Consider the following 72,089-nt stretch of genomic DNA (forward strand, 5'->3'; position numbering starts at 1 on the left):
GAGTCATTGTAGATTATGCTCAGGGGCACATATGATGTTCTGAGGTGATGCTGAGAATTGAAGCTGCATCTTCAGCATGTAATACAAATATCTTACCCACCATTCTATCTGTCCAACTTCTAGCAAAAAATTTATTTGCAAAATGGAGTGCCATAAACCATTAATTCTATGTTACACAACACTCTAGAAATGTTAAGTCTTTTGTAGTTGAAACTTTGTATACTTAGTGAATAATTCCCACTTCCCTCTCCAAAAGTCCATGATTTTCTCTACCATTACTTCTATTCACTGATTATATGTATTTAATTTAAATATCTCAAGAAGTATTATCTCATGATAGGAATGTAATCTGTCCTATTGTTACTACCATACACATGATTCATCCTAAAGTTGTATATCGCAGTAGTTACATCTTTTTTTAAAGGAAGAATATTATTATTTTCTTTGTTTTCACCACAATTTACTTATACATTCATATTGGACATTTAGATTATTTCCATTTCTTTATCTTACCATAAATTAGTATAAGTTCTGCAATGAGGCATATACCATAGGTTAGGGTGTGGTCTGTGATGAATAATTATGATTATTATTATAATATATTCTGTTCTTGGACTGTTGGATACTATTTTTAATTTGTTTTTAACATCAGAAGTGGCAAATTTTTTGTTGAATTACAACTTACTTGAAATAATTTTTATATATCAATATAAAAATTAGGTGTTTACATAACATTTTGTCACCCTTTTCCATAAAAATTTTATACACCATTTCATAAAATATATCCATAAATTTGTGGTATGATAATATCATTTTAAATTCATAATATGCTTTTCATTGGGCCACAGGTTTACAAAAGCAGTTTTTTCTATTAATATGCATGAATATCAGTATTTTTCATTGAAATATTTTGATATTGATCAAATAAAATCATTCATCACTATATTTAAGTTTTGCCTGAAAACATATAAACATTCATATTTATATAGATTACCCTGATAAACTTACAAATTGAATCATAAAACATGTTTTTTATATCTGATAATCTACCGATAAGCCACCAATTATTCATTATTTCTACTCTATGTAGACATTGGTGTTTTGTTACTTTCCATTTGTACGCTATTATAAATTATATTGTTATGAACATCCTGTGAAATAACTTTAATAAATCTGTACCAAAATTTTGTAAAATATATATGAAACTGCGGTGATCTGTTAATGTTTCTTTACATTGTTTATTCATATATATATATATTACTCTTCTTGATCTTCTACTCATCTTCAGCTTCCTTATATGTAGTTAGTATTAATTGACTTTTTGAGAATTTTTCTTATTCTCTTCCATAGGGACTGAAGCAGAAGGCATTCTTATCAGCAATGAATAAAAGTTCCTATTTTTGTTCACATCGCTACCAAAACCGATTGTTTTTGTAGCTTGATATTTGCAGTTCTCACTGATATAATCTCATACTACCATTCTCACTAGTTATTCACTTATTAAAATCTTGATTTGGATTTCCCTGATAAAAGTAAGGATGAGCACTTTTTTGCATACAATTTCTGTCTTCTTGAGAGAATTGTCCTCATTCTATTTTCTTGTTTTTAAATGGACATATTGCATATATAGTTGTTTCTCTATGTAATTGCTTTATGCATCTTGTATTTAATCACTTATAAACACATTGTGTCTAAATATGTTTTACTCTTTAGTAGGGCTTTTGTTAAGTTTAGTCTGAATTTCTTTTGCCATGCAGAAACATTGTATTTTGATGTAGTCTAACTTGTTTATTTTGTTGTTGTTGTTGTCCTTGCTATGTAATCGTATCATTGAAAAACCTTTGAGGTCCAAATCCCTGTGCATTATGACAATTTTACTCAATGTATTTTTTTATGGATTTGGTCTAATTTTGATGTCTTTGATCCAATTTAAATTGACATTTTTTTGTATGGTGTGAGATACAGATAGAGTTGTGTGTGTGTGTGTGTTTGTGTGTGTTTGTGTTTGACTATCCAGTTTTCCCAATACCATTCATTGAATAGTTTATCTTTACTTTATTTCATATACCATGTACCTTAGTCATAAACTATCTCTAGATCTGAGGGTTTATTATTGGGTTCTCAGATCTAAGCATTGTTCCAGCAGTCAATCCTTAGTTCAGTACCATGCAGTTTTGATTATTATCACTTTATAGTATAGTTTCAAGTCAGATTATGTAATACCATCCAATTTCTTGATTTTTGGGGTAATGACTTAGTCTATTTCGGTGTTTTATGAAAAGTCATCATTTGGTTCTCTTGCTATGCTAATTAATTATTTGCATATAGGGTTGCAATTAGGTTTCTGTGTGTTGATTTTGTAGCCTGCTTTGTTGCTGTATTGGTTCATTGTTTCTAGGAGGTTTTTAGTGAAGCCTATAACATCTTCACAGTATCATTTCATCTTCATGTCATCACAAATAGTGATAATTTGATTAAATTTTCTCCAATTTGAATCCCTTTGATTTGTGTGTGTGTGTGTTTGTGTGTGTGTGTGGTTGATTGCTATTTCTAGGACATCTAATACTTTAATGTATGAAGCTGAAGTCAGTGGAAATCTTTGCCTTGTGCCTCTAGAAGGAATGCTTTTAGTTTTTCACTGTAGCACTGTCATCCCATTGTTCATCGATTTTCTCGAGCGGGCACCAGTAATGTCTCCATTGTGAGACTTGCTATTACTGTTTATGGCATTTTGAATATGCAAAGGGTAGCTTGCCAGTTTCTGCCTTGCCGGTGGTATGCTCTCAGTAGCTTCCTGGGCTCTACGAGAGGGATGGAGGAATCCAACCCGGGTCAACCACGTGCAAGACAACAACGCCCTATTGTGCTATCGCTCTGCCCAATAATGACATATCTCTGAAAAATAAAACTTTAAATACCTAAGGAGTTGTTTGGTTTGAACAGCTTCCAATATTCTCGGATGGAGTCCAGTCCACTTGCCCCTTTCTTTCTGAGGTAGTCACCCTGCTTCAATCAACATTCCCAACTTCCCCACAGTTGCTGAAAACACCTTTTTCCCTTCGGCATCTGACTCCGGTACTGAAAACCAATCACATCCCCCTGTCCCTAGCCTCCTCCCTGGTCACAGACGCACTCTGCAGGGAGGCGAACCCACAAGTTAGATTCACGCAGTGACCAGTGACCGCAAATGCAGAAGCTAAGCCTTTCCTCGGACCACAACAGCCCCTCCTAACTCAGCGCTCTGCCACCGGTTACCAGCACTTCAGGGAGGGGAGGAAGCAAAGGCCGCATGGCTCGGGTGGTAGGGTAAGTGGGCACCCCTATGTGGGATCTTGCAACTCTCATCCTGCTCTCCCCACAAAAAAGAGAAATGAACGTACCGGGGCTGCCAGGGGCCACCGTGCTCAGAGCCCAGGCTGCAGGCCCACGTGAAAGCAATTTGTGGAGTGCAGCCACGCGGGCTCGGGCAGGCTCGCCCCAGGACAGTAGAGGTGGAAAAGGCAAGGAAACAGGATTGCACTCTGGACTGAAGCACCCGCTGCTGTTGGCTGGCGTCCTCCATGGGCCAACTCTGCGATCCTTCCGTAAGCAAGCATACATGAAGGCTCCTTCATCTCTGGGAAAGGCACTGATTTCAGCGAGCCCCCAAGTAGAGACTCATAAAATGTTAAATACGCTAAGAATATGAAGGATGAAGGACAAAATGACTCGTACCTCCAGCACATTAAAATGCATTTGCTTGCAAAGTCGCACCTGCCAGCTCCGAGACAATTTATAATTGCCACGGCAATCCCTGCACGTGAGCAAGCAGGCCAGAATCTGGGTGGACCAGGACTCCAGAAAATCTCTACCCCCTGATTCTTCCTTCTTCCCTGAAAAACCACGACCATTCCACTAATCAATCTGTACCATTCTTACATAACTGACAGCATGAGTAAAATGAATGCTATTCTTTCTTGTACAGCGATGCTGGCACTCTTAAGAGTGCGTGCAATTCGTTTTGGTAAACTGAGGCCATGGCTGCTTACTGAGTATGTCTATAGTCTGATTCTCAAGTGTATACAAATCTTTCGTAAATCATTTCTATTCTTTAAAATAGGTGTGTGCAGCCAACGATGTAGCTGAGTGGTAAAATACATACTTTGCACATTCCAAGTCCTAGGTTCAATTCCTGGCACTACAAATATATAGCCAGATAAGACAAATACATGTTTTGGCCACTGCTAAATGATCATCAGTGCCCACACACAGAAAGAAAGTCTTCAGGAAAGCTGATGACAGTGTTCTTGATTTCTTTCTCATTCACTGGGCTGAATTCTCCCTGCCAGCTTTTTCATCATTCCTAACACCAGTGGCTCTCCCAAGGGAGTAACTCTCAACTGCAGGGTCTCCTGAGCCTCAGTGACCTGGTCAGCATCTGCTCTGCTTTCAAAAGCATCTCCTTACACAATCCTGACTCGTCTAAGCTCTCAAGTGACTCTCGCACTTGCTTCTATTAATCCACTGTAGAAGCTGCCACACAGCACTGGGTCTGCATTAGGATTTTTGTGAACGGTCATTGACCAAATGGTCATTGAGACTAAGAGCTTTGCCAAACTCACCTGTTAGGATTAAGTTAACTCAGGGTACTACATTGGATTATTCATGCTGACAAGTCTCTAATTATTGTTCGTCACTATTTTTCACTATTGAGAATAATACTGACTGTGAGTTTGTTGTAGATACTTGTTATTATCTTGAGGAAGGTTTCTTCTATTCTTTTTTTATTGAGGACTTTTATCCTAAATGACTGTAAAAAGTTTTCCTTGCATCAATTGATGTAATCATGAATTTTTATTGTTTCTTTGATTTATTTTCATACTTCAATCAGTCCTCAAATATGATAAAGGAAATAAAAAAAGGATTGTGGAATATTTTACAAAAATGGTATGAATAAATTTAACTTTAATTAGAGTTCATTGGTATATCTTTATTTTTCAATAATTTATATCAAAACAAAAACTTTTGCACAGCACTTATATTTATACAAAATCGGAAATAGGATGTGATTTTTTTCTAACTATGACTTAATAGTATGCACTCTTTCATATGTAAACTTTAACAATTTTTTTATTTGCTTTTACATTGTATAGTTTCTGCTCTGGAAATGTTTTCACTTCTAAGTTTAACTCTGGCTGTATCTCTGTCAGTATTTAGAGAAATACAGTTCATTTAGCTCATTTATCTAAAACTCATGTATATAATTATTGATTCTGTGTTTTTAAGTGATAACTGGCAGTGCTTAAAAGACTCTCTGTGACCAGGGTTTCAAAACTAGCATCAGCTACATGCAAGAAGAATTCCTTATCTCCTATGTTATCTATCTGGTACCAGGTTTTTTGTTTAATGTAAAATTTTGCTGAATACAAGAAAATTTTTCAAATGATGAAAACAATCTTAGATAGGCTTGGCATCAGTGATAAGATTTTATGGACATTTTCCTCTTGTTCCCAGCATGTAATTGGACTTGAATAATGTTCTATGCAAATTTCAGAAGTTTGTGCATTGAACCAGTGAGGGAGGAGAGCCCTAGAACGTGTATATTCAGTCCGTCACTCTATTTATTCCTTTAATGTTTTTACTATCTGTTCTACCTAACAAAATGATGGGGATTTGGAACTCCTGAGTAATACTTGAGAAGAGTATCAATACCCACACATAAAATGTTAAGTTTGAACAAAATTTTAATAGAAGGATTCTCCCTCAACACATTAAAGATAACGGACAAGAAAATAGCGTATGGTTGAGGTGCTTCCCTACATGCAGCCATTCCTTGCACTTCGTATGATCCCTGGGCACTACCAGGAATGAACCCTGAGCACAAAGTCACAAGTATGCTATGAATACTGCTAAATATGGGCCAAAAAACTTAAACAAGAAAAAAATCCAATATATTAAAAACAGAATGTCACAAATGCAAAAGTAACATTGTAATTGCTGATGAAAAATAGGAAGTGAGTCCTCTAAGATTAGGTTCAAGAATATGGTGTCCACTCTAACCCCACTATTTTCCACATTCATTCCTTGATCACAGCAGTTCAACAAGAAAAAGAAGTTTAAAGAAATTAAATAAAAAGTAAAAGCAAAACTACTTTGCAGATAACATGATATTATACATAGAAAACTATAGATTCCTCCAAATTGTCTCCATAAATAATAAATTTATGAGTTGAAATGCAGTAGGTAAGGTGTTTGCCTTGCATGCAAGTCAATTCTGACTAGATAGATAGAATTCCCATCACAGTGACATCAGAGACATCTTCAATAATTTGACAATATTTGTAATGTAAAGGAAAGTTGAATAAACAGAGGATTATACCATCCTAAAATGATTTACTCTCTATGAAAGAAACAATGGTTAAATAAAAAGACACCCCACAAAATTCTGAAAATACTTTCCCCATACACATTAATATATATACATATACATTATATATATGCATATATATATAAAGTAATCTGACTATAGAACTGAGTCTGCCTAGGTCTAAGGTGGGAACACATAGACACAGTGGTTGAAGGATATTGGCATTATTGTGGTGGTGAGGTTCAGTGATATTTATTCCAAAAACATTACTATTAACTATTATAAATTGTTTTTCCTAAAATGATATAAAAGAAAACTGACCAATGTTATACTAATTAATTTTCTATCATACTGTTATAAAAAGCAATGCTGCAAACTCTAGTTCCTATTTCATACAATTATTTTGAATAATTTTCATAAAACCTTCTACAAAAGATTAATTTGCCCAGTGAAAAATGTATTGCTTACATTTACAGCTTTAATTTATGATAGTATTAAATAACTATATAATTTCTAAATATTTATTTCAGGAAAGTAGCATTTTCTGACCTTAACAGCTAGACTTGATTTAATTTTGTAAACTAGTCCATCAAATAAACTACTTGTACTCCATTTGTAGAAAGTGATATATATTTCAAGAAGTTAAAATTCATTTAAATTTAAAGTGATGTATGAGATTCAGATTTATCTTATAACAATTTCTTGCAGCATGATTTTTAAAACTTACTAGATGAAATAACAATAATTAATTTAACATTTGTGACTAAAATCATTTTAATTAAAATGTGCTTTAATTTAACTTTTAAACTTTGAAACATGCCTACAATTAAATTTATAGCAGCAGATAAAACATAAAACTCCATGCCACATGGTATTTCTAATAATTGGAACTGGCAAAGTACAAATGAAAATATCAACAAGACTTACCACCTTGATATCTTTTTCTCACTTTGTACCTTTCTGTTTTTCACAAAATATTCAAAATGTATAAAGTTTCTATTAAAGTTATTTAATATAAAAGTAAACATCTTTTAAAATTATAAGTCATCATAGAATTGAAGAAAATATGAGTAATTTTAATTACATGTGAGCTTTGTTCTTTAAGTGAGAGTTCTCATAATAAAAATATGTTATAGTTTCTTGTATTGATATCACTGATATTTTTTTCATTTTATGCACACTTGAACATGTACACTCAGCCACTCACACATATGTATCATTTTTGTTCTATTCAAGTGACTCTTTTATAATTTATAAATTAAATAAACTGCACTTATTCAATATATAAAATGCATTTTTGAGAGAATGTTAGATAAAAATTTATCATTGGCATATATGCTCTGGATATTACTTTTTGAAAAACTAATTCCCTCCTACTATTTCTTCTTTTTCTTTTTTTGCTTTTTGGGTCACACCCAGTGATGCACAGGGGTCACTCCTGGCTCTGCACTCAGGAATTACTCCTGGGGATTCTTGGGCACCATATGGATGCTGGGAATCAAACTCTGGTCGGCTGCATGCAAGGCAAATGCCCTACCCGCTGTGCTATGGCTCCAGCCCCTATTTCTTCTTTTTAAATGTTGAAATATTGTCTCATTTACAAAATCTCAAATTATTTCTTTTAGAGTTAAATTTGAAATATCTCATAGAAGTGTCTGTGTTTGCAAAGAATTCAGTCTTTATTACATATTATATATATATGTGTGTATATATTTGAATGCATATATGTATATATATGAATCGTTTAGGACTCAGTTCTTTTCCAGACTTATCATTTCTAACTATCTTTGGCAGCGCAATTCCTTCTTTATCCTAGCTGCCCTCCCCCAACCAGCACTTTGGCAAGCTTCCAACTGGGAACCATTCCTCCTGGCCCTTGTTTCCACTGTCCTTGAGTATTAGTCTCATACTATGTTTTTTTATTTTTTTTAACATCCCACAAATGAATCCAATCTTTCCATATCTGTCTCTCTGTTACTCATTTCACTCAGTATGATACTCTCCCTGTCTATCTATTTATATATAAATTTCATGACTTCATTTCTTCTGGTGGCTGCATAGTGTTAAATGGTGTAAATATGCTATAGTTTCTTTACCCAGTCATTTGTTCTTGGACACTCAGGTTTCCAGATTGTGGCTATTGTGAAAAGAGCTGCAATAAGCGTAGAAGTGAAGATGGCTTTGCTTCAGTGTGTTTTAGGCCCCTTAGTGTATATGATGAGAATTTGTATTGCTGGATCGCAATCGAGCTTAATTTGTAGCTTTTTGAGAAATGCTTATATTTTTTGCTAAAAAGGCTGGACTTGTTCACATTCCCACCAACAATGAGGAGAGTCCCTTTCTCCTTACATCCAAACTAGCACTAGTTGGTCTTATTCTTTTGGTTGTGTGTCCATCTCTGTGCTATGAGATGATATTTTATTATTGTTCTGATTTGTATCTTCCAGATGATTAGCAATATAGAACATTTTTTCATTTGTCTTTTGGCCATTTGTATTTCATCTTTGAGGAAGTTTCCGTTCATTTCTCCTACCCATTTTTTTGATGACGTTAGAATTTCTTTCTTGTAAAGTTCTACCACTGCCTTATATATCTTGAATATTAATCCTACATCAGATATATATATTATTTATTGAATAAATAATTGTTCCTATTCTATGGTCTGTCTTTGTATTTTACTTGCCATTTTTTTGAGGTACAGAAGCTTCTTAGTTTAATGTAGTCCCATATGTATATCTTTGCTTCCAGTAGCTTGCTCCATGGTCGTTTCATATAATGATACAGGTGCATAAATACTCAACAAAGCACTTTCAAATAGAATACAACAACTTAACAAAAAGATCATAATACCATGACCAAGTAGGATTCATCCCAGAGATTCAAGGATGGTTTAACATTGCAAGCCAATCAACATAATTAACCATATCAATAAAAGAAAAGATAAAAGGCAGATGATTATATCAAGATGCAGAGAAGTCTAGCACACACTCATAATAAAAACTCTCAACAAAATTGGAATTGAAGGAACTTTTCTCAATATAATCAAAGCCATCTACTACAAGCCCACAGCAAACATTATCCTCAATGATGAAAAACTACAGTTTTGCCCCCTAAGACAGGAAATAGACAAGGTTGGGTTCTCTTGCTAGTCCCATTCATATAGTACTGGAAGTGCTTGCCATAGCAGTTAGGCAAGAAAAAGATATCAAAGTCATCCAGATAGGAAAGGAAAAACTCAAGCTCTCACTATTTGTGAATGATGGTAGTATATTTAGGATATACTAAAGACTCTATCAGTGCCTAGAAATAATAGATTTGTGTAGTAAAGTGGAAGTTTACAAAATAAATACCCCAAAGTCCATGAGTTTTCAATATATAGTAATGAAAGAGAAGAAAGAGGTATTAGAAAAACAATCCTGAATAGAAGATGGGAGGCGTCACCTTTCCCAATTTCAAACTATACTACCAAGCAGCAATAATTAAAACAACATGGTATTAGAATAAAGAAAGACCCTCATATCAATGGAATAAAGTTGAATAGATATTTACCCTCAAATCTATGATAGCCTAATCTTTGATAAAGAAGCAAGGAATATGACATGGAGCAAGGAAACCTCTTCAACAGGTTGTGCTGGGAAAACAGAGCAGGTACATACAAAAAACTAAACAAACAAAAAAACGCACAAAAAAGATGCCTTTCTAATGTCAGGCACATAAGTCAAATCAAAATGTATTGAAGACCTCAATATGAGACCTGAATCCATAAGATAAAATGGAGGAAAATGTGGGCAGAAACTTCCATGAGTTTGAAGCTAAGGTATCATCAAAAAATTCTATCTTTAATGATTTAAACATTTCCAAGAGCATCAATTCTAGATGCACAATACTACGTATTTTCTGAGTACATATGGGAGAATAGAATTTTCCAAGGAAGTTTTAGAAATATATATGACCCAACATAGAGTTTGAAAGTGAGTAGATGAAAAATGACTCAATAGTCATTTTGAATAGAATAGTGTGTCACTATTCTGTGAGGTAATAAGAAATGATGGTTGAAGAAAAAAGATCATGGTGCTCGATATTCCCTTGCTTCTACCAGCTCTTTAATTTTACTTTCGCTGTAGTCATGAAATTATATTTCTTTGTCTATGTAAAGGAATTCTCTTCATTTAGTAATACTGATGCTATCATAAGACAACATTTGAAGAATTACAAATTGATATGCATATTTCAGGCATTTATTATTGCGTATTATGATCATGTAGTTTTCTTTCGGATAGTTTAAAATAATGGAAACTTTTATTTCCATGGCAAATAGTAAAATTTGAAAATAGAGTGTGATCTATAAAACAAAAATTATTTTATTTATTTTTTCATTAAAAATGCCAAATGATGTACATATATAGAGAGAGCAAGAATAAAAAAAATGTTCCTGGGGCCACATGTGTGCGGCCTCTCCACAGCTGCATCAGCATGACTCCAGAGGCCATCTAAACTACTTTTGGTATGGGCAGCTCCTTGCAAAATGTCTCCAGACTGAGAACTAAGCCGCGGCCCCATGCCTGCCCAGGAGGGGAAAGGTATTTCTCTCTCTCACCTTTTTCCTTGCCGGGGGTAAAGGGTGTCTCGAACGCCATATTATGAGGACCACAGATGAGAGTTACAAGCTTGCAATGATCTAATATCTGGAAGAAATTTCCCTGGACTTAGTTGCTTAAATACAGAAATCCAAAACCGTGTGGCCACTATTGCGGTGGCCCGACCTCATATCTCTTCACAACAGGTCTGACTCTAGTGGGGAACTCTTAACAATAATAGTGAGGTTTTTGTTGAAATATTGAATGTAACAAAGTAAAGAGAAAGTAAAGTGAAATTTACCCGTTGGGGGGGGGCGGGAAGTGGGATGGGAGGTACACTGGGTTTTTGGTGTTTAAATTTTTTTTTGGTGGTGGAATATGGGTACAGGTGAAGGGACAGTTGTTTCAGCATTGTATAACTGAGACTTAAACCTGAAAGCATTGTAATTTTCCACATGGTGATTCAATAAAATTAAAAAAATAAAAAAAGAGGATTTAAGTCTTTAAAAACTGTAGCATAAACAAAAATATATTAAATTGTTAATTGTTAAATTAATAAAGTGATTTCTTTTAAAAAGAATAAAAATGCTTAGGATAGAAAGAAAGTATATATTGAAAACATAGTTTCTAAAGGGAACCTCAAGAGATAACTTTTTAAAATATATAAACAAATTCGTACTGGAATAGGTCATATCAATTACCATCAGAAATGGTTTGAAGGTGGGTTGAATATTACCTTCTAATAAAATGTGCTTAAGTCAAAAGTTATTTTGAATTTGAATTTATTCATACAAAACTAAATAAAAGATCTAAAATGAGATCATCTGTATTTAGAGTAGTCTAATCTTAATGATAAAAGTCTTATTAGAAATGGCTGAAATAAATTCTGCACAAAGAATAGAAGACCTTTTAGAGGATAAGGCACAGGTTGAAGTATGGTGTTCAAAGTCAAAAGAATATTAAGACCCAAAGATTTAAGAGAATCTATATTCTCTCAAACATTCAAAAGGTGAACGACTTTCATAGCATCCTCATTTCAGACTTCTGCCTTCCTTCTGTGAAGTAATGCATTTGTAATTTGCTTTAAATAACTGGGTTTGTGATCATTTTTTCATCAGTCCCTGAGAAACAAAGATAGTATACTAGGTAATAGTATACATAAACAAAAAACTGAGCTAATAGTAACTTGTGTTATACAGGGTTACACTATAGTTGGATAAAAAAGATTTTGAAACTTTGGGATCAAGTGATTTTTTTAGACTTTTCATATGCTTACGTATAAATTACAATTATGATAACAAATCTATTAAGTTACCAAATGTCTTTTAAAGCAGTGTTTCTTAATCCTTTCTGAGCAATGCTATTTTACGCTTGTTTTCTTCTAGTACACCCTCTTCCCTGCCTCCCCTTCCCTCCACTTACACCTTGTTTTACTGATTGACTCCTTTATTTCATGCTTTGCCCACACTTCTCTGACAATCAGAGTGGACAACCTGGAGAGTTCACAGGTTCATACGATCTCTGGGTGATTTACATCAAAGAAAACTAAAAGAACCATCTCAAAGACAGTTCTGAACATTGAAAGTATTTAAAAAATAATAAGTAAAAAGTGAGACATCATCAAAGGTCTATTTTAGCAATGATAACATATCATATTTTTATAAAAATCAGATAATCAAGTCACAGTCATCTATTCTAATACTTTATTTCTTCATTCTCATCAACTCTCACTAAATTGCAAACAAAATTGGGAATGAAATGAAAAACAGAGTCTCCTGCTATAGTAAGGAAAAGGGTGATAAAAAATAGTAGTTCATTCATTGAGTAGGATAGGATCATCTCAACCTAAGGAACAAGAGCCATTGGGTCAGAGACATAGCACAGCAGATAGAGCATTTACATTGACATGTGTTTGATACTTAGGATTCCATATGGTCTTCTAGGTACCACTAGGAATGATCCCTGAGTGCAGTCAGTAGTAAGCCATAGTACCACTGGATGTGGCCCAGTTTTTTTTCTTAAAGAAATATCCAGATTAAATCAATGATAAATCTCTAACCATGTTGATAATTTCATAATAATGAGAAATTGATGCCATAAAAAAACCATTTTTAGTTTGTTAACATTCCCAAGATACATTTTATGTTTTGAAAATCTTTACAAATAAATGTTGAACATCAGATATTTTTAAAAGCCATTTTAATTTTGACTGCTTATTGATTTAAAAATTATGTGCAATGAAAGAGAAATTATTTAATACATCTTACATCTATCTATGCATACCTATAAAACTCACCATAAGATAGTGAACACACTTAAGTTTATCCCCAAGTTTTTTCCTGTCTCTTTGCAATATCCTACTCCTTAAATAATCATTCAATAAATTTCTGGGAAAATAAATTAATTGCACTATCAAGAGATTAATGCAACCATATCTTTTCTTTTTATTCATCATGATTGTTTCTAAATAGAATTATGTAATGCCATATAACAGGAGCTCATTTTTTTGTGACATATATATGCATTTTTTTCCAGTTTACTTATTTGGGTTGTTTGTTTTCCTGTTAATAGACTTGGCACTTCATTCTATATATATTTTTTAATGTTAAAATATTTTTTAGAGAATTACAAAGCCATTCATGATTAAATTTCAGTGATACAGATTCCAACATCCATCCTTTCTCTCTTGTACATTTCCCAGCACCAGTATCCCCAGGTCTCTCCCATAACCCCCATCCTTGTTTGCTTCTTTGGCAAGAGCTTTTCTTCTATCTCTCTTTCAATCTCTCTCTCTCTCTCTGATTTTATTGTGATTTGCAATGTTGATACTGAAAGGTTATCCACAATATCCCTTAGCTACTTTTAACTCTTGGATCTTGTCCAGTATGATCATTCCCAGCTATTATTGGCATAACGGTCTCTTCTCTATTTTACCTACACTCAGCCCCACACACATTTGTGGTTAGTTCCAACCACTGACCAGTCCTTATAACCCCTGTTTACCCTGGCCATGAACATTAATCTTCTATTGCATATATCACTGTGCCACTGTATTACTGTCATCCCGTTGTTCATCAATTTGCTCGAGCAGGTGCCAGTAATGTCTCTATTCATCCCTGTCAGATGGTAGTGTAGCCTGATGGAGTATTAATGGCTCTTTCAAGATCAGGGGAATGAGGACTGTCGTTGTTACTGTTTTTGGCATATTTAGTACTCCATGGGTAGCTTGCCAGGTTCTGCTGTGTGGGCAGGATACTCTCGGTAGCTTGTGGGGCTCTCCAAGAGGGATGGAGGCTATTGGGGAAGCCTCTAATCACCTTTACAGGTGTTCCCAGTCTACTGAATGTAAACTTTTGATCGGCTGCATGTTGTAATGACCTGCACACTCACACACACACACACACATATTATACCACAAATGAATGCATTCATTCTATATCTGCTTCTTTCCTTCTGACTCATTTCACTCAGTTTGATACTCTCCATGCCCATCCATTTATAGGAAAATATCATGATTTAATTTTTCCTGACAGTTGCATAGTCTTTTATTGTGTAGATGTGCCATATTTTCTTTATCCATTTTTCTGTTCTTGGGCACACAGGTTGTTTCCAGATTCTGTTTCTTGTGAACAGCGCTGCAATGAACATAGGGGTGCATATAGTGTTTATGCTGTGTGTTGTGGGGCCCCCAGGGTAGTTTCCAGAAGTGGTATTGCTTGGGTCAAATGGGAGCTCAATTTCTAGTTTTTTGAGAATAGTCCATATTGTTTTCCTAAAAGATTGGACCAGTCATATTCCCACCAACAGTAGAGTCACTTTGCCCTCCCCCCCAACATCCACAGCAATACCAGTTGCTTTTGTTCTTTTGGATTCATTCTATGCTTTAGATCACTGTACCACTGTCATTCCATTGTTTATCGATTTGCTCAAGAGGGCTCCAGTAATGTCTTCATTTGTCCCACTGTCGAGTGCTAGTGTAGCACAATGGCTTATGCTCTCTCCAGGAACATGAAGAGCACATTGTTGTTGCTGTTTTTGGCATATCAAATACATCACGAGTAGCTTGCCAGGCTCTGCCGTGAAGGAAAAAATAAAAAAAAAGATAAAAATAAAGAAGTTGCATGGCTGTGAATGTATCCACACGCTCCAGGAAATATTGAGTTGCTCTCTTCCGGGAGCTTTTTTTTATAGTCTCTGGCCATTGGCCATTGATGAGATTATATGGCAGGGATTAGGGGAGTGTTTGTGGGTGTGTCTGCCAAGCTATTGGAAAACTGGGGATCTGGGTGGAGGAGGCCCAGTCCCTATCAGAGCAGACTTGGAGATCTCAGCTATGGGTCCTGCATACCTCAGGTTCTCTGTCGATTCTTTATGCTTTAGATATCATTGTAAATGATTATTTGAAAGCATTTGCTACAGATCCGTGATTGGTCTTTTATTTTCATACCAATATCAGCAATAGTTTCATGATGCAAATCATTGGAACTTATAGCATTGTTATGTTATATCATGTAGCATAGAAAGCTATGACACAGGGGAAATTTATAATTGTGATAAAGTTTCACTCTTCAAATCTGTAATATTCTACATGTTATAACTTACAGTAAATTTTAATTAACAACTGATGGATTACATGTTCTCCTCTTTAAAAATGATCCATTACCTACCAACTATCTAATAAATATGGTGTATGGTATGTTGAATATTGCTTTCTAAAAAGTTCTTTATTCCATCAAATTCTTATTAAGCACACTCTTACATACTGGATTATACATATGGTGTACGAAATTATTCAAATTAAATTGAGGCAATAACCATTAAAAATCAGTGTTGGTAAAGTTCTTTAGGCTTAGGAGGAATAAAAGAAAATGGTTAAAGTGCACTTTCATCTTTAGTGCTTAAAAGAGAAAAAAATTGAAGACTTTCCTTAGTGCTTCATTATTAAACACACAAAAGAAAAATGTGTCAAAAACGAGTTAAGGTAAATGCTTACATTTTGACGTTCTGACTTGAAACTTTTTCCAGTCTCTTTTTAATGTTAATGTTAAATTACTGGAAAATCTTTTATAATAACATTTTCTTTTATAGTTTTAACTTTATTTCTAGTAATCAAATACCACTGCAAAATTTGCCCTCTAGTGAGAAGATTAAGTAAAAAGAAGCATATTTGGAATATTTATGTATTATACATTTCTTTTTTATGTGTTTTTATAGAAAGAATATTATGCTAGGATATAAAATATTTTTAAATCTTTAATTTATTTCCATCTTATAATGTCATTCACTTGAATGTTCTAATTTCTCCTTGAAAAATATATTAAACGAAAATATCCACAGAATCAATTGAAAATATTTCAGTGGGAGCTAAAATATGTTTTGTTTTTATGCTTTCACTTGCATCCCCTGCCTAAACTTTTTCATCATTTTTCTACAAAGAAATCAACATCAAATCTGAATTCCAGCATTAGTTTCATATTAAACCAATTTCAGCTGAAACTTCAGTCTGTGAAATGATAGGTGAAAACAATTTAAGAAAATGTTCTCTGACCATTTATAATATTGGGAAAATTTTGAGCTTAAATGGATGATGAAAAATATATAATTTTATCTTATTGAATAATTTTAATATTATATTGTGCGAGGATTTTTTGTTGTTTAAGTGAGTATACAGGTATGCCAATCATATGAGGAAAAATGATCGTCATTTTTCATTGTTTTACATGTTTAATACTTACAAATAAATAGGAATTAATGAGCGTAGTTATATTACTTCCCTGTTAACGTTTGACAATGAAATTTGCCTAAATATTACTTTTATTTTGTAGGCTTTTTAGGACTTATTTTTGTTTTTTTGAGAGCCATACCCAGTGGTGCTTAGGGCTTACTCCTTGCTCTTTGCTCTGGAAATTTCTTCCTGAGGTGCTCAGGGGACAGCATGAAGAGCCCTGCAATGAATCCAGGTCAGATATTTGCAAGGCCGGACTCTTTTCTGGGATGTTATCTTTATAGCTCTTCTCCATAAGTGATTGATTTTTAAAAGTATAACCATTATCATTTCTTGTTTGGTGGATACACCGGATGGTGTTCAGGTGTAACTCTTAGCTCAAGAATCACTCCCGGCAAAGTCAGGGACCACTAGGGTATCAGGGATCAACCCCTGTTTAACTGCATGGGAGGCAAGCACTTTGCATTGTACTATGTGCCAGATTGTTAAAATTTTATGCATTCTGTGGTACTTTGAAATGTGCTGACCTATAAACACACTTTCAGGGGAGAGGACATTGACCAGGGATGCTCAACTTAATATCACAGAAGCTCAAATATGATCTCCAAAACTTTCTAGGTCCTTGAGTTTCTCTGGGTGTGGCCTAAGGGCACCTAGGAACTTCACAATGTCAGGCGAGAGCAGTAACTACAATACTGAGCCAGAATAGAGCTGTGGACCATCGATCTTGTTTGCTGAAATTCACTAGAGCCACTCCACTCCATCATAACCAGAAACATTTTGGTCTTTGAGTAATTTAGTGATGAAATCAACATAAAGTAAGGTCTTTATAATTTAGGAAATAACTGTACAGCAAAAATTTCACAAGAATTATTTGCTTAAAAAAGGTTAATACTGGGGGCTAGAGCGATAGCACAGTGGGTAGGGCGTTTGCCTTGCACGCGGCCGACCCGGGTTCTAATCCCAGCATCCCATATGGTCCCCTGAGCACCGCCAGGGGTAATTCCTGAGTGAAGAGCCAGGAGTAACCCTTGTGCATCGCCGGGTGTGACCCAAAAACCAAAAAAAAAAAAAAGTTAATACTAAATCCAAGGTGTAGAATATAGAGGGATTGCAAACAAATAACATATAATAACCCCTTTTTTTGTCTGTTTCCCACCTCTTTTATTTTTTTCTTTTTCTTTTCTTTTCTTTTCTCTTCTCTTCTCTTCTCTTCTTTTCTTTTCTTTTCTTTTCTTTTCCTTTCCTTTCCTTTCTTTTCTTTTCTTTTCTTTTCTTTTCTTTTCTTTTCTTTTCTCTTCTTTTCTTTTCTTGAATCACCATGTGGAAAGTTACAAAGCTTTCAGGCTTAAGTCTCAGTTATATAATGCTTGAACACCCATCTCTTCACCAGTGCACATATTCCACCACCAAAAACCACAGTAAACCTCTCCCACACTCCCCCGCCCTCCCAGCCCCCCACCCAGCCTGTGTAGCTGATAAATTTCACTTTACTTTCTCTTTACTTTGATTACACTCAATATTTCAACAAAAAACTCACTATTATTGTTTGGAGTCCCCCCACCCCGCCTCAAAGTCGGACCTGCTGGAAAAGAAGCATTTGATAGTTTGTTTTCCATTGCTGAGAATGAAGAGATCTGAGGTCGTGTGGACAATGGAATACTATGCAGTTGTTAGAGAAGATGAAGTCATGAAATTTGCATATAAGTGGATCAACATGGAAAGTATCTTGTTGAGTGAAATGAGTCAGAAAGAAAGAGACAGACATAGAAATATTGCACTCATATGTGGAATATAAAGTAGCAGAGAGGTACGAGCTTGCAATGATGCAACTTCTGGCAGAAATTTCTCTGGACTTAGTTACTAAAATACTAAAATACAGAAATCCAAAATAACCCTTTTTATCCTTTGAAATTTGGGGCCTATTAATATGTCATAGCCATTTGAGAGGATGAAGAAATTGATTGAGTGCTAGTGTAGATGCCTAGTACACTTGAGGTCGAGGATTTGATTCCTGTCATTGCATCATCTACTGAGCACCACCACAAACACTGCCGATGGCTTCTATGAAATAAAAAAATCACAGGTTCTTTGCCTTTATTATCTTTAAAATTATAATAAAAGTAGTCATTTCTTAGCTGCTAAATATTTGTTATTGACTTTTTTGTTTTGTTTTTTAGGTCACACCCGGTGATACTCAGGGGTTATTCCTGGCTCATGCACTCAGGAATCACTCCTGGTGATACTCAGGGGTACCATATGGGATGCTGAGAATCGAACCCGGGTCAGCTGTGTGCAAGGCAAATGCCCTTCCTGCTGTGCTATCGCTCCAGCCCCTAGTTATTGACTCTTAAGAAGAGCAGCTAGCTTTGTTTCAGTTATGTATTTAGAAATACAAACCACAAATTCTTTTCTAATCATAATTTAAAATGTTTCATATGTGTCCCTTACTTCTCATTCTTATGTAAACTGGAACCATTTAACCAGCACAAATTTCAATAAGTGTAAAACTCTTCACCTTACAAATTGCTAATTACCAACAAATTGGCCTAAGTCACCTTATTGAAGAAACATGGTAATATGTAGGTAAACATTTTATCGAATACTTGATTTGTTATACTTACCTGAAAATGTTATATGATAATCCAAAATACTTTGTGAATCAACTGGATATGTCTCAATTATCAATGGTGATACTTTACTAACTGCACTGCTATCTTTTTAATGTCTGTGGTATATACGAGTTAACTGAATATGAAACTAAAATGGAATTTACTTAAAATATACATAAAATTATACAAAAATATGCAAAACAACACATGCAAGTTCATAGATTGTTGCAGAAAAGGGCTATTCTAATCTTTTGAGTTCTGATTATATATTTATGAAGAGTAAGAGAATATCTTAATCTACATTAATTTAACTGAAAATGTAATTTAATGTATTTCACTTCACTACTATCTGGATTTTTGAAGAGGTGCTTATTGACTGTAGAACTAAGTACATGCCTTTTAATCATGAAGGCATGAAATATAAAAATTTTGAAATTGAAATCTTTAAATAAATTATATTTTAGTAATCTTATATTTTAATAATCTTTAAGGTACTTTTTACCCCTCGCTATAGAAGAAAAGTTATAAATACCAAATTAAACTTTTCCTGTTAAAAAATATTGAATCTCTGGAATTTTAAACATAATCTATGGTTTATACCAAATGTAATCTTTAAAATGCAATGTTAACTTCAATGATTCATGTCTAAAAGTTATATTATGTTAAATATAATATTATTTCAATATAACATAAACAATCATAATTCCTTAACTATATCATGTATCCAACGAATTTTATTATAATGATTAATATATATGTTTGTATATATATATATATCTAAAAGCAATATTAATTCATTAGATAAGAGTAAAAATAGAATTCCATGTTATTTGTGAATATCTAAATCAATTTTTCTATTTCATTCTCTAATAAAAGATGTACTTACTATAAAATGAGTGTTGATACTATACACGTAAATTGTTAATAATATCTAACAGCATGTGAAGTTTTTCCTTGTAACTTCAACAGATCATTTTATTCCTAATCTAATTGCATAAACACACTTTGTCATATGGCCAATAGTATTAAAAACTTAGAAAATGATGGGGCCGGATCGATAGCACAGCGGGTAGGGCGTTTGCCTTGCACACGGCCGACCCGGGTTCGATCCCCGGCATCCCATATGGTCCCCCAAGCACCGCCAGGAGTGATTCCTGAGTGCAAAGCCAGGAGTAACCCCTGAGCAGCGCTGGGTGTGACCCAAAAAGCAAAAAAAAAAAAAAAAAAAAACCTTAGAAAATGATAGCCATTAAATAGCAAGTAATAATTAATTCTTAATTCAAGATATTCCTCAGAAACTTGACTGCAAAATTCTCAACTTTAAGAAGTATTAATTAGCAATGACTGTCAAAGATACATGGGTATTTGATTCAGTATTTTTAAAATATTTTATGAAAAAAATATGAACGAATGAGTTCAAATATTGTAATGTAGTATTGGCAGAATCCATTTATGTTTACTAATCTAAGAAAAATTATTAAAAGAATAAAAATAATATTGCTATATGCATTTTGGAATACTAGAAAAAGCTTTAAACAAGTAATTTTTATTTCAGAAAAATCTAACAATGTCAAAAATATAAAGCTACAAAAATTATAATATAATAATATTTGAAAATATATGTCATAACGAAATGCTATACATATGAATGCAAGATGCAAATATATTATTTTTAAGAACAAGAATGGAATGTCAAGGGTAGCAGCAGGTGATTTCCTATATCTAGATGGAATCCTACATTCATCAAGCCACATTTGCAGGAATTAACCTTTCTCAGTGGCTAGGGGACACAAAAAAAATTTTCCATTGTGCAAAAGTCATTGCTTCTTTCCTCATTTTGTCAGTGAGATAGAAAAGTTAAACAAATTCACAATGAACAAAGTCAGTTTTGAAGTACAGTCAAAATGACTTTAAATAATATTCAGTGTATTGTCTTTAAAAATAAATCAAATTTCTCTTCTTAATAAAATACTGATATTCTCTGTGATCTGAAATTAAATTCATATAAGAAAAATAAGCATGCATATATATAAATAAATTGAAGTATCAACAGAAAATGCAAATGTCAAAACCAGGTTTGCTTCCTTGCAAAGTTGCTACCAACAAAAATTATTTGGAGCATTATTTTTGGTTTTCCCATATTCCTAAGCCAAAGGCAAGGTTAGTTTTATCTTGTTTCAATTATTTGACTATATTTTTTTATTTGTTAGCTTGTTTGTTATCAATAGCACATCTGGTGGTTACTGGAAGCTGGCTGGATAACTCAGGTGGTGCTCAAAGGTCAGGAACTATTATTATTGGAAGAAGAGGCAAGTATCCTTGACACTTGATTTCTTTTTTTTTTTTAAATTTATTTTATTGAATCACCAAGTGGAAAGTTACAAAGTTCTCAGGCTTATATCTCAGTTACACAATGCTCAAACACCCATCCCTTCACCAGTGCCCATATTCCACCACCAATAAAAACAAAAACAAAAGCAAAAACAAAACAAACAAACAAGAAAAAAAAATTATGCATCCCACCCCTCACCCCCAACCCACCCCGTACGTGAGTGATAATTTCACTTCCTTTTCTCTTTACCTTGATTACATTCCAGATTTCAACACATAACTCACTATTGTTGTTAGAGTTTCAAAACAGACTCACTATTTTTGTTGGAATTTATCCCCTAAGAATACAGCTCTATTAACAGGGAAATATTTGATAATAAGTATTCCACTGATGAGAATGAAGAGATAAAATGTCGCGCGGCCGCCGTAGCGGCCACGCGGTTTACAATTTCTGTATTATAGTAATTAAGTCCTCGAAGATTTAAGTTTGAAAATGAATCATTTCCATTCCTGGAACAGCATGTAGCCAAAGTTAGTTCACGGTCTCCATACATGGGTGCAAGCACTTGCTGGAACCCCAATTCCTAAAGCTGTCTCTGGTTCCCACTCGTTCCACATCCACCGGCTCTGCAGAGGCATGGGCACCCGGGCCGAAAACCCGGCCGGCCGGAGCCGAGCACCGGCCCCGGCTGAGGCTGGCCCTGTATCCCGCGGCTGTTTCAAGTTCAAAGCACACATTTTTTTTTTTTTTTTCGCGCCACAAGTTCATACCTTCTCAACGGACCCACAAAATGTCGGACACCACGCCTTCTCCCAGAGGGGAGAGAGACCAAGAAGGAAGGTTATTTCCTCCGTTAGCCGGCGTGGGGCAAAAGCTTAGTTCACAGTCTCCATACATGGGTGCAAGCACTTGCTGGAACCCCAATTCCTAAAGCTGTCTCTGGTTCCCACTCGTTCCACATCCACCGGCTCTGCAGAGGCATGGGCACCCTGGCCGAAACCTGGCCGGCCAGAGCCAAGCACTGGCCCCGGCTGACACTTGATTTCTAATTTTAAATAATCATTAGATTTTAAAAATATTTACTGAGGTTGGAGTGATAACACAGTGATTAGGGGGTTTGCCTTGCATGCGGCCGACCCGGGTTCAATTCCCAGCATTCCATATGGTCCGCCAGGTCATTTCTGACTGCAGAGCTAGGAGTTACCCCCGAGTATCACTGGGTGTGACCTAAAAAGAAAATACGTTATCATATTATATTATTATTATTATTACTACAGGGTTGAATTTAGATGAATTCCAATCCTGCTTTCTTATTGTGTCATGGTCCTTCTGACAGTGATTGAAACATATGTGATGAGTATCAAGTTCTCAAGTTAACAAGTGATTAAAATTGGAAAATTTTCAGGGATAGTCCACATGTTCCTTGCTTGATATTCTTGTATGGGAAATAAGCACTGTCAGACAGATGATGGCATAGAGTTTTACTGATTAAAGCTTTAAGAGGGACTTGCTAAAATGTAATACAATTGAGGGGTCCAGAGAGATGTTATAGTCGGTAGGGCAATTGCTTTGTTTGCAGCCAACATGGTCTTCCTGGTCTTCATACGGCCACCTTTGCTCTCCAGGCGTGATCCCTGTGTGTAGAATGAGGAGTAAGCTCTGAGCACTGTCAGGTATCGCCCAAAACAAATCAACAACAAAATAAGTTTACTTGTTTTTATCAGAAGAACTACTTACAGGTTTAAGTATGTGAAAGATAAAATAAGTATATAGACACTTATGAAGCATATTAGGTTTAAATATCATGGTATTGCTCTCCACTGAGATGCGACCCGGGTGGCCACGGCTGCTCTGGGGCTGATTGACCATGATCCAGAGGCCAGCTAGACTACTTTTGGTACCAGCAACTGCTTACAGAAATGTCTCTAGACTGTGAACTAAACCATAGCCCCATGCTTCCCCAGGAAGAGAAATGATGCAATTTCTAACATAAATCGCCCTGGACTTAGTTACTAAAATACTAAAATACAGAAATCCCAAACCTATGAAGAGACTTCATATCTCTTAATTCTCAGCAATGGAAAACTAATTATCAAATACTTTCTTTTCACCAGGGCTGGTTTTTTTTTTTGGGAAAAACTCCAACAACAATAGTGAGTTTTGTATTGAAATATGGAAAATAATCAAGGTAAAGGGAAAGTGAAGTGAAATTTATCAGCTACGCAGGCAGGGATGGGAGGTTGGGGGGGTGGGAGGTATACTAGGGATTTTGGTGGTGGAATATGTGCACTGGTGAAGGGATGGGTGTTCAAGCATTGTATAATTGAGACATAAGACTGAAAGCTTTGTAACTTTTCACAGGGTGATTCAATAAAATAAATAAATTTTAATAAATAAATAAATGTCATGGTATTGCTAGTTATGTATATTGATAGTAACCTTATTTAACAAAACAAATTTCAAAGTGAGGATATTATCACATTATGAGTTTTTATATAAGTATTTTATGGATCAGAGAAATAGTTCCGTGGGTAAGGAACTTGCCTTGTATGTGGCCAGCATGGGGTTAATTGCAGGTTCTTTATATGGTTTTTCTGAAATTTAACCACAATTACTTATTGTTTGCATTTTGTTGCCCGAAAGATTGTCATATCTTGAGATTATATATTTATTGCCAAAAAATATCTTCGATTGAAAGTATTGTGAATTGGGGTCGGCGAGATAGTACAGAGAATAAGGCACTTACCTTGCATGTAGCTGAACTGAATTCAATACCCCATTCTCCATAAGGTTCCCCAAGCTCTATCAAGAGTGATACCTGAACACAGAACCAGTCCTTGAAGACTGTTGAGTGTGACCCCCGCCCAACCTCCCCCGAGAACTCATTAAAGTAAGTTAATCTATACAGCATGAAAAATTTGTATATTTAATTAATTTTAATGTCTATTAATGTGCTTAGACTTGGAAAGGGACAATATAATTCCTTAAGGTGGAGTATGTTGTGAAAAGTAAAACAGATATAAGTTTTGCATTGGTACTGATAATCTCACTGATCATTTCTTTGCTGAAATACAAATTCAATAGCCCATATCAGGAAGTCTGTGAAAAAATTATTTTAGTCAATGAAGCTATTTTTTGATTAGTAGTCAAGTTGGCACTCATTGTGTGATGGTACCTTGGAATCTAACATAATTGATAACCAACTAAGAATATATCTTGAACTTGAGTTATTGATCCATTGCACAACTGCAAAGTCACTTGAAAAAGAAAATATATAATAATAGGAAACCACTAAATATCCTACAAAGTCCAATCAAAATTGATTTTGTTTTTATTTTACTTTCTCCTCTCGCAGTCATCGGTCTTCAAGACACATAAATGAATAGGTTTCTATTTTAGTTGCTCAGTTCATCCTCTAAAAGTGCAAACTTTCAGTAACTGTACTGCGGACCAAAATGTCCAAAAGGGAAAAGAAAGAGAACAATAGAGAGAGAAAGATCAAATGTGCCTGCCATGTAGGAAGGCTTGGGTTGGTGTGAGGGTGGTGGGAGGGAAACTGGGGACACTGGTGGTAGGAAATGTTCACTATTGAGGGACGGCTGTCGGAACATTGAATGACTGAAACCCAGTTATGAATAACTTTGGAACTGCACATCTCACAGCGATTCAATAAAAAATAAACAAATAAAAGTAGAACAAATATTTCATTTATTTGCTTTATTCCTGCCATGTATTTATAAATTGTATGAAGCTTAGAAGATTTCACATGGGGTGGGGTGGGGGGATGGGACTGGGGTGGGTGCGAGGGATACTGGGTTCATTGGTGGTGGAGAATGGACACTGGTGGAAGGATGGGCTCTTAAACATTGCATGAGGAAAAAACAAGCACGGAAATGTGTGAATCTGTAATTGTACCCTCACTGTGACTAACTAATTAAAAAATAAATAAATTTTAAAAAAAGACTTCACATACAGAAGGGCAAGGTTTTTGTTACATGTTTGTTCAAATTTTAAGATAAATCATAGGACATTATACCTGGTTGAAAGTACCTCCTTAAATATTCATGTATCTTACCAATTTGAAAACTTAAAGATAATTTTTTCATTTGTTCATTTTGTTTCTTTTTTGGACACACCTGCTGTGCTCAGAGATTACTCCTGCTGGGTCTGGAAAGACCATGTGTGGCACTGCAGATCAAACCTGGGTCATTGGCTTGAAAGGTAAGTGCCCTTCTTGCTGCAGTATCTAAAATTTATTTTAATTGCTTCTAAAAAAAAACCTGTTTGGACAATGACATACACAATAACAAGTAATCTCAAACTACTGGTCTTATTATGAAAGTAAGATTACTAAGTCGTGGTGAGAAAGGAAGCAGTGGACTATAAACAAGCATAAAATAGTGGTGGTAAGTCTTGGATCTTTGGTGGTGATGGTGGAGATGCAGTAAATATATACAACAAAATTGTAAATGATGACAGTACTGTAACAATCTATATCAATTTATAGTAGTATGTTAAAAGCTTTTCTTTACTATTATTTCTAGCATAACTTTTCACTTATCATTTGCTACTATATGTTTGAAGAATTTTATTTATATAAATGCATTTGTCCTTAGATTAATCATATTATATAAACATCATTATTCTCCAAGATTACAAAGCAAGTGAGTAGAAGATTCAGGATTCAAATCATAAATATTACTAGTAGTGCAGTCTTAAAGGTACCTAGAATAGGGGTTAGTCTGCCTCTGTGCTCAGGGATCACTTCTGGCAGGGAGAGTGACCATTTAGTGCCACTAGAGGTCAAATCCAGGTCAGCTGTGTGCAAGACAAGCTCCCTAATAGCTGTGCTATAATCGAAGCCCCTCTTTTAAGGTAGATTTTATGATTAATTTTTCTGACACACATATTCCATATTTCTGCTCTTTTCCCCATTGAAAATTGCTGGAAATTGAACTCATCAACTCCAGAAGAAAAAGGTAACTCTACTTCTGAGCTATGCACTTGACACAGTGTGCTTGCTAGGATATTTAGAAACCCCAAATACATATACATATGTTGCTTATACATTTACTTGTTACATAGAGCTAATTAAACAAAAATATATTTAAATTATACCTGTGATGACATATAAAAATACACGTTGAAAAGATTTCCAACAACTAGTTTATTGTTTACCAGCTAATCCATTACCTAACATATTTACCTTTTGAAGATAGTCTTAAAGTGCTACTGTCCTAGCAAATTTTAATTCCCTATTATTAATCACAGTGTCTTCCATTACAGTTCCATGTGCTGCATTAAATACTCAGAACTGAACTTTGTTCCCTTTTTTCTTTTTCTTTCCGCATTTCATCCAGTTTTCCTGTGTCACTGTCATCCCATTGATTATTGATTTGCTCGAGTGGTCCCAGTAACATCTCCATTCATCCTAGCCCTGAGATTTTAGCAGCCTCTCTTTACTTGTCCTTCTCAAGGTGCCACATTGGAGGCTATTTCAGAATCAGGGGAATGTGACCCATCATTGTTACTGTTTTTGGCACATGAATACACCACGGGGAGCTGGGGAGCTTGCCAGGCTCTTCTGTGCAGGCAGGAAACTCTCCGTAGCTTGCCAGGTTCTCTGAGAGGGAGAACTAAGTTATAAGCAGTCGTGTGCTTCTGGGAGCTTGGTTTTATTGTCTCTGGATCTTGGCCATTGATGGGATTACACGGTGCTGGGGGTAGTTTGTGAGTGAGACTGCCAAGCTACTGGAAAATGGGGAGTCTGGGTGGAGGAGGCTCAGTTCCGATCTGAGCAGGCTTGGAGATCTCAGCCCCAGGTCCCGCACACCTGGGCTCTACTGCCAGTTCCTTTATGTGTGAGGCTCATCTGAATGTGTGGAGAGGGGCCTTGAGCATGGCTGTGGCTGGGTTCCAGAAGTCTTTGACTGCCGGGGCTCTGCTCATGGCAGGGAGGGAAACTCAACTCACGCTGCTCTGAGGGGTCCAGTGAAGACAGCCAGGTGCGGGGACAAGAGACTCCAATTTTAGTCCCTGGCAATTATTTTTTTCTCTTTAATTATATGCTTTATATATTTGAGAGGTTTGACATCAATAACATTTAAAATGTTTTAAAATTTAATTATATTTTAGGCATCATGGTTTATAATACTGTCAATGGTAGAGCACTTTGAATAAATCGTTCCAGCTCCATTTTCTCCAACAGTGTATATATCTCCACAACACCGCTTTGTGCCCGCTCCAATCTTATTTTCACCATATGTCTCATCCCACTAAACCCTCTCAAAATAAAGGACCATAATTACTTTCTGTTTTCTTTGGGCATTTTTTATTCCCCTACCATCTACAGTTTTAAAATTATTTAAAAGCACATGGGGCTGGAGTGATAGAGCAGTGGGTATGGCACTTGCCTTGCATGCAGCTGACCCAGATTCGATTCCTCTGCCCCTCTAAGAGAGCCTTGCAAGCTACCGAGAGTATCCCACCCGTACGGCAGAGCCTGGCAAACTACCCATGGCGTATTCAATATGCCAAAAACAGTAACAACAAGTCTCACAATGGATACATTATTGGTACCCGCTCGAGCAAATCTATGAGCAACAAGATGACAATGATAATGATATAGTGATAAAAGCACATATGTCTAGAATTTTTGGAAAAAAATATGTACACATGCTTTAGAATAAACTGGCATATTTGTTTCATTGTTCTTAATTGTAAGTTAGCCTAACAAATAATTTCAGTTGTGATGCTAACTTTTAGTTCTTATTGATATCCTGGTATCAAAGGAACTTAATAAATCCATGCAGCTTTTTGATCGCAGCTTTCACTTTTGAAGCTCAAATGATAAATAAATGGCAGAAAAATTCAATTCCTTCCCTTATCAATGCAAAAGTAAAGTGGGAGTTTAAGTAGCTTTGAAACTTAAAACACAATTGAATAATGGGTAATCAATTTTAAGCTTTAGGAAAGATAAAAAGGTCATTTCAAATGAAGGAAGTGACAATGATTGTTGACTTTTAATTTTCAGTTTGTGTATAGTAATTTTCTTTAATACCAGAATCTGTGTGAGAAAACTGAGTCATAATTGTCTTTGGTCTGTGCTAGGAGAATGAAAACATATATTTTATGTTACTATTTGTTTTTTCATATAGTTTGTGAAAACTCACTAATAGATAATAAAACTCACTCACCAGAGGTTATTGTTCAATTTTTTTTCTTTTCAGCTATGTATTTCAATTTTGGGATTTTTAAATAGATACCGTGATTTCTTCAACATTTTGCTGTCACCAAGTGGTAATAGCTTCTGTGACTTTCCTTATGTCCCTTCTCATCCATTTGTTCATTTGTTGTCACCCTTCCTCTTCCTCTCCACAAGATATTGACTTTGTTCTTTTTTTTTTTCTATTTTGGGTCACATCTGGCGATGCACAAGGGTTACTCCTGGCTCATGCACTCAGAAATTACTCCTGGTGCTGCTCAAGGGACCATCTGTGATAATGGAAATTGAACCTGGGTTGGCCGCATGCAAGGCAAACGCCCTACCCTCTGTACTATCGCTCCAGTCCCGGCTATGTTATTTAATATTTTATCTATGAGTTGCACTGTAGCACTGTGGTCCCGTTGTTCATTGATTTGCTCAAGAAGGCACCAGTAATGTCTCCATTGTAAGACTTGTTGTTACTGTTCTTGGCATAATGAATATGCCATGAGTAGCTTGCCAGGCACTGCCGTGCGGGCGGGATACTCTTGGTAGCTTGCCGGGGATCTCAGAGAGGGATAGAGGAATTGAACCTGGGTCGGCTGAGTGCAAGGCAAATGCCCTACCCACTGTGTTATTGCTCCACTGTTAAATTTCCCACTCTTGTGCTGTGAAAATCCCCTCTCACAGAGCTGTGTAAACTCCTTCGCTCAGGGATTACACGTTAACGGATGGTCATGGGCTGTCTCTCTCACCTGCATTAGGTGCTCTCGAGCCACTTCCACATCCGAGATGGCTGTTGCCTTGGATGGACAAAGAAAGAAGGACAGCCAACCTGGTTGCTGATTAGTTGCCATTTATTTAATCTCTCGTCTTTCCCAGCTCTCTCCAACCTTCTTTCTAACTCACTCTGCAATGCTCTCTGTGACTCTTCTCCAGTCTCCCCAGCAACTCTTACCTCAGCTCTCAGCCTTCTCTCTAACTCGAAACCTTCTCCTCTAGTTCTGTGTCTCTTCTTCTCAATTCTTTGTCCTGTCCTCTTTGTTTCTGTCTCTCCCTCAATCTATCAATCTTCCTCGAACTCTCTGTCTCACTCAATCTACTCATCCCTCTGTCACCATCCCCCTGTTTCTCTGTAATCCCACAATTCTTTCTTCCAGCTGTATCCATCTCCTCTATCTGTCTCTCTCTCCCTCACTCATTCTTCTTCTTTTTCCTTCCCACAGTTGCTCTTTCTCTTCTCTCTCACCAACCCCCACCCCCAACCAGGACTCATCACGGGAAGCTCAATCAAAATGTTTTTCCAGTCTTCCCAACCACCTGTAGCACACAAGGGCAAAACAGCGAAAAAGTGTGTTTCTCTTCCCCTTAGACTAGCAAATCAATTAACAACTTTAATTCTTCTTCCTAATATTTTCCATTCTGTATGGATACAGTAATAGACACTTTTAGGCTTGTTGGGTGACTCTCCCGACGATATCTCACCACAGACTCAGACTATTCTCTATGGGTAAGATCAGTTAATATTTGTCCTATCCTCAATATTTTTATTAATTTGACACCTTTTAATCTATTAATGCTCTAGCAAAATGCAAGATTTATTCATTTCCTGTAGCTGAATAATATTTCATTATGTCTCACATAATCTTTCTCCATTTTCAAGCTATTGGTCAATTGGGTTGTTTTCAGATCTTATATATTACAAATAGTTCTGGAAACAACCTTTAAAAATCTTTTCAAATTTTTGTTCTTTTGGAACACATAACAAGTGGAATTCCTGGACCACATGGTAATTGTAGTTTCAATTTTTAAAAAGTTTTTCTATTGGCTGAATCAGTTTTTGTTTAGTGAATGAGTATTGCATTGTTAGCGAATCCTCAATGAGTGATCATTTCTTTACTCATTCAGTATTTGTTAAATATTATTATACCATCTACTATAATGTTCTTTAAAATATTTATAAATATTTTTGATGATATACCTTAGTATGGTTATATTTCCTTAGTAAGTTACTCATCCATGCTATTTGCTGATGTTGTGTAGTTATCCAGCTTAATGAATTGAAAAACTTTTAATTTTAATAAATTAATTAATTCAACATAAACATTTTCAGAAAATAACCTTATTTTTCCAGAAATTTGATTTAATTTTTTCTTGATGTTTGATTAAAGAAGCTGATGTGTTTAAAAAGAACAGAACAATAATTATTTTCTTTTTATATCTTGTAGATGACCTTCCATATTCCAGTAATCTTTATTTGTATAGCATCTTCAAATTTAGAGGATATTGATTTTATGGGTCAGTGATTTGTATTGGGATACACCTGTAAGGCTCCATGTGGCTACAGTAAAAAGCTGACTTGGTTGACAGTTTTTGGCACAGGATTTCGATAGATTGGCAGCAGTTATCTTAGTCATGTTGTCAGATTTTTTGGTAGTGTGGCCTGGCTTATTTAAAAAGATAGTTTCAAGGTGTGTGTGTGTGTGTGTGTGTGTGTGTGTGTGTGTGTGTGAGAGAGAGAGAGAGAGAGAGAGAGAGAGAGAGAGAGAGAGACAGAGACAGAGACAGAGACAGTGAGACAGAGAGAGAGAGACAGAGAGAAATATCCTGAAGTTTCTTGTGAAATGTCTCTGATTGCATTGTTTAAATAATATTCCTAACACAAAACAAATCATACCGCCAGATCTACAAGATGATTCATTAATTTTCACTCATAGACTATCCTAGTTGTACCTCTTATAATCAGAAATTAACATGTAAATTCCAACATTTTTTTCTCTTTTTTTTTTTACCCTAACCCTAACCCTATCTTTTTTCTCTTTTAAGTTCCATTACATTTAGTTCTTTTGATATTAAGTTCTGTTTCACTGAAATTCCCAAATGAAATCAATCTTTAACATGAAGTCCAATAATAAAAATACTTTTTTTAAAGTAAATATGTTACTACGTGTGAATCAGTTTTAACTTTAGAGTTTGCTTGTCTATTAGACCACTTTCAATTTTTCTGAGAGTACTAAAGATGTGTCTTGAAGAGTCTCTTTATAAAACTTTGTAATATACTTGTATTTTGTGGGGATGTTATTATCTTACAATTTTTACTAGATTGGCTCTCAAAAGCACGGATGATTTCACAATGTATTTTTAGTTTAAACTTGCCAGTTTTGGTGCTGAGATAAGTGCTTCTTTCAGTTCTTAAAAATATTCACTTATAATGTTTTATATTCATTTTCTATTCTTGTTTTTAATTCCTTATACATCTTTGGTAGACTTAGGTAAAATATTGCAACAGGTTTTTCTTAATCTTGACTTTAACAAACAAAAAATTCTCATTCATAAGAAATTTTCTCATGCATTTAATTTAATATGCAAATTATCTGTTTATTAAAAACAAAAGGGCTGTCAGATAAAAATGGACATTCCTCAAAAACTAGATATTGAGCTTCCTTCCAATCCAGCAATACCAATTCAAGAAGTATACCCTGGGGTCCCAAAATCACACAGAAGAAACACCATATGCACTTCTAATTTGTTGCAGCACTGTTCACAATAGCCAGAATCTGGAAATATCTGAGTGCTCAAGAACAAAAGAATGGAAGGAAACTATGGTACATATACATAATAGAATACTCTACAGCTGTTAGGAAAAAAGAAGTCATGAAATTTGCTTATGAAAGATGGACATGAAGAGTATCATGAGAGAGAGAGAGAGAGAGAGAAAGAAAGAGAGAGAGAGAGGCTGCCATAGAGGTGGGTGTAAGGTGCAGGGGGCAACTGGGGACATTGTGGTGGGAAATGTACATTGGTCAATGTACCAAAATGGTGTTTGAACATTACATGACTGAAACCCAATCATGAACAAAAGAAAATTATCCTGTGATCTTGCCTTCCTTCTTAAGACTTTGAAGAGATTGAGTGTTGTGAATATATGTTAACTAGTATTTTTGAAATGCTTGCATAATACTAGTGGAAAACATGTTATTGATCCAGGGTACTTTCACATTTTGTCATATTTATAAAATTTTTATTATAAAAATCTAGGGAAAATGGGTACAATTTTTTGTTCTTTTTGTACTGTAGAGACATAAACAAACTTAAAACCTAATGTAATACTCAAATATTTTAATAGAAAGGTTTCAGAACTTTTGTCATAAAAATTAACTCTTTCTTAAGTTAAAAATTGCTTAGTCAACTTTCTTGGGGTATTTTGACATTCAAAATTTACCTAGGAATCTTTAGAATTTGTGCTTTAAAAAGCTCCTATTGCATGCTTAGATTTCATGGACTTTTGTGTTTACTATCATTTTCGTTTTCTGAATCAAATGCTTATGTCTAGTGATTTGAAATATGCGTAAAGAAATGAGACCGTTTTGGGAAGGACTGATAAATATGGCAGAGCTGTTGAAAGCATTCAGGCTTAAAATAATTTTTTTGGCATGATGACTACGGTTATCCATGTCAAGGTTCAGTGGACTTGGCTAAAGGAAGTAAGTGGGATATTAAATTGGAGTAGTGAATTAAAGAGAAAATAAATGCCAGGAGATTAGGAGTAGGACTTGTGAACTATTCTTAGATCTTAATTCTGTATAGGTCTCTATGTAGTGTCAGATGTGAAATATTTGGACTATATTTAGAAATTAACCTTCAAATTTGTCTTAAATTATATATAAATGTTAAATATTTATATAGCATCATAAATATGATGCACATTTTGCCTCTATCTCAACTTTTAGTAAACAATTCATTTTGATATTGGTTACAAAAATTATTTGTGGTCAGTTTTTAGTGAAATTTTCCACCGTCTTAATAATATTCATTCTCTTTTATGTAATTTTAGATGCTTAATTTAAAAGATTAATGTTCCTTTCTTTGTACATGTAATGCTTAACATATGCATGTATATATGACATATATCACAAACATACACATGTCTCTCTATAGGCATAATTATGTGTCTGGAAGAAATTCGTTTTCCTTCAATCCTGCTCATATTTAAAAATAAATATTTCAATCTATGCATTTATGGAATAAAATCACAATTTAAGATAAGCAAACCAATCAGATTCTTAGATACGTATAAATAATTATAAAGTTTTTAAATGCAAATACTTTAGTAACTTAAAGGGAACATATCTTTCAACTTGGGGAAGCAAACATACACAGTATATAATCATTTCAGAAAAATGAATACTCCAACTCTAGAGCTTTGTCAATATAAATTCAATGGAGAAGAATGACAAAAGTGGAACTTGGCTATCTCTGGTAAGCATGGGTATGGGGATTTGGGAGATGTTCTGCTTTCTTGAAGGGGTATTTTTAGATAATACTGGATAATCAGAATGATAGAGTTTGAAAGGTTGGTATTAACAAAGATGAAGTGAAAGAAGAGTTTAAATTTTTACCATAGAAGTAAATATTTATTATTTGAATAGCACAGTGAATAGTACTCACTCCCAAGTGAAAGGTAGAAGAGATGATATGAAATTAATGCTAAATAAGAACTTAACCATGCCATATAGAACAAAAAAATCTTTTGAGAATAAATGACGATGAAAAAAATTAATCCTGAAAATAAAGCCATCCCATGAAAAACACAAAATATGCCAATGAAAATAAGCAAAGTATGATTTAAGATAAATAATAGTTACTTGGGCTGGAGTGATAGCACAGCAGTAATCCTAAATATCTGTAAAAATATTAATTAAAATGGCTGCAATAATCATTATATGAGGCTAATTATTTGAGAAAATTACAGTAATAAACACAAAGAAAAATATTTAATGATGACCACAAAAAAGTAATATTTTTTTTTGTATAGTTGGGGGCCACATTTTGCTGTGCTCAAAGATCACTTCTGACAGGCATGAGGGACCATATGGAATATCAAGGATAGAACTTGGGTCATCTGTGTACGTCAGGGGCTCAAACCTCTGTACTATTTATTCAGCCCCGAAAAGTAATTTTTAAAGTCCAATATGGAAATCAAAACAGAATCATCCTAAAATTAATAAACTTAATAGTGAAGATATTTATTTATTTATTTATTTATTTTTTGCTTTTTTGGGTCACACCCAGCGATGCTCAGGGGTCGCTCCTGGCTCTGCACTCAGGAATTACCCCTGACAGTGCTCAGGGGACCATATGGGATGCTGGGAATCAAACCTGGGTCGGCCACGTGCAAGGCAAATGCTCTACCCGCTGTGCTATCACTCCAGCCCTAATAGTGAAGATATTTCTGAAAATCATAATAAAACTTATAAGATGTATATGAATCTTTTCTAAATTTTTCATTGCAACACTTATTTCCTGAGTACAATGGGTTGTCAAAATGACTGGACAGTTTACAAAGAATCATGCACATTCAATTCAATATTTAATAACGAGAACATCTCAAATCTATGAAATATTTATATAAATACCAGAGCTAATCCACATTCCTTCAATATTTCACTCAAGAAGGTGTACACTAAAGTAATAGATTTTATGCCCTGCATTATACTTCATAAATTAGCTTCCTATTTTTTTAATACACTAAGGCAAAACAGCAAATTCTGTGCTCAATAGCCAATCTAAGTGAAATGCAAGCACAATGATTATGAGAAAAATGCAGGTCTCTAATTATATCTCCCCAATCATCAATTCCCCACTTTGACATTATCTGAAAATTATGCTACTTTTGTGAACTATTATCATTATCAAACTACATTTAATGAAAATATTAAAAATATTTATGAAACTTATTTTACGGATTTGTATTCATAATATTTTGTTATAAATTAGTAAATTGATGTATGCATTAATAATTCATATATTTAATATTATGCAATTGACATTTCTTGATCAGTTGCCTAATCTAAACAAATTCTTTGATTGTTCATCTAGATTAAGCTAATATGTACCAAAGGGTCAATCTTGCATATATTTCTAATTATTTCCTATGGTTTATTTTATTATATCCTTTGGGGGCTATGCCTAGTGGTGTTCAAAGTCTGGTTTTGGTTCTTTTTTAAGTCTTATTCCTGGTAGGGTTGGTATCCATATGAGGTGCCAGAGATCAAACTTGGGTCTACTGTGTGTAAGGCAAGTACTGTACTCACCATATTAACTCTCCTTTCACATCCTAAAATCTACTGCTAACTAAGATATTTGGAAATTAAAGAGGAAGACTAGTCTTTGTAATATCAATGTCTAGAAACTAATGTTATATAAAATGTTAAAACAATGATTTTTATGTAGATAGTACACAAATGACAGAAACCTAGTGTTTATGCTAGATAGTGACTTAAAAGTCCTGTGATTAGCATGTTACTGAAGACAAACCATTAACACTTATTTAAAAAGTATAAAGGTAAATGAGCGATGATACTAATCTGTCCAAAGTAATGCTTTGGGTGTCCAATTTCAGAGTAATACGTGGTCAATCATACAGAAGATGAAGTATGGGAGCAGCTAAGTGTTGCAGTTACAGAACATACTAACATCACCACATTTGAAAGACTGGGAAAATTTTATAGGTATCTTAAAAATGCTAATTAAAAAGACACTGCAAAAAAGGTGAATATTAAAAGATTCAATCTTAGCAACATTTGGCTTATATCTCTATCTTTAAACATCATAATTTCCTTAGTTTCAATAATCAATTTTTATTAATATTTTCATCAATCTTTAAAATAATTATAATGTGATACTATTGATCTTGCTAATGTTTAAACTTCAAAATGAAACATTTTTTCAAATTAACCACTTTTGCATTTTGAATCATCGATGGACATTATTAGCTTGATATTAAGAGTATGGTTTATAGTGCACAAGATTGGTAATATCTAGAAAGCATAAGATCTCTAAGTTTAGAAAATGTTAAATTCAGAATGTATTTAACATAATAAAATGTAAGGAATAATTAAAGCTAAAATTGCTTTTACACTGAAAAAAGTTTATTTGGAGATTCTTTATTATAGAAAAATATAGTGTTATAGATCAGATTAGACAAAACTGCTACATTAAATGCTACATACTCTTCAATGTATTGGAATTATCTGAGTGGGAAGCCTTGAGACTTGCACTAAAATTTAATGTATATTAAAAAATTGCAAATTTACTTAATGTGTATTTACTATTCTATAGTTTGGGAGAAAATACAATGTCATTAAATTATTTATATATGTTCTATATGTTAGCGAATTGTATATAGTTTGAGTGTATTATGGAAAAACTTATAACTAAGTAATTATATATAAATACATATATATAGCATAACTACAATATAAATTAACCTTTTCAGGTTCTAAAATATATCAAGAATTCTTGTGCCCATAGTAATTTATTGTGCTTTATATCACAGTCTATATTCTTCTCTTCCTCTTGGAATGAATGTTTTCTCACTCCTTTCTAGAATATAAACTTGAAGACACTATTGAAAAAAAATAAACTTAACTTTATAAATCATGTGGAAGAGTGACAGTGTGTTTTATGTAGTTTTATTCTCCAATGTGACTACCTCATGTGTTTCACATAGTAGGTGCTCAATAACTATTGATTAACTGCAGATAATTTGGGATCTATAAATTACATACAAATCTATTTCATGCTTCCCACTTGAATAGAACAGATTAGGGTATATTTCAAACAAGGCAGGTCAATTCCTTTTGTTCATTTGTAATCTCGTTGAAGTTAATAGACCCCATAAGTCACTCTCAGAGTAAGTAACTCAATTGAGAAGACATCTTAACTCTTTCAGTACACAATGGCACCTTTTATATTCTGGATATTGACTCTCCACTACAATTTACTAAGGCACTGGTGATCGTGAAATTTATTAGGGATATTCAGGAAACTGAAATAATAGCTCTATGAGAAAAAAAAACTTTATGTTAACATGCAGTATATGAGAAAATAAAAAAGCCAGTGCTATATCAATATCCCAATATTGTTCTTGAAAAATTGGTCAATCTGAAAGTACCTTATGCATCAAACCATTCTTTCCTCACATGACTTTTCAGGTTACATGAACTCATTTAAAGATGAAGAAAAAGATATACAAAGTATTTCTTGTTTGTCATTAAACTAAAATATGGCCTTTTAAAACTTCCAGGCATAGACCCAAATAAACAAACAAATAGAGCATAAGTTGTTAGAATAAAGTTTAATTAAAACAGAATTCAAGTTCTCTGAAAGTTTCTTATGAGACCACTATATATTTTTATTCAGGAAGTATACAAACATATATGTACATGCAGATATTTACATTTTTTAGCCATACCCAGAAGTCATCATGACTTGCTCTTACTCCGTTACCTCACCTAACAATGCCCGTGGGAAAGTATGCAGGACTCAAACCTGGGTAGGCTGTCTGCAAGGCAAGCAAACTACCTGACGTAAATCACTCTGGTTCTTAAATGTATATTTAATATAAGAATGTTTTTAACACCTGTATGTACAAAATGAGTTATTTGCTATTATCAAATTTTCTATTTCATAGAGTGTTTCATCTTGTGTACAAATGGTGCATTTTACATAGCTTTTGATTAATTTACTGACTGGCCAAAGCATCAAATATGTTTTCGCTACATTTAAATTGTTATTTACAAATAATAACAGAGGATGATTTTAAAAATACCTAAACCAGGACTGGAAAAATAGCACAATGGGTAAGACATTTGCCTTCCACGCTACTAGATATATCCTTGGCATTCCATATGGTTCCCCGAGCACTACCAGGAATAATTACTGAATGTAAAGCCAGAAGTAGTTCCTGAGCATCACCAGGTATGGCCCTCCAAAATAAATAAACAAAACACTTAAACATAGGCTAAATTTTCTAAATTCTACCTTTATTCTACTTATATATGCTTGTGGAAATAATCATTAATATTACTATAACATTTACTAAATGTATACTTGTGTATATTTAAAAACATTTTCTCTTAATAAATTCCATGTGATCTGTGTCACAATCTGTGATCTAAATCAGCATGCTTTATGGTATTGGAACAAAGGCAGAGCTGCAGACCAATGGAATAGGGTTGAATACTCTGACATACACCCCCAAATATATGATCATCTAATCTTTGATAAGGGAGCAAGAAATGTGAAGTGGAGCAAAGAAAGCATGTTTAACAAATTGTGCTGGCAAAACTGGACGGCTACATGCAAAATAATGGGCTTAGACCTCCATCTATCACCATGTACAAAAATCAGATCAAAATGGATTAAAGACCTCAACATCAGACCAGAATCCCTAAGGTACATTGAAGATAAGGTCGGCAAAACCCTCCACGACATTGAAGCCAAAGGTATCTTCAAAGCTGACACGCCACTGGCCAAGCAAGTGAAAACAAAGATAAATAAATGGGACTATCTCAAACTAAGAAGCTTCTGCAACTCAAAAGAAACAGTGACCAAAATACAAAGAGAGTCTACAGAATGGGAAAGGATATTTATGCAGTACCCATCCGATAAAGGGTTGATAACAAGGATATACAATGCACTGGTTGAACTCCACAAGAAGAAAACTGCCAACCCGATCAAAAAAATGGGCTGATGAAATGAACAGAACCTTCCCCAAAGAAGAAATCCGAATGGCTGAGAGGCACATGAGAAAATGTTCAACATCACTAATTATCAGGGAGATGCAGATCAAAAAAACAATGAGATATCATCTCACACCACAGAGACTGGCCCACATCCCAAAGAACAAAAGCAACCGGTGTTGGCGTGGATGTGGGGAGAAAGGGACTCTCCTTCACTGCTGGTGGGAATGCCGACTGGTTCAGCCCTTTTGGAAAACAATATGGACAATTCTCAAAAAGTTAGAAATTGAGCTCCCATTTGACCCAGCAACACCACTCCTGGGAATATATCCCGGAGAGGCAAAAAGGTATAGTAGAGATGACATCTGCATTTCCATGTTCATTGCTGCTCTGTTTACTATAGCCACAATATGGAAAAAACCAGAGTGCCCGAAAACAGATGATTGGCTAAAGAAACTCTGGTATATTTACACAATGGAATACTACGTAGCTGTCAGAAAACATGAAGTCATGAAATTTGCATATAAGTGGATCAACATGGAAAGTATCATGCTGAGTGAAATGAGTCAGAAAGAAAGAGACAGACATAGAAAGATTGCACTCATATGTGGAATATAAAGTAGCTGAGAGGTACAAGCTTACAATGTTGCGATTCCTGGCAGACATTTCTCTGGACTTAGTTACTAAAATACCAAAATACAGAAATCCAAAACTATGCTGCTGCTGGTGCGGCCTCCTGACCTCATATCTCTTCATTGTCAGCAATGGAAAACAAATTACCAAACGCTTTCTTTTCAGCAGATCGATTTTAGGGGGGAGAAAATCCAAATCATTAATAGTGAATTTTTTGTTTAAATATTGAATGTAATCAAAGTAAAGTGAAAGTAAAGTGAAATTTACCAGTTACACATGCGGGGTGGGGGGCTGGGGAGTTGGGGGGAAGGGGGGAGGTATATCGTGATTCTTGGTGGTGGAATATGTGCACTGGTGAAGGGATGGGTGTTTGAGCATTGTATAACTGAGACTTTAACCTGAAAGCTTTGTAACTTTCCACATGGTGAATCAATAAAAGAATTAAAAAAAAATCAGCATGCTTTATACACTGCACAAAGTCATTTTCTATTTTCATATCATTTTCTTTGAGAGGGTGAATGTGGTATGTAGTACATCGTTAAGCACCTATTAAATTATTACTTTTCATATTGCTCAAGTCTCAATATTATTATAAATTTTATTGAAAAAGTTCCAGTATATTGTAAGCCTAAAACATAAGGTAAATTGCTCAGATATAATTGATTGAAGTGTGTATCTAAGAAAATCAGAAGTATTTCTTATTTTTGCATAAGTGGATGTATCTGGAATTTGCTTTAAAAGTTGATATTCATTGTGAGAAAATCTGAAGAAACAGTAAAAAGATGTGGCTGTGGTGATTAGGGGCCACATGTGAGCACCTAGGTTAATTATTGAATATCATTTTTACATTTGACAAAGGAGATGCATCATCAAGGGAAAAAATAACTCATTTAAAATTTTTAAGGATAGATATTTTGATGGGCCACATGTAATGATGACCATAGACAACTGTGGAAGATATTATATAAAATAGATGTCTCAAAACTAATGAACGTCTTTGGGTAAATGTAAAAACTATCATATTTTTCATAGACAAATACCTGTTAATGTTTATTCCCATGATTTATGATTTCTGTTTGCATAGAATACTCTGTGTCTTATAATCCCTTACTGTTGTCTTGCTCAATATATATGTATATATATATATATATACTTTTAATTCATCAATTTAAATACTTCCCTTGTAAAGTCTCAGTAAAGTTGTAAAGGTTACTGAAACAACCCTCATCCCATTTCTTTGGGTGTTGTCTCTGCTTGTTTTCTTTGTTTTTCCTTTGTTTTTCAGTCATGAAACTATTTATATTGCTTGTTATATCAAAATAGTAAAGGGAATTATCAAAAAATAGTTTCGTAAAAGAAAATTTATGAAAATTATTATATCTCCTAATGGTGTTGTTAAACTGATTGAGATTTACTGAACTGTGTGTTGCTAATTGAACCTTCTGTGTTATTGTTTTACTTACTGAGCTTAGTGGGTTAGTTTCCCATGTAATTTGCTGTGCTCCGACTGGGAGATCAGCATTGTGGAATTTGGAGATGTTCTGTGTCTGTGTATGTGTCCCTGTGCTCCAGAGCTATAGAACTGGGATCATTCTTTTGCTTAGCTCCTCTTCCAAGATCAGTAGTGAAGCAGTGAAGCTGAGCCATTTATGTGCCATAGGCTGTGAGTGTGGTTGCTGCGGCTTCTGACAGTATAGATTGCCCAGCTCAATTCTGAGAAGTCTTCCTTCATCCTGAAGACTGATGTACCTAGTAGTTTCATCAGCTCAGCATCTCTTCCAAGTATCATCTGTGCTTGTTGAGAAAGAAGGAAACATTGCAGCCCCACAAACCTAAAAATTTACCAGCTACTTGTACAAGCAGTTTTAGATTCAAACCAATATATTCATATGGTACAAATTAAAAAATCTTTTTCCTTGATCCTCTCCTTCACATACTGAAAAAAAGTTTCAATTGAACAGAAAAAAATCAGAGTGTCTTTTTACTTTAGTTTCTCAACTGAATTACTTTTTTTAAATTGAATAACTATTTTCTGACTCATATTTTTAATACAATATTTTAGTGATCCATTATTTTTCCTTCAATTATGTAAAAATATAAGCTAAAAACTTTTATTGTATGTATCCTTAAAATATGCAATCAAAAATTAACAAAGATAAAGTTTAACATTCTATTTTTCAACCTCTTTGGAAATATATGGACTTCAGAATACTTTAATCATTTACCTACTTTCATATACTTTTGCATAATTCATTCCCATATTTTTAACATATTATTCTAACCCTGATATAATGAGTTGGAAAATTGATGACACTAAACTATAGAAAGATGTTTCTTCACTAAAAATTTAATTTGGAAATTTCACCTGTGACTTCGTTTATAATCAAACACATTAGGTTGTTATCTCAACCAAACATGTATTTAATTTACCCAGCCTTTAGAAGAGTCTAAAAAAGACTCTAAGTGGGCTAATTTCTAAGAATAGTGTCTGCGAGTCAGAATTCCCTATCCAATCCCAATGATCAGATGGGATGCAGCCTGAAGGTGTTCTTCACTTGTATCACTTGTCTTCCTGTTAATCTTTGATTTGCTTGAGCAGGCTCCAGTAATGTCTCCATTTGTCCCTGTCACGTGCTAGTGTAGCCCAATGATCAATGATATCTGCTCGCTCCAGGAACAGGAAGAGCCTCAAACTGTTCATTCAGGGTTTTAACAAAGAAGTCTGACCATCTCGTTGGTGAGCGGCCATGCGGTCTTTTGACATCCTGTGGAATCCAGTCGGTAACAGGTCTAGTCCAGCGGTCATCTCGGAATCACATTACATGTCCAGCCCATCTGATTTTTGATGTCTTGGCAAATGAGACAGTCTCCCTGATTCTTGATCATCGATGGAGGTCGGAACTCCGGATTCGTTCTCTCACTTGAGTGAGACATGATACTCCACGCATAGCTTTTTCAATTCCTCTTTGGGATACCCAAATAGCGTTCTCATCCTGTTTGCATAGGGCCCAGATCTCTAAGAATGGTGGAATCAAAAAGATCTGCCCGGAGCTGGAGTTTCTTCATCCTCCTAACAACTTCTTCGACACTCTTGAAGTCGTTCCATGCTGCTCTCTTCCTCCTGTGCAGTTCTGGTGCCAAGTAGTTCCTCATGTTGAGTTCTCTATCCATGTACACATAGCTGCTACATTTGGAGATGCTCTTTCTATGGAGAGCAAATGGAGCTCCAGGGACTAGCTCATTTTTCATGAGCATCATCTTGTTGTGATTCAGCTGCAGTCCGACCTGTCCACACTCACAGTCGAAGTCGGCCAGCATTTGTGCCGCTTGGCTAATGTTTGGCGTTATAAGAATGATGGAATGAAATTGCTGATAGTTTTGATGACATAAATCTCTCATGATCCCTTCCAATGGCATCTACACATATGGTTGGTTTGTATGTTTTTCAGTTTTTTTTAAATAAATCACTGAGATATAGTTACAGATTTACAAACTGTGATTATGTTTCAGTCATACAATGTTCGAGTACCCATCCCTTCACCAGTGCCCATTCTCCACCACCAATGATCCCAGTATCCCTTCCACAACCCCTACCCCTTCCCACCCCATGCTTCTGTGGCAGGCACATTTTCTCTTTCTCTCTCCTTTTGGGTACTATGGTTTACAATACAGGTACTAAGCGGCCATCATATTTGGTCCATAGTCTACATTCAGCACGCATCTCCCATCCTGCGTGAGCCCTCCAACCATCGTTTACTTATTGGTTCCTTCTCTATCCCAGCTGTCTTTTCCCCCAGAATGTCAGACCAGCTTTCAAGGCATAGAGCGATTTAAGAAATCTGCCACCCAGCATTGAGCCATTCTTCCTCGTATGATATGATCGCTCAAACCCAATCTGAGATTGGCAAAATGACAGCTTTTACCATATCAATTCTGTAGCAAGTTGAACTCTATCTGAAAGGCACCCAAGACTTGGTGCTGGCACCCACTAGAGAGCTAGCTCAGCAGATACAAAAGGTGGTCATGACAGTAGGAGATTACATGTGTGCCTTGCCTCCTGCTATGCCTGCATAGGGGATGTCAGTGTGCGTGCTAAGGCACAGAAGCTGCAGATGAAAGCTCACCCATATCATTGTGGGTTCCGCAAGGCCATTTGTTTGGCATAATTAACCAGAAATACCTGTATCCAAAATATATAAAGAAGTTTGTATTGGATGAAACTGATGAAATGTTGAGTCAAGGATTTAAGGACCCGATTCATAATACATTTCAAAAAACTCCAAATAACACCCAGGTGGTTTTGCTGTCCACCACAAAGTCTTCTGATGTTCTTGAGGTGACCAAGAAGTTCATGAGGGACATTATTCAAATTGTTGTCAAGAAGAAAGAGTTGATTTTGGAGAATTATCTGCCAATTTGACATCGATGTGCAATGAGAGGAGTGGAAGCTAGACACACACTGTGCGACTAATACAAAACCTTGACCATCACCCAAGTAGTCATCTTCAACACACTAAGAAAAATCAATTGGTTCACTGTGAAGATGCATACCTGAGATTTCACCATGTCTGCTACACCTGGAGATATGGACCCAAAGGTCCGAGATGCAATCATGAGGGAATTCTGCTTTGGTTTCAGTAGAGTATTGATTATTACTCACCTGTTGGCTAAAGGAATCCATGTACAGCAGGTTTCTTTAGTCATCAACAACAGTCCTCCCACACATAAGGAAAACTGTATTCACCGAATTGGTCATGGTGGACATTTTGGGTGTAAGGGTGTGGTTATCAACATAGTGATTGACGACAAGAAATCTCAAGATTTCGAGAGCTTCTACAATTCCTCCATTGAGGAGATGCCTCTCAGTGCTGTGGACCTCATCTGAGAGGATTGACCTGCTACCTAGCCCTGGACAGGGCTCTGTGCTTGAGTGCTTGAGAAGAGCAGGAGGGGGAAGGAAGGGAGCCAAGGGATGGATATCTTGTCATTTTATTTTCCCTTTAAATAAATGTTACTTTTTGAGGCTACAAAAGGAACCATGAACTTTTTAGAAACTTGCATTTTGGGGTAGGTTCTTGTGACAATGTTGTCTCCTCCAAAAATACTAATATATGTCCCTAACCTAGTCAACCTCTAAACTCCCAGAGACTCCCCTATCCAGCTAAAATGAACAATAGGTTCTATTAATGCTACTCAACCTCATTTGCTGAACCAAATCTGAAGGGAGAACACCCCTGCATTAGATGATCCGGAGGATTGTCTCCAGGTATAGGGAGAACAGTGGTGAGCACATAGTAGCCATTTTTACATTGTTTTGTGTCACATTTATTGATTTAGGAAACAAAAAATTCAGAATAAAATAACTTGGAAACTGAAAATTAGATGAATTATCTTTCTAATATTTTAGTTTCACCTAGAAAACCATCATAGAGAATTTTATTAGCTTCTAATTTATTGAAATACATTTTAGATAAATCTGCTGATGATTTATATTTATACTATCATGGTGAACCTCACTTAGTACAAGGCCATTTGTGTAAAATAAGCCTGCTGATAAATGTAAAAATGAGTGAAGTTAACATATTTCACTACTTTTATTTATTATTTGTTTTGTTTTGGTTTGGGGCCATATTCAGTGTTACCCAGGGATCACTCCTGGTTTACCAGGGATTGAACCCAGGTCAATTGCGTGTAATGCCCTACTTATTGTGCTACCATCTCTCCAGCCCCTCTTTCACTACTTTCAATTAAACTGTTATTCAAGACTGATTGAAATGCAAATATATTATTATTAAATGTTTGTTCAAATTAATTTCTGAATATAATCTGGCAACAGATTCTCAATGTTATGTAATGAAATATGTATACTTCAATATAAGCATTTTATGTTCTGCTTCTAAAATTATCACTTGGCAACTTGAGTCAAAAAAGATAATGTTTATGTTAATAAAATCACATGTAAAACACACATTCACACATATAAACTTCCTTCCCTGTGCTTAAGAGGAACATAAACAAAGGACAAGCATAAATCTACAAAAATAAAGTCGAGGTCTTTATGATATTTTTTAATTTTAAAGTGTTTTTCTTAAGAATTAGAAATATGAAAGCAAGCCTAAAGAAAATAAATGTAAGAAAAATGATTAACTGCTTAGCTAGTGTGCAAATAAATTTAAGCAGAAGCAGCCTGTCAGATTTCTAATTATAAAACAGTCTATGCAACATTCTAGAAAATTTTGAATCTTGAACTGTTTTTCAGATATGTTACTTTTGAAACAATAGATTAAAAAGTTGGGAAGCACTTATTTCACCAGGTCAGTAGAAGAGTTTAAAAATAAGAATGCTAGGGGCTGGAGATATAATGTAAAGTTTAATATGCATATTGTAAATGTAGTCAATCTAATTGTTCCCACACCACTTGGCTCCCATTTCAGCTCTTCACATAGCTGAAAAGACATTACTTTGAATAGAGTTCTCTAACAACATAAAACACAAAAGTTTTGATATAAGAAATATTATGAGCTGTACCCCCCTGCATGTTCTGGGGCTATCCATGATTTTATGTTCAGGAGTGACCCTAGATAGCTCTTAGGGGACCATAGATGGTGTTGGGAATTAAAACCTGAGTCACATGAAAGGCAAGTGTGAAATCTCCTATACTATATCTGTACCCTATATTAAAGATTTAAATGGAAACTATGGTTTTCATATGCACTAAAACAAATAGTTTTAACATCTATCCTGTTAAAATACTAAATTAAAATACCCCATGATAATAACTATTTACAATATCAGTAACAGGCATGATTAGAAACCATAAATCATGTTCAGAGAATAGCCTTTTAGCATAACCATGATTTAATTAGTGACCACAGCATATCTTGCTGGACAGTTTTATTCCCTAATTTTGTGACTGTATAACTTATCTTGAGATTATATTCTGGTCAATATAATGTAACAGGAGTCATTTTCTCTGTTTTAAAGAACATTTATTTAAATACTAGGGTTCAATTATTATGTAAAATGTCATTATGTCTTATGTTTCTTCTTTAGAATACAAACATTAAGGCCAAATCCACAATGAATGGCTTTATTTCTTCCTTGTGGCAGCAGACTTGAGTATGGAAAACCACTCACAAAAAAAGGCAAGGAAGAAATCCAAAGCAGATTAGAACCTGTTGACATCAAGAGAGTGCTTGATTTAATTTTATTTGGAGAAAAATTGACTTATATCCTAATTAAGTAATTGTTTTTGGCTTCTTTTGTTCGCAGCTGAAAAAAACAAAGGCTTACTTAATACACCAAACTTAATCTATTTAACACCTTCACAAGCATTGTTTCTTCTTATATTCTAATTAATGGAAACAAGTTAGAAAACTTTCTACTTCTTCAGTTCTTCTGTGAGTCATGGAAAATAAATAACAAGGTTGAGTAGTTCTGTTAATTCTATAAATAAATTCCTGTAAAACATAAATCAAATGCTAAAATTGCAATTTAGCTTTATGAATAGGATTCCTAATTAACTTCTAAGACAAACTTATATTTTCTCTTTCGTTTCCTAGTCACAGCATCTGGTTATTAAAGCTGATATTAAATACTCTAATTTATTTAATTCATTATCTTATTAGTCACAGAGATCTGCTGTATCTATATTCAAAATGGATCCCCTTGTTATTCATGCCATTCACTTTTATTTATAATATTTAGAATACCATCTAAATTGGACTTATTTATTTTTCTACTTGTTTTTTATTACTTTCCCAAAATCATTGATGATCTGTAACTTTCCTATTAATTTTTGTAACTCCAGTGTTCAAAACATATGTAAGTGTTTAAAAGTAAAATGTAGACTACAAGTAACCTAAGAACAGTGATGTGGGATCTTGGGTACTATGAGAATGGAAAATGTGCAGTAATTTTGTGTATAAAGACTTAAATATTAGCACTATTGTGAAAATGTGACTTAATCTACAATAATATTCAAGAATAAAAAATACATGATAACAAGACTATTATCATGTATTTATTATGATAACAAATCCACGAAAACATTTGCAAAGAAATGTTTTGCAAAAAATGCATGTATATGCACATACATTCTTCTAAATGCATGGAATAAAAGAAGATTAAATAAATCAGAAAAAGCTGAGCAAGTTTTATAGCTGAAAATAATTCCATAATGAATCTGAAATGATTACTGAAATCTGTTCTGTTGTTTTTTGGAGAGTGGATTATTAATTAAATAACCAACTAAAAGAAACAGGATAAAAATAAGTAAAAGACAGAGAAAAGGTTAGTTTTTAATTGGGGTCTACAATTTAAAAGGACTGGAGCGATAGCACAGTGGGTAGGGCGTTTGCCTTGAACGTGCCTGACCTGAGTTCAATTCTTCTGTCCCTCTTGGAGAGCCCAACAAGCTACCGAGAGTATGCTGCCCACATGGCAGAGCCTGGCAAGCTACCCATGGTGTATTCAATATGTCAAAAACGGTATCAACAAGTCTCACTATGGAGACATTTCTGGTGCCCGCTTGAGCAAATCGATGAACAATGGACAACAGTGCTGCAGTGCTATAATTTAAAAACTGATTTTTGTTATGAGACTTGAAAAATCTTTAAAACTTTCTTTAAGCATTTTAGGAATATATTTAATACCTTGAAGACTCTCCACACAGTGATCAAGCTCACTGAAGTTTCGTGAGAGTTCAAGATGCTGCTCTGTCTGACATTCATTGATTTAAAGAAGGCCTTTGATTCTGTTGACACTGAAGTGGTCATTGAAGCCCTAGCCAAACAGGGCGTTCAAACTCAGTACATCAAGATCCTCCGCGAGCTATATTATGAATTCACCACCAGGATCTCACCATTCTATAAGGAAGTCATCATTGACGTAAAGAAAGGGGCTCCGTAAGGTGATACCATTTCGCCAAAACTCTTCAGTGCCACCCTCGAGAACATCATGCGACGACTGGAATGGGAAGGAATGGGAGTGAAGATAGACGGTCAGCAACTACACCACCTCTGCTTCACTTATGACATCGTTCTCATAACACCAAACACTAGCCAAGTGGCACAAATGCTGGCCGACTTCGACCATGAGTGTGGAAAGGTCGGACTGCAACTGAATCTCACTAAAACAATGTTTATGAAAAATGAACTAGTCCTTAATGTTCCGTTTGCTCTCAATGAAACGAACATCTCTGAATGTAGCAGCTATGTGTACCTGGGTCAAGAAATCAACATGAGGAAGGACTTGGTGCCAGAACTGCACAGGAGGAAGAGAGCAGTGTGGAACGCCTTTAAGATCATGGAAGAAGTGGTAAAAGAGGACAAAGAAACTCCAGTTCCAGGCACATCTTTTTGACTCCACCATTCTTCCTGCAGTAACATACACCTCAGAGACCTGGGCCCAATGAAAACAGGATGAGAACGCTATTGGGGTCTCCCAAAGAGGAATTGAAGAACTATGCTAGGAGTACCACGTCTCACTCAAGTGAGAGAAGGAATCTGGAGTTCAGATCTCTGTCGACAGTCAAGAATCAGGGACTCTGTCTCGTTTGCCAAGGTGTCAAAAATGAGATGGGCCGGACCCGTAATTTGATTCAGATAAGAACTCTGGACTAGAGGTGAATCCAGACCCAGCAAAACCTCTTTCGGTGTGAGCAACTCCTCACAGAATGTCTCCAGCCTGAGAACTAAATCTCGCCCCGTGCCCGCCCGGGAGGGGAAAGGTATTTCTCTCTCTCTCGCCTCTTTCTCTCCGGGGATGAAGGGCGCGGTGGCCGCCATATTAAGACGACCACAGATTGGGTTTTCAAGCCTGCAATTATCTAATATCTGGAAGAAATCTCCCTGGACTTCTTGTTAAAGTACAGAAATTCAAAACCGCGCCACGCGACCTTATATGTCTTCACAGTAGATCTGAATCTAGTGGGGTACTCCTAACAACAATAGTGAGGTTTGTGTTGAAATATTGAATGTAACCAAAGTAAACAGAATGTAAAATGAAACTTATCAGTTACAAGGTGGGGGGGGTGGGGCGGGATGGGAGGTGTACTGTGTGGTTTTTTTTTTTTTTTTTTTTTTTTGGTGGTGGTATATGGGCACTGGTGAAGGGATGGTTGTTTCAGCATTGTATAACTGAGATCTAAGCCCGAAAGCATTGTAATCTTCCACACGGTGATTTAATAAAATAAAATAAAATTAAAAAAAAAATAAATAAAGTGAGAGCTTTGAAAGAAAAAAAAAAAAAGAACTCTGGACTAGAGCTGTTACTGACTGGATTCCACCAGACGTCAAAAAATCGCGTGGCCGCCCCCCTACGAGATGGTCAGACTTCTTTGTCAAAACCCTGAATGAACGGTTTGAGGCTCTTCCTGTTCCTGGAGCAAGCAGATATCATTGGACTACACTAGCATGCAACAGGGACGTATGGAGATATTACTGGCGCCCACTTGAGCAAATTGTAGATCAATGGGATGACAAGTGACAAGTGACACATGACCTTGAAGACTTAAACTTTTCAAACTTGGACAGAATCGTACTTACATTATTAGAATATGTTGAGTTAAGAAATTCCAAAAACTCTGTAGTTCTCAAAAACAGCAGATATGAACCCAATACTTAATTTTTGTGGGACTTGAAGTTGTAAAAAAATCATGTACACCACAAAAATAAGTTATTGGCCATATCAAAATTATATTTTGCATATTTTTTAAACTATAAACATTATCTTTCCACCCAAAAATAACTGAACTCAAAATTCATCAGTCATTATCTCTAAACTAAAATATATTCAGACATTAGAGAAGTTAAGTGGATATGCTGGTGATGGATGTGGTGTTGATATTATGTACACAGGAAACCATTAATAATAACATTGTACATAAGGAACCATCATTTAGAAAAATAATAAAAAATCCTGGATATTTTCAAACTGCTCATTTGATTATGTTGCTCAAATTAACAATTGACTATTTGATCAAAATAAAAACAATTTATGGATGATTTTATTTAAAATTCAAAATTTCTCTGATGGTTTCAGTTCACTCTTAAACTGTTGCCACTACCAAAATTGGAGCTAAGTTTTTTTAGCATATATATATGTTTGTGTATATAAAGCATATTAAAATTAGACATAAGTTTAGATGTATTTCTATAGCTTATAGCTGAAGCTAACTATAGATAAGTTAAACAATGCAACAGTATTTTTAACAAGTTTAAAAATGATTATGACTTTTAGTTTTATATTATATTTCAATTAAAATGTTTCATGAAAATACAAGAAAGACAAGCTGAACATTTATTATGATATTCAGCTGTGATTTATTATAATTACATTGTTATGCAAAAAAGTACATTAATGCATGAATGGTTTTAGAACTGTTACAAGGAAATATTGTAATATTGTTATATATATTTGCTTTCATACATGATGCTAAAATTATAAATAGTATTCAAATATTCTCTTTTGAAACTATTAGAATTTATTAAATAATTCAATTATTTAAATCTTGACTTCAGGTACTTAACCATGTTAAATAAAATTCATCAAAAGTTAACCTTGTAAATTAATGCTGATATTAGTGATTATTAACATCAACTGTAAAAATATTTTATTTATTCTAATGTTGAAACAATTCTGCACCTTGTTCAAGTTTCTAGTCATTCATTTCTTTTAGATGAAATTTAAAATGCTAAGTGAAATAGTTATATTTTTTATCATTTTCTACAAGGATAATTTATTATTGAGTAGTTCTGTTTCACCTATAATAAAGTTATCTTTTTTCTGCCTTGCCACTAAATTTAAAGTTCCATTTACTCTCCAAAAAAATGTATCTTTCAGATGTGTGGCTTTATTTCAGTTAAAAATATATTACCTGTAAGCCTATTCGCCCCAAACTAGTTCTGTCATTGAAAATTTATAAAGGTAATGCTAACTAATATCTAACAGGAATGTTTTTGTGATCACCAAGAACAGGTTCCATATGTTTATTGCTTTTATCAGAATGCTCTCAGATTTTTCTCCTAGCACATTATAAGATTCTCACACGTGACCTGCACTATATTAAGGGCCCACAACACAGCTCCTGAAGTGACACAACTGCTCAAGAAATTACATGCTGCTCACAGTTATTCTTCCTGTCATTCTGTCAGGACGAGCAGAGAAGACAGAGCCATCTCTAGTTTAATCCTCACATCTTCCAGAGGGTTACCCATATTGTAAAACTATTATATAAATATGATGATAAATAAAAATAAAATTTTGGAAATTTTTGTCTGAAACTACATCGATATTACTCTGGTATTTTTACTGCATCGCCTTTTGCTTAATCTGAATGAGACAAATATTTTCCTGTTTGAGGTGAGGAAAATAATGAAAAACACATCAGTATGAAGCAAACTTCCTATAAAATCTGTTCACTTTTTTGTCATACTGGATGTGGCACAGTATGATAGTCCTTAAATGCATTAATTAATAGTTGTGCCTAATTTAATAAATAATTCTCATAAGTTCCAATAAATATCTTTTATTATCAAACTCCAAAGCTTTACTGAATCTTAAGGTGGAACAGCTGCAGGTTGATTTTAACGTGATAAATAATCTTGAACATTTATTATAGTTTCTATTTACATAAATTTTATCTTTACAAATTAAGGAACAGAATATCAATTTGTCATATTACTCTATATCACAAGATAAATTGAAGGAGATGTTCTGCTTTTACCTTCCTAATGAACTCCGATATGATAGCTGAAATGTCAAAACACCATGATAAATGCAAGGTTAACAGCTTATTAAACCTATTTGATGTGGGATACATATTGTTTCTGCACTACGTCTACTTTTAATTTTTGTCATCCTTATAACTTTAAAAAGACCTCATAATTTCCAATGCATGGTTTATTTAATATAGCAAACTGATGAAGAGTAGTGAATTGATTGAACACTTACCTAAACTGGACACTTAACTGAACTGAACAGTTATGCTAGCTCTTAAACAATAAATTACATCAACATGCAGATATAACTATATTATTGCTGTTCACATGGTATATGTACCCAAATATATTACACTTACTATATACTAAGTTAAATATAATATATATATATACAATTAAATGCAAGGAAGCTTGACTTAAGTACTGATTCAAACATGTAACTGAAGAATATCTATATATCCATATAAAGATATAATCCTGAAAACTACTGTATTTGTCATTATCAATAACCAAAAGAAACTATTTAATCATAGGTTGGAGTTTGTTTCTTTCAAAATAGAATGGCACCTCTACTGGATTACGTTAAATATATTTATAGCTAAAAACAAATTCTGCTTTATATTAATATATGTGTTCAGTTATATAAGCACTCAGAACAGTAGTCATTGTAATATGATGAAACATTGTAACATTGTGCATGAACCATTGAAACATTTAATTTTTATATATAGCATATTTGGATGTGTACATTGGTATACACCTGTACTATTTTATAGAGTGCACATATTTCTGGTATTTATAATAAATATTTTTAAATTTTTAAATGAAAAATTTAATTTAAAACAATGGTGATTATATGGAAGCATTTTGTCCCAAATGTTAAAAAAGTCTCAAGAGCAACCTAACGCCTGCCATAGTCATGCCACCAGACTCCATGCCAGACTGTTTCACTCAGAGCACCCCAAGGGGTGGGGGGGTGAGAGCCCTCTCCACCCCAAGGGACTCAGCCCCAGAAACCAAAAAAAATCCACAACCCAGCTGCTGCAATGTTCAAGGCCGCTCCTACAGCTTGAGTTGAACCTCCTGCATGAGTAAACCTGTTCCTGGACCATGCGGCTGCATTTGCTGCCACGCAACGCATCATAAGACTTTCCCTACCCATTCTCCAAGAGTACCACACCACATTTGATGAGGTTAAAATAGTAGGCAACCAATCAGAGGAAAATACATGCATACATACATACATACATATATATATATATATGTGTGTGTGTGTGTGTGTGTGTGTGTGTTTATATATATATATATATGAAAGTTCACCTTTAACACATAAAGTTCTACCTTTAACACATGTTACTGATATCCTAAAGAAGGTCTTAATGGCCCCTGCCAAAATAGAACAATCTTCACACTGTTTCCTCTATGGATACTTTTTTAAGCATTTTCAGCTGTTTTTCATAACAAACAATACAAAATATATTAGTTTGGTTGTACTTTGGAACAGGTATTGGGGCTTGGGATGGGAACATCCCAAATATGGTGGTGGGAAGGTGTAATGGTTGTAGTATTGGTGTTTCAATATTAAATCACTGTCATTGTCACTGTTATCCCATTGCTCATCGATTTGCTTGAGTAGGCACCAGTAATGCCTCCATTGTGACACTTGTTATTACTGTTTTTGGCATATCCAACACACCACAGATAGCTTGCAGGCTCTCCCATGCAGGTGAGATACTCTCAGTAGCTTGCCAGGCTCTCCAAGAGGGGTGGAGGATTTAATAAAATATTGTAAACTACCTAATAAAATTTAAAAAATTAAAAATCTCAAAATGGTGTTGACAAAATGGTAGTAAAAATTAAAATTCTTTTTCCCCCTATGTTTTTTTCATCTAATCAATTGTTTATCAGTTTATTCTAAAAATCTATGATAATCTAACAATATTTGGGTTCTATATGTAATATCCCAAATGATAAAAGTCCTTTTCTAATGTGTGCACATCTTTTCTGAGTAAGTTAACTCCTTCTAATGCAAAATGATTAAGTATAAATTTCCCATATGATTTTTTTTAACCACAGGTTAAGGTCTAGAGCCATAAACTTTCTCAAAGAAGCCACAGGTAGTAAGTCCTTCATATAGGTCTATGGAATATTTTTGGATTTGATAGAAAAATGCAAATACAAAGAAATTTAAGGAAGTAGAACTACATAACTTCTCCCCAGTAAAGGAAGCTATTAGCAGAACAGTAAGTTAACATAAAATAGAAGAAAAATTTAAAAATCATATATATGAGAAGAGTAAATATTCAAAACATACATATAAAACTCCTATGCAACTCAATGGCAAGTCAACAAGTCAAATATTATAATTAAAAACTGGGCAAATGATCAAATAGATTTATTTTTCCAAGTATAATACTTATGCAAAGTGCTCAGACAATACAAATCAGATAACTGCAAATAAAAACACAATGATATATCACTTCACACATTTTAAGAAGGCTATTACACGAAGATAAGAACTAGTGACTGTGAAGACATGTTCTTAATAGAGCTCTTACATAGGGACAGAGAGAAAGCACAGTGGGCAGAGCACTTGCCTTGCATGCTGCTGACTCGGTTTGATCACTGGCATCCTATATCGTTCCCCAAGCACCAGCAGTAGTAATTCCTGAGTGCAGAGTCAGGAGTAATTCCTGAGCATCATCGGATGTGGCTCAAAATATAAATAAAATAAAATAAAATAAAATAAAATAAAAAGAAAGAAAATGAAGGAAGTAAAAATTAAGCATTTAAGCATCAAAGATGGTAATGCAAATTGGTGTAACTAATTTGGTGTTAGGCCTAATTTAAAAAATAATAATAGAAAAAATTTTAAGTCTTCTAATTCATATTGACTTTTTATTTTAATAGACATCATAGCAAATCACTCTAAAATTTTGCAATAGTAGCAGTATGTAACTTAATTAATTTGACCAGAAAAAAGAATCTTGTAAAAATTATGCATTGATATTTTAACTTTAATATTGTATGATGTGTTCTATAAGATGTGAAATATACCAAAAATCTTTTTCTAATTTGGTAATTTCAATATTCCTTTATATTGGCATAAAAATTAATAGTAGTTTTCACCTAATTATAACATGAAAATCAATCTTTATAAACATAACCATGCATTTCCTATAATTGTAACTAAAAATACATCTTATTTCCATACATATTACACAAAAATCAATTTTGTTCTCATTTCCTAATTTCAAAACAAATTATGCAAGTCAATGAAAAGTTATAAATGTCAAGAATATTTCGAGATATATTGACATGTTCCAGTTTATAAAAATAGCCGAGTTGTTACATATTGCTTCTTATCTCCAGTTTCTGTATTTTTGCGTTTCGTGTATTTCTGTATTTTCTATCTCTATGCATACACACGCACACACACACACACACACATATCTTTGTGTTACACCCAGTGATGCTCAGGGCTTATTTTTGGCTCTGCACTCAGGAATCACTCTTTGTAGTGCTCAAGAGGACCAGACAAAATGCTGAGCATGGAACCCAGGTCAACTGTGTGCCAGAAAAAATCCCACTTTACTATCGCTCTGGCAAAAGAATAAAAAATTTTATATGCCATAATTTTCTTATGGCATCAAGTGAAAAATTCATTTCGATATGTTTCCTTGTTTTATAAGCAGAGTGGCTATATGTTACTAGATATTAATTTAAATGCTTTCTATATATTTCACAAAATCAAAAGAAAAGTTCTAAACTAGATTTAAGCAACATAAAATACATTTTTAAAAATCCATAATTTTTAAGTCTTTGTAAGATGGAAATCATGTGACAAAATTTGGGTGATATATTTCTAAAAGAATTTTAAGAATTACAGGTATTTTTCATTTAAAGATTAACATTTTGTATTTCTTTCTTTCTTTCTTGGGCCACACTTAGCTGTGCTCAGGGCTTACGCCTTCTGTGGTCCTGGAGATCAAACCTGTGTCTGCTACATTCAAGGCAAGCATCTTACCTCTCCAGTTCAAACTTTTAATTCACATTTTTGTGGGATTTTTGTGGGTGAAGACACAATCAGCTATGCTCAGAGCTTACTCCTGGTGGTAATCCAGGGATCGTATATGTTGCTCAGGATTGAATTCATGTCTTCTGTGTGTAGGACACGTGCTATGCTATCTCTCTGGCTAAATATTAACTTTTTCTGTCTGTCTGTCTATCTGTAGCACTGTCTTCCCGTTGTTCATCGATTTGCTCGAGCGGGCATCAGTCACTTCTACATTGTGAGACTTGTTGTTACTGTTTTTGGCATATCGAATACGCCATGGTAGCTTGCCAGGCTCTACCATGCGGGCGGGATACTCTTGGTAGCTTGCCAGCCTCTCCGAGAGGGACGGAGGAATTGAACCCGGTCGGCCAAGCACAAAGCAAACGCCCTACCCGCTGTGCTACTGAAGGAAAACACTATATTTGAGTTTACTTGTAATTAGGTGGTTCTACCGAATAAAAATTTTTAGCCATTCCTGGCAGGTGAGTCCTTTCTCAGGTCTGTAGAGAGCCTGGCAAGGTACTGAAAGTATCTCGCCTGCATGGCAGAGCCTGGCAAGCTACCCGTGGCATATTTGATATGCCAAGAACAGTAACATCAAGGCTCACAATGAAGACATTTCTGGTGCCTGCTCAAGCAATTCGAAGAGCAACAGGATAACAGTGATACAGTGATAATTTTTAGTTAATATAGGTTCCTTATATAATGGCAAAAATAACTCCATATTAAAGTGGCTTTACAAAAAGTGTTTTTTCCTCTTCAGATACAGATTTGAAACAAGCTCCAAAAAATTCTCTAAGAATCACTTTGCTGCTTGATATCAGTTGCTTTCAACCTTTAACTTCAAATCACAACACACCTACTTTTCCTGTTTCAGCAGCACAAAAAGGAGGTCTATAGTGCTTCACACCAGCACATACATGTTTTGGTCAGAAATGACCATGTATACTTTGCTGAATTTCTGTAAGTCAGTGAGTTACACACTCAGTTAAATCATAGTGGTAAGAGGTGCATGGAAATAGAGAATTCACTTAGTGAAGACCACTCTCCACTGACATCATCATCATCATCCCATTGATTGTCGAATTTCTTGAGCAATCTCAGTAATGTCTCCATTTGTCCTAGCCCTGAGATTTTAGAAACCTCTCTCTACTCATTCTACCTAACAATGCCGCATTGGAGGCTCTTTCAGGGTCAGACTCAGCATTGTTACTGGTTTTGGCATATGAATATACCTTGGGGAGTTTGTGAGGCTCTCCCATGTGGGCAGGAAACTCTCAGTAGTTAGCCAGGTTCTCTGAGAAAGAGAACTAGGATATAAGATGTCACTTCTGGGAGCTTGCTTTTAAGTCTTTAGATGTTGGCCTTTGATGGGATTACTTGGCGCCAGGGGAAGTCCCTAGGTGTGACCGCCTAGCTATTGGAAAACGGGAAATCTGGGCAGAAGAGGCCCAGTTCCAATCTGAGCAGGCTTGGAGGTCTCAGTTCCGGGTCCCACACACCTGGGTACCTCTGCTGATACCTTCATGCGTGAGGCTCATCTGAACGTGTGGAGACGGGCCTTGAGCATGGCTCTGGCTAGGCTCTGGAGGTCTTCGGCCGCCCGGAGCTCTGCTTGGGGCAGGGAGGGAGGCTGGAGCCCATCCCCTCCAAGTGGCCCCGGATAAGATAGCCAGGTGCACGGGCAAGAGACTTTCTGCATCACTCTTGTCTCCTCTGACATAAATAAATGAATGAATAAATAAATAAATAAATAAAATCATGTTATTACTTCAACTTCACAGCTAGAGGATAGTGAAGAGAGAATAGGCTAGCAACATGTTCAACATTGGAAAAAGACTTAAAAGCATGTAAAAAGGAGTATTTTTATGTCTCTTTTATTTCCATGTTCTCCTTGGTATAAGGTCCAAACCTGACATGAATATTTTATAAAGAAATGGATTTAAGTATGATGTCTTAAGTTTCAGTTTTATACATTGAAGAAAAGTGAGAAAAAAGACAGACATGGAGACACAGAAGATGCAGAGAAAGAGGGGGGTGGTGCGGGAGCAGACAGACAGACAGAAGGAAATTCTGTGTAGTGATTCCAGTGTAAAATGCAGCACCACATGGTCTGTTAGAAGAGCTTAGCTGATGATTTACACAGACAAAAACTGGAATGCAAGAATCAAGCTGGGGGATGTTCAACAACTAGCGACTAATAATAGGAGTCAATTCTTTTGCTGTTTCTTAACCATGTGCAAGGGGAGAGAGCAATTACCAGACCATACATCACTATTACTATCACTGTCATCCCATTGCTCATCGATTTGCTCAAGTGGGCACCAGTAATGTCTCCATTGTGAGACTTGTTGTTCCTGTTTTTGGCATATCGAATATGCCACGGGGAGCTTGCCAGGCTCTGCCATGTGGGAGGAATACTCTCATAGCTTGTCGGGCTCTCAAGAGGGCTCTCGTAGCTCTCCATCTCAAGAGGGATGGAGGAATCAAACCCAGGTCAGCCGTGTGCAAGGCAAATGCCCTACCCGATGTACAAGACCATACATCAGGTTGTTTAATGAAAGAAACATTCATAATGACTTCTACTGTGATGGGAAGGGACCTGAAGTATATCTTTTTTGAGAACATTAATCATAGGCTTTCTCTCCTGGCACATTATGTGCAAATTAAATTTCTCTATGAGTAAATATCTTCAAAGAGAACTATCCAATTTTTCCTGTGAACATAAAGGAACTATAATCTTGTTTCTCTCATTGATTGTGTGACTATGTAACTCTTCACAGTCTCTGATTCTATTTTCTCATGTGATCATTGAACAGATATAAAACTAGAGACTTATCTGCTACCATCAGGCTGTGCTTAGAACATTCATATATCAGTTAATATGTTGACAGATTAATTTTATTTACCTTGCTTTAAATTTTGTGTTGTGTTCAGAGAAAATCTTGAGGACCACTAGGAAAGAGTTCAAAAAAGTTTGTCACAAATGTGGAATTCTAAAGATGATTGCATTTTGTCTGTTTTTACTGCAACAAATAACGGTAGTGGTTGCAAACAACACAAATTTATTGTTTCGATTTCTGAGGTCAGAATCTAAAATGGAAATCACCATGCTAAAATTCTGGTCCAAGATGTGTTGTTTTCCCTTCTGGAGATTCTAAGATATATAGGTAACCTGTGTTTTGTTATCTTTTGCTCCTCCCTATATATTATCTTTAATTCTCTCTGAGATGCTGATGCCCTGTCTCCTCCTTTAATTATTAGAAGAGTCACCACTACATGGTCCACCTACATAATCAACTTTATCTCCTCTTAGTGCATGTTTAGTTTAAGGTTATGCATATCTTCACAATTCCTTTGGGGTACTCTAGAGTAGTTGATTTTTCTCTTTCACATGATATTTAGACAATAAATAACACATGGACTGTTGTAGATGAATTTTGAAGATCCTATTAAAACTCGTATCCAGGATTTCCAGCATATTGCTAATATTAACTACTGTTTACTTATTTTTAATTTCCCTTTAAGGTTTATTTATATATCTGTACTATTTTAGGCAATAGAGAGTAAATAATTTTCCTTAATTGCTGATATTCTCACAGGGCAAACAAAACACCGCATAACAAACATAAGCACATTCATGTTTCAAAGTGAAATTTATTTTTGCTAGCAATAACAATTGCAAAATAAATTTTAGTTCTATTTGGCACACTGAATAAGTCTTCTTAAAAAGAATACAAATGGAGTCATTGTAGTAATAAAATAATCTTCCTCATAATGAATAAGGAAACTGAGTAAAACTACTCAAAATCCACAATACATTAACAGGAGATGATTGCATCGGTGATAAAATTCCCTTTTATCCCACTGATAAGACATATGCACCACAATATCATTTACTATGAGACGATATTACTTCAATATTTCTTACATGGAGAATTGAATATTTTCACAAATTAAACCACAAATATTTAAAATGAGATGTTTCCAAAATTATAAAATATAAAATAAAATTTATATATTTTATAATGTGCTGTTCTTTTAAATCACAATAAATTCGTAAATTAATATCTTTTCTATAAAATTTGCATTCTTTTGTGCTTTTATTTTTTGGGAAAATAATGGACTTAGGGTCACACATAGTATTATGAAAGGTTTATTCCTGTCTTTGTGCCGAGGGATCACTCCTGTCAAGTCTGGGGAACCATGGATGGTGCCAATATCAAACCAGGATCAGCTGCGAGCAAGGCAATCACCTGAACACCTCTACTGTTTCTCTGGCCAAAGCTGTTATTATATTTTATGTAAAATGGCATTTTGTTTCTTCAAATTCTAGACTTGGATTAAAAACAAATCATTGCCTACTTAACCAACCACATTAGAAAGCTAAGGTAGAATCATAACAAAATTTGCATAAAGTTATTGCATCTTTCTAATGACTGTGCTTTTATTTAAATGTATTTAAAACTGGGACTGGAGCGATAGCAGGAACTGGAGTGATAGCACAGAGGGTAGGGCATTTGCCTTGCACGCGGTCGACCCAAGTTCGAGTCCTCCATCCCTCGCAGAGAGCCCAGCAAGCTACCAAGAGTATCCCGCCCACAGAGCAGAGCCTGGCAAGCTCCGCGTGGCATATCCAATATGCCAAAAACAGTAACAACAAGTTTCACAATGGAAATGTTACTGGTGCCGCTTGAGCAAATCAATGAACAACAGGACGACAGTGCTACAGTGTTGCAGTATTTAAAACTAATTTTAATGTTTTACTGTTTGCTTATTTTAACATACATTTTATTTTTAAAGTAGTTTCACATCAAACTAAACCAGAAGTAGAGTTTCCATTTCCTCACACATGCACAATCTCTCCTAAATCAGCAACATGTATCAGTGCAACATGTGTGTTGCAATCAATGATCCAACACTGACAATTATCACACAAAGTATAGTATTCATACATTAGGTTTCACTCCTGATGTTAATGTTTTACAGGTTTTGACACATGTATTCACTGTTATAGATGTTTTAGAAATAGTTTAGCTGGGGCTTGAAGCACAGAATAGGGGGTAGGGCATTTGCCTTGCACCTCAGGCCGCTCAGGTTCAACCCCTGTCATCCTATATGGTCCCCTGAGCCCATCAGGAGTCATCCCTGAGACCAAGTCAGGAGTAAGCTCTGAATGCTGCCGTCTGTGACCCCCCAAATGAAACAAACCAAGAAGAGTCCTTTCACTGTCATAAAAATTTCCTGTGCTATATTCATTCAACCTTCCTTTTCACAAAAGCCCTGGTGTTTACCCGGGTATTTAATGATTTCCTTAGTTGATATTTTTCCCAGAATGTTAAATAGTTGGGTTTATCATTACATATTCTTTTAACATTGGTTTCTTTCACTCAATAATATGTATGTTACTTCTTTCATGTCTTTTCCTGTTTGGGTACACATCACAGTTAACTTTGGATTTCTATTATTGTTCTGCGAGCTACAAAACGTCTAAGCCCCAGGTGGAAAACACCAATGGTGCTCTCTTTAACCCCTGGTTCTGTGTTCAGGGAACACACTTGGCATTGTGGTGCCATAAATAAAACCAGGGTTTCCCAGCCACAGATTACACAAGAACCTTAACCTCTGTACCCTCTCAAGCCCTCAAAATAGTCTGATGTTTACCTTTACAAATTTTAATGTTTTCCAGTATTTTTCTTTGCTGAATGACATCCTCTTAAGGATATTAGTAACAAAAATTTGAATTATATTATTTATTTTTCAATTTATTTTTCAATTTGATTGGTAAGTAAAAAAATCTTGCAGATGTTTCATATTCTAAATTATTTTCTTATTCCATCAAATATATTGTTTGCAAAAATGGAAACTCATTTCAATGATTTTTGCCATAATGACATGGATTGCTTGACTAAGAGTTATAAATCATTCCTCTCTAAATAGTTTGGGTAACTTGACAGATACGTTAAATGCCTGAGCCCACATTTTGCTGTAGGAGGACTGGGTTTGATCACATATTACCCCTAATAACTAAGACAAGAGAAGCCCCAAGAACCACTAGGTGTGGTCCAAAACAAACAAACAAAATGTGTTCTATTTAATATGGAAAGGTAGAAATTTCAAGATAATCCTTATTGTCTATTAATACTTGAACTGTACTTTCGTTTGGTGGGTACTGGAGGCATGTCATAACCAACAGTGTTCAAGAATTACTCCTGGCTCTGTGCTCAGGGATCACTCCTGGCTCTGTGTTCAGGAATCACTCTTGGCTCTGCATTCAGGGACTCTGTGTATAGTGGATCATACACAGTGTCTGGTATAACATGTACAAGCAAATGAACATGTACAAGCAAATCCTTTAACCTCTGTATTATCTCTCTGTGTTTCTATATATTAGTATTTTTAACTTCTATTATGTATGCCCCACCTTTACTTATTATATTTTAATAACATTTTAAAGTTTCAAATATTATTATTAATTTTTGGATAAGAAGCATAAAAGAATTTGTCTTGATCATGAAGAATTGATTTAGACTTTAAAATTTTTACATTTTTTAAATACTAGCTTATGTTCTCTAATTGTCAATATCTTCTTTACTTGATAATATAACTCTCAAATAAAAATTTTGATGAATAACAACTTACAAAAAAGTTATCATACATTGTGTGTATTTATATTGTATAGCCAAAACTGAAGATTAAATAATTTTATAATTGTTATTTAACCATTTTTTCTCCTTATTGATCAATTGCTAGAGTTAAGTAGTTTATCACCCTATACTAAAACTTCTGATAGCATAATACCTAAAGCAAAGAAGAAACTTAACACAAGATTATTAGAGTCAATGCATGTATAAATATGATGTTTTACGCCATCAATCAACTTTTTTCTCAACTTATAGTTCTGTTTTTTAAACTACATAATTGATATATAAGATCAATCTTCTAAAAATTTACTAATGTAAGAGAAACTGAGTAGGCTCTTGAATTTCAAATGTTATTTTAATTAAATCAGAGTTCTTGTACTACATGTACCTGGAGGCCTAGGAATAAATGAGATTTGTAAATCAAATATTCAATTATATATATGGGTTTTACTGTATGAAATTTCACTGAACCCTACATATGAAGGAATTATCTAAATATAGTTTGTGTTGCTCATTAATGTGGATTTTCTATTGATTGTCAAGCTTTAGTTCATTGCTCAAAATTGCAATATCACCATCATCATCATCATCATCATCATAATCATCATCATCCAGTTGATTATCAAATTTCTTGAGCGGTCTCAGTAACGTCTCCATTTGTCCTAGCTCTGAGATTTTATAAGCCTCTCTTTACACGTCCTTTCCAATGGTGCCACATTGGAGGCTCTTTCAGGGTCAGGGGAATGAGACCCAGCATTGTTGCTGGTTTTGGCATATAAATATGCCAAAGGCTTGGCATTTGCGAGGCTCTCCCATGTGGGCCGGAAACTCTCAGTAGCTTTCCAGGTTCTCTGAGAGGGAGAACTAGGCTGTAAGATGTCGCTTCTGGGAGCTTGCTTTTAAGTCTCTGGATGTTGGCCATTGATGGGATTACATGGTGCCAGGGGCAGTCCCTGGGTGTGACCGCCTAGCTAATGGAAAATGGGAAATCTGGGCAGAAGAGGCCCAGTCCTGATCTGAGCAGGCGTGGAGTTCTCAGCCTCGGGTCCCACACACCTGGATTCCTCTGCTGGTAGCTTCATGTGTCAGGCTCATCTGAACATGTGGAGAGGGACCTTGAGCATGGCTGTAGCTAGGCTCCTGTGGTCTTCGACTTCGGGATCTCTGCTGGGGACAGGGAGGGAAGCTGAGGCCCACCCCCTCCGAGGGCCCCGGAGGGAGATAGCCAGATAACCCTGCTATCTCCCCCCGGGGCCTCTGCTAGGGGCTGGAGCGATAGCATAGCGGGTAAGGCATTTGCCTTGCACGCGGCTGACCCGGGTTTGATTCCCAGCATCCCATATGGTTCCCTGAGCACTACCAGGAGTAGTTCCTGAGTCTAGAGCCAGGAGTAACCCCTTTGTGTCGCCAGGTGTGACCCAAAAAGCAAAAAAAAAAAAAAAGAGACTCTGCTAATTGCACTAATATTTCAATTACATTTTTTACAATAACTGTAAGAAGTTCCTATTGCCTATAATACACATAAACATATCTATTATAAATGATGTAAATTCAAATTTATATACATACTACTTTGTATATGCTAAGATATATATCTATTTTCACTACTTAATGTTTTGTATCTTTCAAAGTACTTAAATTCCCAGAAAAACTGCATGGTATTTTTAACTTTTAAAGTAAAATTGAAGTAAATATTTATATGTGTACTTATATATTTATATTTATAATTATATATTTATATGTATATATATACACATATATACATCCATTAGAGTGTAATATATTTTGATGAATGTATTTTTCTATTAATTCAAAGTAGTTTCTTCTTTTAATGTTACAAACAAGTTTTGTTTGTCAAAGTATATACTACTTTTCTATTGTGTTCAATATCCCCAAGCACAAGAGAATATTTAGTTTTAAATATTAATAATAAACTAATTTAATGCTTTTATATATTTAAATTTAATACAATACCTTTTATTATTTATGCACCTGGTGTGTGCTAGAATGTGAATATTTGTGATATCTAATTGGTTTGATAATTTATGTATGACCTTAAATTTAATGATCCTAGACTATTAAGACTATATATATGCATGTATGCATATATGTGTATATATACATATTCTTCATGTAATATATATAGATGTACATATTTTCTGTCTCACAATAAATCTAATATGGTTAATTTAGATGAGCTATTCTTGTAAAATATAGATATGTTTTAAACATCCATGTCATCATATATAATAATCCTTGGTGCAATAAATACATTTTTTCACTAAATATTTACTCTTTGCATTGACAACATACTATGAATATGTATAGTAAAAGCTTGAAAATATAATCTGTACCAATATAAAAATCACACTCTGGTAAGAAAAATCAATTTATTATAATTTATTATAAATGGTCTGAGTATGAGTGGTTTTAATATTCAATGTTATAGATAGATATTTTGTCCTGGATAATCCTAAAAGTCTTCATGCCATAAGTAGCATGTCTACTGGCTCTTGAAGAATAATTAAGACTGAACAAACACAGTAATACTTTGTGATTGACACATTGGAATAGTTCAGCATACTTAAAATAAAAGGTAAGAGAAAGCACAGAAGCAATAAATATTTAGTATAGTCTGAATAAAATGATACATACACTCTGACAATAATATTGTGACTGATGAGAAATACTTTAAAATTATGCTTGTAATATAATTGAAATGCAGCATTGAGTTTAAGATGTGTATCATGTTGGTTTAGCACCCATGCATTGAAATATGGTCCTACCTTAATTTATCACTGACAATTAATTTACCGTAATTTAAATTCATCCAATCTTTGAATTACAATTTTTTAATATTTTAGGAACCACAGAGACAGTGCAGAAGACTGGACACTTGTCCCACATGACCTACCCGAGTTCAATGCCCAGAACCTTACATGGCCCATCAACTCTTTTCAGATGTGTTCCCTGAGTGTTGAGCCAGGAATAAGCCCTGAGCACTGCTGAATATGGCAGAAAACAAAAATTAAATTTGTAGTGAAATAAATTTTCATTGTAACATCATTTAATTTTTTGGTGTATTTCTGAGAACTTACCACATACATTTACTTTTTCCTGATTTATATACCTCTTCTCTTCTGGTAACCGATAATCATTTTTATGATTCAAGTTTTTCTTTGTTCTGTGTAGTTTTTCTGTTTGTTTTCTCTATATAACAGGTTTTAGGGAAGTATGGTGGTTTGTTTTCTTGACACAGTTTATTTTAGATATTAAAGCATTTTTTAAATTTCACTTAAAAACAATACAATTTGAATATTATTTACTATACACTGTAATGCTGTGTTTACCTAAAATTCGTGTTAGATTTGCATTTATTAAATGTTAACATAGTCTAATAACCTGGCAAAGTGATGAAAAATTGAATGCTATGTGTGCATAATGTCATTACCAACTCTATCAAAGTGGATTATAAATGACCTTATGACACAGATTTTGTGTTCTGGATATAATTCACATATACTTTCATTTTGGAAAAGAAATAGTTTGAACATTAAAAGAGACTGAAAGTTCATAGGTAGACAAAAACAAATGTATTCCTGTAAAAAAAAAAAAAATGCCCAAATCCAGCTCATTTATTCAGACAAACCCAACCCAGGTCACTTGCATCTCTGAAAACTTTAGCGAAATGTCTCAAGGTAAGTTTCAGCTTTCTGTAAATCAATAACATTACTCTCAGTCTTTAATTTTTTTCTTGATGGAAAATGTATAATATTTTTATTTGAGATCCATTGGCTCATTTTAGGTATAAATTCTCTCACTATCAATAAAAGCATCTGCACAAAAAATGCCAACTCATTTTTCTCTCTAAAAACCCAACATGCAGTCAGAACATTTTCAGAACCTATGAAAAAAAATGAAGTAATGTCAACCTTGTTTTTCTGTTCATATACTCAAAGGAGAAGTCAGTCACACACAACTGAGACATCCATGTTTATAAGTGAAGGAAACATGCTGATAAGTAAAATTTCTGCAAAGTATTTGATACCTAAGGATACAAATACATCTTTAGTCACAGAAGGTGGTAACTTTGTCTATTCCTTAAGGTATCTTTCCAATATCCTTTGAGAATGCTATAATGTAACACCAGCAAACCCACTTCTGAGAAGCTCTTGAATCATATATGTTTTCTTGTCTTTCATGATATGATTTATACTACTAAGTTAACTTTATACAAGAATAGCACAGAGAGGACATCACAATCCTAAACAAAGTCACTGACCTTTCAATCATATGTCTTTATTTTATTATAGCCTTCCTATGTGGTTTTCAAATGTTTATACCTGAAGACCAGCATTGATATCTGACTATAAATCCTGGTACCTCAATAAAATATGATTCCAGGAATTGGAATGATGGTATGGTGGTATGGCATTTGCCTTGAACTTGGCCAACCTGGGTTCAATCCCAATACCCATATGGCCCCCAAATCTTTCCAGGAGTAATTCTTGATAACATTCCGCTAATTGCCGGTGTGACTAAAAAACTTAAAATAATAAAAGGTAAAAAACAAAACCAAAGCAATGCTAGATCACAAGATATTTTAAACAGCTCAATATGTTCTTCATTTTCCACTGTAGATGATTTTCTTATTTTTAGTTATTATTTTAACTGTATTTATATACTTACAGCTTCCAAAAATAAATTAGATGTAGCCTCATTTTGACAGGCATGCTGATAATCTATACAGTGGCACAATTTGAAATACTTGATGCTTTCAAAGTAATAGCAGAAGACAAATAAAATAATTGGTTTAAAATAAATAATTATAAGGAACACTAGATATATGAAAGATAAAGCCTTTCATTATAAATTTTAATATGCTTAATGATTTGAACCTGCGGTTCTTACTTCTGTAATTGTGCTACATTTAATTTTCTTTTCGATTGGAAAAACACATCAAGATTTTCATTATATTTATATATAAAGTTAGAAGCTTAGGCAATATTCTGTGAGGATTCATTTCTGAACAAAAACATGATATTTGTTGGTATAATTAGTGACACACATTTGAAATGTTTGAGAAAATTTATAAAGTGGCTTTATGCTTCTTATGTTTTGGATACGCTGAGAAAATTTTCTGGAAATATTGGTTTCATACATGCATTTATTATATATCTGCATCTTTTACCAGAATTTAAGAAAAAAAATCCAGGTTCTCTCTGACTTTAATTATCGAGACTAGTGATTCAAGATAACAAAGAACTAGAGGCCATGAAGGGAACACAGTTCAAACTACTGGTTTATGCAAAAGAGATTTTCTTAAACATCCCTGAGGTTTTGGCCTGATTTCTTTTTCTTTCTTAAGTACATGGACTAAATTAGAGGAATGGGATAACATGGGAAAACTGCCTTGCCACTTTATTTTATCTATTCCCTCCCTCCCTCCCTCCTTTATTCCTTCCTTCCTCCTGATCTCCAAAATCTTTTATCAAGTACTTAATACATGGATATTACAAATACTGTACTAGTCATTGAGAACACTACACTACAGTAATTAAATGAATAAGAACTCATTTTACCTCTCTTAGCAGAGTTTCTACTCTCATACAATTAAAAAAAAAACAACAGTAACAAGTCAATAAGTAAATATAAAGCACGTGATAACCAAAAAGAAAGTAGAGCCAGCTGGTAAGGTTGCTACTTGTCTTGCACACAGACAACCCAGTTTTAATTCCCAGCACTCTGTAAGATTCTCCAAATCTCAAAGTTCCACCTGAAGTAGTCCCTGAGCAAGAAGCTGGAGTATGACCTGAATACTATATGGCAACTCTCCAAGATATATACATATATAAAAAGTGAGATAGGAGTGCATCCACTAAAGACAATAAAGCAGGAAAGATGATTGTTTTCATAATCAATCACCCAGTGTTAGTGGAAGAGGAGTAGGGTAGTTCATAAAGTATTCTATTCTGCTTCCTTGTGCCACTACATTTAGAGAAATTGGTTTCTACACTTTGAGCACAGGGGGCTAGAATACAGCAGTGATACCATGAGTCAGATATTCTGTTTCACAACACCATTATACATCTAAAATGTACTGGAAAGACCAAAAATATTTGCTAGTTTTGGACCACAAGCTGTGCTCAAGTCTTTTTCCTGGCTCTGTCTTCAAGGATAAATCCTGGTTGTGTTTAGGGGATCATATGGGATGCCATGAATTAAGCCTGGGTAGGACTCATGCAAGACAAACATTCTACAAGCTGTACGGTCACTCTGGCCACTCAAACAATAAAATTTATTTAATAATAAAACTATTAAAATTTAACATGTGAATTTATGTTCCAGAGAAAAGGCAACCAGGTTAAGGCTCTTTCCTTATAATCAGTCCATCCTGGTTGAATCCACATACCACAGATGGGTCTCTGAGCACTGAGCGTAAAGCCAGGCATTAGTCCTAAGGAGCACCAGGTGTAACCCAAGAACAAAATCAAAAAGTAAATTAAGGATTTTTAAAAAATATTTATTTGAGATTCAACAGAGAAGAATCCGGGCTTTCCGGTAAGCCACGCAGGCCAGAGAATGCTCCAGACCCCAGACCAGGCCAGCAACACTGGGGAGCCAGATGGAGGAGGCACAGCTGGTACGCCTTCTCCAGATGGAGCCCCAGCGATACTGAGCAGCAGCTAACACGGCCCCGGGATGCGGGACCGGGACAGCTCCAAGCAGCCGGGTGACCTTTTCTTAAAAATGAAAACATACAATCTATTGATGCCATCCAACATGTCTGACTGTTGGAGGAAAACCTCCAAATAATGATAGTGAGATTCCCGTTGAAAATTAAATGTAAACAAAGTATGGAAAGAGTAAAGTGAAAAATGTCTGCCACACAGGCAGAGGGAGAGTGGGAGGGGGGCATGCGGGGGTTTGGTGGTGGATCAAATATGAAAACTTTGAAACTGTATCTCACAGTGATTCAAAAAAAAGTAAAATTTAAAAAAATATTTATTTGATAATTAAACTTATAAAAATAAGTCTACACAAAAATACTCTTGTTTAAAAATTGTTTCATCCCAAACAACATAAAAATTAAAGAGTGACCTTGGTTTGTACTGCTTTATAATTTGAATCATTTGAAAATCATTTATCATGATTCAATTAGAAAGTAGATTTTCTTCCTTTCTGCAATCAATATTTAGTGATATGCTAATTGTTATAATATATATTTGAATATGGCATTATAGTAAAATATAGTTGGAAAAGGAGATATTGATGAACAGTCTTTTCAGGTAGATGTAAACTACACTTTGAATATACAAAATTTTAAAAATCTGGTAGTTTTGGAAGCTAGTTATGATAGTTAATCTAAAACTAGAAATGAAAAGTGCATACTTTGTTAATTATATATAAGTATGTTTTTAGATTTTAGGGGATCACTTACCCATATGTTATTTTTTAATTGATGATATTTCATATGCAGTCATATCTAGAAACCTGCTTCAGTGACTTATATATTTCTTTTATATATTATATGTGGGCTGGAGCAATAGCACAGCAGGTAGGGTGTTTGCCTTGCACGTGGTTGACCTGGGTTCCATTCCTTCATCCTTCTTGGAGAGCCCGGCAAGCTAATGAGAATTTCTCGCCCACGCAGCAGAGCCTTGCAAGCTACCGTGGCATATTTGACATGCCAAAAGCAGTAATAATAAGTCTCACAATGGAGACTTTCTGGTGCCCGCTCCAGCAAATCTGAACAACGGGACGACAGTGCTACAGTGCTATATATTGTATATAACATTATATGGTATTAAATGTTGTGTTTTTTTTACTATCATAGGCAATCTCATAAAAAGTTTTTAAACTTTCGTTGTCATATTCATGGTGGTAGTTTTAGATTTTTCAAAATCTAATATTTACTTGAAAGTGTAGCTTACCACTAACAACAAATGCCTTTTTGTTTGTTTGTTTTTGTTGGTGGTGTTGCTTGTATTTTGGCCCACACCCAGTGGTGCTCAGGACTAACTCCTGTCTTGGTGCTCAATCATCACTCTGGAGGAGTTCACAGACCACCTGGAATGCCAGGATCACACATGCGTTGGCCATATGAAAGGCAGCCTTCAAGCCCACTTTATTATCGCGTAAATTTCCCAGATGTCTTTTCAAGAAAAAGTATCATTCTCTCAATTTTGTAGGAAAAAATATCCAAAGTAATTAAGGTTGATTCTGTTGAGGTATGTTTTGTGACCCAGCACGTGGTCTATTTTGGAGAATGTTCCATGTGCACTGGAGAAAAATGTATATTCTTTCTTTTTGGGTTGTAAAGCCCTGTATAGGTCCATAAGTCCTCTCTCATCTATTTCTTACTTCAGGGCCATTGTTTCCTTGTTGACTTTTGTTCTTGTTGATCTATCCAGAGGTGATAATGCGGTGTTGAAGTCTCCGACTACCATTGTGGTGCTAGTGATGTCCTCCTTAAAGTTTGTTAGGAGTTGCTTTAAATATTTAGCTGGTCACTCGCTAGGTGCGTATACATTTAAGAGTGTGATTTCTTCGGTTGTTTGTATCCCTTGATGAATAGGAAATGATCGTCACTGTCCCTTCTAATCTTTTTCAGCCTGAAATCTATGTTGTCAGATATTAGTATGGCCACCCCAGCTTTTTTGAGGGAATTGTTTGCTTGTAGGATTATTTTCCATCCTTTGACTTTGAGC

At 34.9% G+C, this 72,089-nt stretch overlaps 1 pseudogene; it reads left to right on the plus strand.

Moving 5' to 3' along the window:
- The first annotated feature begins 3,322 nt into the window (after nt 1-3,322).
- Nucleotides 3,323-44,840, plus strand: LOC101538088 (eukaryotic initiation factor 4A-I-like; annotated as a pseudogene).
- Nucleotides 44,841-72,089: the final 27,249 nt, after the last annotated feature.

The sequence above is a fragment of the Sorex araneus genome, chromosome 2 (assembly GCF_027595985.1).
Source record: "Sorex araneus isolate mSorAra2 chromosome 2, mSorAra2.pri, whole genome shotgun sequence".
Taxonomy (NCBI): domain Eukaryota; kingdom Metazoa; phylum Chordata; class Mammalia; order Eulipotyphla; family Soricidae; genus Sorex; species Sorex araneus.